Source organism: Rana temporaria, chromosome 4 (genome assembly GCF_905171775.1).
Source record: "Rana temporaria chromosome 4, aRanTem1.1, whole genome shotgun sequence".
Taxonomy (NCBI): domain Eukaryota; kingdom Metazoa; phylum Chordata; class Amphibia; order Anura; family Ranidae; genus Rana; species Rana temporaria.
This window is the reverse complement of record NC_053492.1, coordinates 106747915-106820003: the sequence shown is the minus strand read 5'-3', so window position 1 is coordinate 106820003 and position 72089 is coordinate 106747915.

The following is a 72089-nucleotide window of genomic DNA, read 5'->3' as shown; positions in this document are numbered from 1 at the left end:
AAAGATATGTTAAGGATTTCCGATTTGGTGTAGTTTACCTTGAAATTGCTAACTGCTCCGAATTTCTGAAACTCCTGAAGCACTGAGGGTAAGGATGTATGTGGGTGCGTCACGAACAAGAGCAGATCATCCGCGAAAAGGGCGAGTTTAGTATGGGTGGGCCCGATTGTAATGCCCTGGACCGAGGGATTATTACGTAGAGCAATGGCTAGATGTTCCATTGTAAGAACGTAGAGGAGAGGGGACAGTGGGCATCCTTGTCTAGTCCCGTTAGATATAGAGAAGGTCGGAGAGAGCGAGCCATTCAACCTAACCCTAGCAGATGGGGAAGAGTAAAGGGACATTATCCTCGCTATCATATTAGGTCCCAATCCTATTTGTTGTAGGGATAGTCGAAGGAACTGCCAGTCTACTCGGTCGAATGCCTTTTCAGCATCGACCGTCAATAGGCATAATGGAACATCGTGAGACCGAGCATAGTCGGTTAAAAGAAGGGTCTTTAGGGTATTGTCCCTAGCTTCACGGCCACTCACAAAGCCAACCTGATCCAGGTGTATTATCCCTGGCAACAGTGGCTGTAGCCTATTAGCCAATATTTTAGCAAAGACTTTCAGGTCGACTCCAATCAAAGAGATCGGCCTGTAATTAGCGCAAAGAGTAGGGTCTTTGCCCGGCTTCGGAATGAGGGAGATGTGGGCCTCAAGTGTTTGCGGAGGAAACACTGAGCCCCCTGTCAGAGAGTTAAAGACCTTAGTAAGAAAGGGCGCGAGGAGGACCGAGAATAGTTTGTAGAACTTGGGAGTGAAGCCATCTGGGCCCGGGCTTTTTCCACTCGGTGTACCTGCTATGGCGTTGGCGACTTCATCCTCAGTGATAGGGGTTTCCAGGTCAGCAATGGTGTCAGCATTTAATGTAGGAAGTGCCGTATCCGAGATGTAGGACAATTGATCAATCTCCCCAGTACAGGGGGAATCTGTCGGTCGGGTCGCAGGAATATTGTACAGGGATTGATAAAAGTCCCTGAATTCCTCAGCCATCTTAGTCGGTGAGGTGATCAACTCTCCTCGCGCCCCCCGAATGTGGGGCACAAAGGCAGAAGACCCCTTTGGATGTAGGCAGCGAGCCAGTGAGCGACCGCATTTATCTTGGAACTTGTACTGATGGAAAGCGAGCTTATCCGCATACGTGCGCGCAGAGGTCTCATAGAGTTCTCTGAGTTGTGATCGCGCCCTAGATACATCCGATAGCGTCGACACCGTCGGGGATCGTTTGTGTTCAATTTCTAGGTCTCTAAGTGTTTGGACTGCTGCCTCTATGGCAGCCGAGCGTTCCTTTTTCAGACGAGCACCCATTTGGATAAAAGTTCCGCGGAGTACAGCCTTTAGTGCCTCCCATTGGAAGGGCACAGCAGTCGTATCTGAGGCGTGATCAGCGAGAAAGTTAGAGATTGTATCAGAGACCCTCTGTATACACTCCGGGGTCGTAAGTAACGAATAGTGTTGAGCAGAATATGCCATATTCGATTTCGCGATATATCTCGAATATATATTCGAATATTCGAGATATATTCGCTAAATTCGAATATTCGTGATATTTTATCGAAATTAAATGATTGCGATTTTTCGCTATTGCGAATGCGACAATAATTGCGATTTTTTTTTATAATAACTGCGGTAGGAGCGCTCTGATTGGCTCAGAATATTCGTGATATTTTATCGAAATATCGCAACATGCGAATGCGATATTTATTGCGCAATTTCGAGATATGCTGGAGGAGCGCTCTGATTGGCTCAGAATATTCGTGATATTTTATCGAAATATCGCAACATGCGAATGCGATATTTATTGCGCAATTTCGAGATATGCTGGAGGAGCGCTCTGATTGGCTCAGAATATTCGTGATATTTTATCGAAATATCGCAACATGCGAATGCGATATTTATTGCGCAATTTCGAGATATGCTGGAGGAGCGCTCTGATTGGCTCAGAATATTCCTGATATTTTATCGAAATATCGCAACATGCGAATGCGATATTTATTGCGCAATTTCGAGATATGCTGGAGGAGCGCTCTGATTGGCTCACTCTGAAATCGAATATTCGAGATATTTTAACGCAATTTCACAAAATGCGAATGCGAAATTGATTGCAGATATTTCGAAAACTGCTGTAGCAGCACTCTGAAATCGAATATTTATGATATTTTACCCAAAAAACATATTGCGATTGCGATTTTTCGATCGCGCATGCGCAATTGCGCGAACAGCACGCGACCATTTCCTGGAGCCTTGCCAGTTTCCAACTTATGACCGCAGCGCAATCACACAGCAACATGGTTGGAAGCAATTTCACTAAGTCTGAGGAAAAGATGCTGATTTGTGTAAGTATTTTGACCACTGTTATTTCATCATCTTCAACTGCATTTTAGTCTAGTTTAAAAGTTAGTATATATGATCAGATATTAGTATTTCACAAAAAATGTGTCTCCTGCTTTTACAAAACTACAAGTCCCAGCATGCCTGGACAGCTGCAGACACCCTGGTTGGCAAATGTGTATTTAGGCACTTTTCCTTGTTATTTAGCATAATGAATTTAACATTTTTTTGGACATAGGACGTATGCGAACGTCCTGACTTCAGTGTCCTCAAGGCCCAAGGACGTTCGAATACATATTGCCCTTTAGATGTTGCAGAACTACAACTTCCAGCATGCCTGGGAATGCTGGCACTTCTAGTATTGTAAGTTCTGCAGGCCCCCATTTTTCAGGCCTTTATGCACGGGTCTCTAAACTGTGGCACCCTAGATGCAGCAAAAGTAAAATTCTTAGCATGCACTGACAGACCGTGGCTGATGGGAGTAGTAGTTTTGCAACAGCTGGAGGTGGACTGGTCTTGAAACCCAGAGTTAGGTAACAAACCCGTAGTGTTTTGCAACCATTCTGCCTCCAGCTGTTTTTTTCCTGTTGAAAAGCCTGTGGCGTGCAAAACACAACCCAAAAACTCCACCCGGTGGAACGAAAAATTTGCACACACCTAAAGAGTGACATCACAAAAAACTGCGACGGTTGCATACGTCAGTGGTCCTCCGAAAAGGTCCCGTCTCTGACCCCCCGGGGCGTTAGGCTCCTGACAGGGAAAAGAGTTACTGTGGTCCATACAGCCGAAGCCATATGGACCCATCTCGGTCCAAGCAGCGCAATCAACACGCGAACAACACGCGACCATTTCCTGGACCCTTGCCAGTTTCCAACTTTATGATCGCAACGCAATCGCAGAGCAAGATGGTTGGAAGTAATTTCACTGTATCTGAGGAAAATTTGCTGATTTGTGTAAGTATTTCGACCACTGTTATTTCATTATCTTCAACTGCATTTTAGTCTAGTTTAAAAGTTAGTATATATGATCAGATATTAGTATTTCACAAAAAATGTGTCTCCTGCTTTTACAAAACTACAAGTCCCAGCATGCCTGGACAGCTGCAGACACCCTGGTTGGCAAATGTGTATTTAGGCACTTTTCCTTGTTATTTAGCATAATGAATTTAACATTTTTTTGGACATAGGACGTATGCGAACGTCCTGACTTCAGTGTCCTCAAGGCCCAAGGACGTTCGAATACATATTGCCCTTTAGATGTTGCAGAACTACAACTTCCAGCATGCCTGGGAATGCTGGCACTTCTAGTATTGTAAGTTCTGCAGGCCCCCGTTTTTCAGGCCTTTATGCACGGGTCTCTAAACTGTGGCACCCTAGATGCAGCAAAAGTAAAATTCTTAACATGCACTGACAGACCGTGGCTGATGGGAGTAGTAGTTTTGCAACAGCTGGAGGTGGACTGGTCTTGAAACCCAGAGTTAGGTAACAAACCCGTAGTGTTTTGCAACCATTCTGCCTCCAGCTGGTTTTTTTCTGTTGAAAAGCCTGTAGCGTGCAAAACACAACCCAAAAACTCCACCCGGATGCAGTGAAAAATGTGCACACACCTAAAGAGTGACATCACAAAAAACTGCGACGGGTACATACGTCAGTGGTCCTCCGAAAAGGTCCCATCTCTGACCCCCCGGGGCGTTAGGCTCCTGACAGGGAAAAGAGTTAGCAACGCATATCTCCCCTATACGTGTATCCTGTGTTGTTAATAATATATTCATAATTATGCAAATGATAATGGCTGCTATATTTATGCAAAAAAGGTGGCGACCGAAATGGCAGGATATAAAATCTGTCATGTTACCCCTGTCATTGATTAATAAGGCGAGAATGCTTCCAATTGTTGAATAGCATACATTTACGTCATATATCCATAAGGCTGTCAACAGAAGTATTACAATATACTTTGTTCTACATCTTGCAGAAGTTCCTGGAAACAGGATACGATAAGCTGCGGAGGCAGCCAGAGAAAAGGGCTGTGGTCAGCGCCCTAATCGCTGACTTTGGCGGCCAACACGACCACAAGGCGATTGTGAAGAAGTGGTCTGACCTGAAGAGGCGCCAAATGGATCAGGTCAGACGTCTTCGGGCTAAATATCATCCAGGTAAGTTATTGTTGACAGTTATGTTTTTTTTTTCAAAAGTGTATTTTGTGCGTGAACTCGAAAGAGAGAGGAGCCGGCCTGCAGGAGTTGGGAGGCCTCCCCCAGAGGCAATCTGCCACCTTTCTCCATGCCCCGGTTGGCAATGGCGGGTGTGAGGGGGTCCTCCCAACCCAACCTCGCATAGCACACCCACCAGGGGCGGGGCTGAGACCACCAAACTCAATTCACAGGTAGCCGAGAGCGGGATCCGAACCCCTAGCTGCAGAGGTGAATCACTTGTCAGTGCAGTGGCAATCGCGTGGAGCCACCGCAGCTCCTTTGGTGACAGTTATGTAAGGTCATATGTAATTCATGTAAGGTCAGATGTTGTTAACCAAGATGCCATGTTGTGCTAACATATATCACCACCAGCCAAGGTATTCATAGTACTGTTGAAAAAAGACATGGGACAGCAGACAGGAACACAGAAGTTATGTGGGAACATACTTTTCCCATTGCTTTGCATGGGACTTTAAAGAAAAACCCCGACCATGGCAAATGGGGGTGGGTAAGGTTTAAACCACCTATCCTATGTTTGTGGCTGACATATAAGTAACCTGTGTGCCAAGTTTCATATAAATATCTTTAGCCGTTTGTACGTGATGCTGGAACATACATACATACAGTACATACATACATACATTTATGCACACACACGTTGAGTTTTATATATATAGATTACCACTAAATTCCTGTGTTAGGAGTGGGGTTGTTATAGTAATCCCGTGTGCTCCATCAGGCCCTTTTTTTAACATGAGATCGTCTGAACAAAACAAAGGAGACAAAAACAGCTAATTTTAACATGGTGGCATCCCAGCTCACGCTCAGTCCCCTGTAGTGCCCACAAGACCCTTTAATATAACATTGTCCCATTGGTTAACTGTCTATATAAATCAATTTGTATTCATATACAATACAGCAGAGTACACAGAATTTGCATACGTCATTAGAAAACATTTTTATAATATATGAACATTGTGTTATTATAGGAGCTCCAATGCCAGTTGTGCGCGCCAAGCGCAGAAGGCGCCAGGCCGATGAGGAGGAGGAGGAGGATGCGGCAGAGGAGGATGCGGCAGAGGAGGAGATGGATGAGGAGGAGCAGCCAGGGCCCTCCCACTCCCCAACCCCAGCTCCTGTTGAGGAGCAAGCTGAGGAGCTTCCCCCCCCCACCACCCCAACTTCTCAAGCAGAAGAGCAGGAGGAAGAGAGCGGTCCTGTGAGCCTCGTTCAGGAAGGTAAATATGTGCACAATGATTAATAACATTTCAACAATAAAATGTAGATATAAAAATGGACAACATATAAAGCGCACCTGTCAGATTGTAGAACCATAATATGGTATTGATGCTAGAAGTATACAGGTAGTGCATAATTATTAGGCAAGTTGTATTTTTGAGGATTCATTTTATTATTGAACAACAACCATGTTCTCAATGAACCCCAAAAACTCATTAATATCAAAGCTGAATTTTTTTGGAAGTAGTTTTTAGTTTGTTTTTAGTGTTAGTTATTTTCGGGGGATATCTGTGTGTGCAGGTGACTACTATTACTGTGCAGAATTATTAGGCAACTTAACCAAAAAATAAATAGATACCCATTTCAATGATTTATTTTTAACAGTGAAACCAATATAACATCTCAACATTCACAAATACACATTTCTGACATTTAAAAACAAAACAAAAACAAATCAGTGACCAATATAGCCACCTTTCTTTGCAAGGACACTCAAAAGCCTGACATCTATGGATTCTGTCAGTGTTTTGATCTGTTCACCATCAACATTGCGTGCAGCAGCAACCACAGCCTCCCAGACACTGTTCAGAGAGGTGTACTGTTTTCCCTCCTTGTAAATCCCACATTTGATGATGGACCACAGGTTCTCAATGGGGTTCAGATCAGGTGAACAAGGAGGCCATGTCATTACTTTTTTTTATTTAATACCCTTTCTTGCCAGCCACGCTGTGGAGTACTTTGACACGTGTGATGGAGCATTGTCCTGCATGAAAATCATGTTTTTCTTGAAGGATGGTGACTTTTTCCTGTACCACTGCTTGAAGAAGGTCTCTTCCATAATCTGGCAGTAGGACTGGGAGTTGAGCTTGACTCCATCCTCAATCCGAAAAGGCCCCACAAGCTCATCTTTGATGATACCAGCCCAAACCAGTACTCCACCACCACCTTGCTGGCGTCTGAGTCGGACTGGAGCTCCCTGCCCTTTACCAATCCAGCCACGGGCTCTTCCATCTGGCCCATCAAGACTCACTCTCATTTCAGCAGTCCATAAAACCTTAGAAAAATCTTTCTTGAGATATTTATTGGCACAGTCTTGACGTTGCAGCTTGTGTGTCTTGTTCAGTGGTCGTCGTCTTTCAGCCTTTCTTACCTTGGCCATGTCTCTGGGTATTGCACACCTTGTGCTTTTGGGCACCCCAGTGATGTTGCAGCTCTGAAATATGGCCAATCTGGTGGCAAGTGGCATCTTGGCAGCTGCACGCTTAACTTTTCTCAGTTCATGGGCAGTTATTTTGCACCTTTGTTTTTCCACACGCTTCTTTTGTTTGATGATCACGCTTCAGAAGCTTTGCAATTTTAAGAGTGCTGCATCCCTCTGCTAGATATCTCTCTATTTTGGACTTTTCAGAGTCTGTCAAATCCTTCTTTTGGCCCATTTTGCCAAAGAAAAGGAAATTGACTAATAATTATGCACACCTGATATAGAGTGTTGATGTCATTAGACCACACACCTTCTCATTACAGAGATGTACATTACCTAATATGCCTAATCTGTAGTAGGCTTTCGAGCCTATACAGCTTGGAGTAAGACAACATGCATAAAGAGGATGATGTGGTCCAAATACTCATTTGCCTAATAATTCTGCACTCCCGGGATGTGTTAGACACATAACAAGTGTATACACATGATAATGATTGATTAATAAGCAAAAAAAAAATTTTATTTATTTGGTAACGTTATTTGAAATCCAAATGTTTTTTTATTATATCCTAAAAGCATCAAGAGATCTGAGAAGGCAGAACAGACTCATCGAAAAGACCCACCAGAGGATCCTGCAAAACCAGCGGAAGATGAGCTACCTCACCCAACAAAATGCTCTGCTAGAGCAGCAGCTATCGGGTCATATTGCGGAACTGCACCGCATTCAGAAACGCATTGATAGTTATATTTGAATTTATTTTTGTATTAAAAAATCTTATTTTTTGGAAATGTTTCATTTCTTTTTGAGATAGAGTTGTAGGTTTTTCAACACATCTAACTTCACATCAAACAAATCAACATCAACACATTTAACTTCATAATAAGCAAAAACATTTTATACTATTATTTTATTTAACAGTAACCTAGGACAAACTAAAGCACACGACACAGACACGACGAACACAAAATAAACTGTTGAAAAATGAACATAACAAAAGCAACAATATATATATATATACAAAGAGAGAGAGAGGGAGAGCAAGAAAGAGAGAGAATGCAGATGAGCTCTTGCAGACAGCCCAATGGTTGCAGTATAAATGCCGCAAAACAGGGTTTAACATAAGGTTCATTGTTATAGTTACACTTGCTGTTTAGATCCGGTCTGGTAGCTTGTAGCGGAGGCTGTTGGTGGATCCGCTGTGCCAGAGAGGTCATGAAGCTTTACTCAGCATGGAGGCAGCAGCAGGAGTATTAAAATATAATATAACTAGACAATGCATTTCCTGAGGAAAATGCGAGTGGGAATGCTGAATAGCTTAATTGGTGAGCCCCTTGCCAAAGACATTCACCATAACCACTACACTATCTTTAGGACACACAGCTTCTTTCTCTATCTGCAAAGTATAGAGTATGCTGACTTCCTGGTCGCCCCTCCCCCCTCAATAGGTTTCCCCTCCCCCCAGGTCAGTGAGGAGGAATATTGCACTGAGGTCAGGAAAGTTATTTATGGAAAGAAATAACATTACAAACGCTTTTAATTCACAGATCTAATACATGATTTAAGCCTCCAAACAAAGCTTAATAAATCCTCAAACGTACATGCAATTGATACAACGACTACACCGTTTGAAATACACGGCCCTTGTAAACGCATCGATATGAAATTTATGTTGATAAACTTAAAAATGTGGCCATGTCTGCGATTTAGAAAAGAGCGTCTTTGTGAGTTCTGCAGCAACATTTTTTAGATAATTTCACATGAGAGTCTATGAGACATAATTTCTGGCTGTTGCTCCAATAACTAAAACTAAAATACGTATCGCAGAATTGATCACATTGCCATAAACCAGACAAGCATAGCTACGTTTTGATATAAAAATTGTGTATGAAAAGTAGATCTTGTGGGCGTGAGACCAATTTGTTTCCCCTTTTTGTAAAGATATTTTTAATTACAAAGATCTCCAATGTTAAGGTCACATGACAGACTCTAAATCCCCTCCATAGGATTACATTATAACCTATTGCATTTTTGTGAAAAATTCGCAAAACGTAAATTGCGTTTTCACCAAAAAATTGTAAACGATAACGATCTGAAAAGTCATAGCCGGATAGCTAAATATTTTGTGACCGCTTTAAAGTTTTTTCACTGTCTGTAAGTGAAAGTATGAAGTAGCTGAAACTTTTGGCAGGGCATGTGAATTCAAAGGGGAAAAGGATGTTCTCATTGACTTCAATGTTAAAAAAAGGGTCTAAAAGCTTAAAATTTATAAAAGTGTAAAAAGTAGAAAAAAACTTGAAGAAGTCCCATCATTAGCTGAACGAGACGAACATTTTTACAGTTGAATGGTCTCAATGGCTGAAAGTATGCCGAAGTTACGCAGAACCAAAAAACGTAAGGAATAATAAGATTACTAAATTTACGTATATCAATACTGGAAATGTTTATTAAAGCATTCACACTAATTAAGATTAATACATTTACGGGTATCCATACTGGGAATGCTTATTAAAGCATTCCCACTAAGTATCACACAGGCATGATTTACAAGCAGTAGTGGTAATAGTAATAGATAGCATAAAAACACTTGGGGAATACTTTACAGCATCAGTAGTGGTCATAGTAGTCAATAGTGTACCAAAAAATTGGGACACAGGTGTCTTGACTGAGCTGTAATAGTAGTAGTAGACATTGACAATACAGTGTCAAATCACTCGGGCAAGAGGTGCCATGATGAACAGCAGTCTTAATAAGAGTATATAGGGTGTGAAATAACTGCTGACATAGGTGTCTTGACTGGGCAGCAGAAGCAGCAGTAGTAGTATTAACAGTAGTAGTTGATACAGAGTCATATCACATGGGCAGGAGGTGCCATGATGAACAGCAGTAGGAATAGGAGTATATAGAGTGTCAAATAACTGCTGACATAGGTGTATTGACTGGGCGGCAGCAGCAGCAGCAGAAGCAGCAGTAGTAGTATTAACAGTAGTAGTTGACACAGAGTCATATCACTTGGGCAGGAGGTGCCATGATGAACAGCAGTATTAATAAGAGTATATAGGGTGTGAAATAACTGCTGACATAGGTGTCTTGACTGGGCAGCAGAAGCAGCAGTAGTAGTATTAACAGTAGTAGTTGATACAGAGTCATATCACATGGGCAGGAGGTGCCATGATGAACAGCAGTAGGAATAGGAGTATATAGAGTGTCAAATAACTGCTGACATAGGTGTATTGACTGGGCGGCAGCAGCAGCAGAAGCAGCAGTAGTAGTATTAACAGTAGTAGTTGACACAGAGTCATATCACTTGGGCAGGAGGTGCCATGATGAACAGCAGTATTAATAAGAGTATATAGGGTGTGAAATAACTGCTGACATAGGTGTCTTGACTGGGCAGAAGAAGCAGCAGTAGTAGTATTAACAGTAGTAGTTGACACAGAGTCATATCACTTGGGCAGGAGGTGCCATGATGAACAGCAGTATTAATAAGAGTATATAGGGTGTGAAATAACTGCTGACATAGGTGTCTTGACTGGGCAGCAGAAGCAGCAGTAGTAGTATTAACAGTAGTAGTTGATACAGAGTCATATCACATGGGCAGGAGGTGCCATGATGAACAGCAGTAGGAATAGGAGTATATAGAGTGTCAAATAACTGCTGACATAGGTGTATTGACTGGGCGGCAGCAGCAGCAGAAGCAGCAGTAGTAGTATTAACAGTAGTAGTTGACACAGAGTCATATCACTTGGGCAGGAGGTGCCATGATGAACAGCAGTATTAATAAGAGTATATAGGGTGTGAAATAACTGCTGACATAGGTGTCTTGACTGGGCAGAAGAAGCAGCAGTAGTAGTATTAACAGTAGTAGTTGACACAGAGTCATATCACTTGGGCAGGAGGTGCCATGATGAACAGCAGTATTAATAAGAGTATATAGGGTGTGAAATAACTGCTGACATAGGTGTCTTGACTGGGCAGCAGAAGCAGCAGTAGTAGTATTAACAGTAGTAGTTGATACAGAGTCATATCACATGGGCAGGAGGTGCCATGATGAACAGCAGTAGGAATAGGAGTATATAGAGTGTCAAATAACTGCTGACATAGGTGTATTGACTGGGCGGCAGCAGCAGCAGAAGCAGCAGTAGTAGTATTAACAGTAGTAGTTGACACAGAGTCATATCACTTGGGCAGGAGGTGCCATGATGAACAGCAGTAGGAATAGGAGTATATAGAGTGTCAAATAACTGCTGACATAGGTGTATTGACTGGGCGGCAGCAGCAGCAGTAGTAGTATTAACAGTAGTAGTTGACACAGAGTCATATCACTTGGGCAGGAGGTGCCATGATGAACAGCAGTATTAATAAGAGTATATAGGGTGTGAAATAACTGCTGACATAGGTGTCTTGACTGGGCAGCAGAAGCAGCAGTAGTAGTATTAACAGTAGTAGTTGACACAGAGTCATATCACTTGGGCAGGAGGTGCCATGATGAACAGCAGTATTAATAAGAGTATATAGGGTGTGAAATAACTGCTGACATAGGTGTCTTGACTGGGCAGCAGAAGCAGCAGTAGTAGTATTAACAGTAGTAGTTGATACAGAGTCATATCACATGGGCAGGAGGTGCCATGATGAACAGCAGTAGGAATAGGAGTATATAGAGTGCCAAATAACTGCTGACATAGGTGTATTGACTGGGCGGCAGCAGCAGCAGCAGAAGCAGCAGTAGTAGTATTAACAGTAGTAGTTGACACAGAGTCATATCACTTGGGCAGGAGGTGCCATGATGAACAGCAGTATTAATAAGAGTATATAGGGTGTGAAATAACTGCTGACATAGGTGTCTTGACTGATCCAGAGGAGTCATGGGAGAAAATCATGTGGTCAGATGAGACCATAATATAACTTTTTGATCATAATTTCACTAACCGTGTTCGGAGGAAGAATAATGATGAGTACCATGCCAAGAACGCCATCCCTAATGTGAAGCATGGGGGTGGTAGCATCATGCTTTGGTGGTGTTTTTCTGCACATGGGACAGGGTGACTGCACTGTATTAAGGAGAGGATGACCGTGGCCATGTATTGCGAGATTTTGGGCAACAACCTCCTTCCCTGAGTTAGAGCTTTGAAGATGGGTCGAGGCTGGGTCTTCCAACATGACAATGACCCAAAGCACACAGCCAGGATAACCAAGGATTGGCTCTGTAAGGAGCATATCAAGGTTCTGGCGTGGCCTAGCCAGTCTCCAGACCTAAACCCAATAGAGAATCTTTGGAGGGAGCTCAAACTCCGTGTTTCTCAGCGAGAGCCCAGAAACATGACTGATGTAGAGAAGATCTGTGTGGAGGAGTGGGCCAAAATCCCTCCTCCAGTGTGTGCAAAGCTGGTGTAAAACTACAAGAAAGGTTTGACCGCTGTAATTGCAAAGAAAGCCTACTGTACCAAATATTAACATTGATTTTCTCTGATGTTAAAATAGTTATATTCAGCACTGTAAATACATCAGGTCCGGGGCTTCATCAGGGAATGCATGACAAGGGACCCTTCAGCGCCCTGAACCGACGACGGGTGCCAGAAAGTCACCGCCGATCCAGGACTCATTCATCTTTATGAATGTGAGTCTGTCCACGGAGTCTGTGGACAGACGGGTCCTCTTGTCCGTGACCACCCCACCTGCCGCGCTGAATGTCCGCTCAGATAGTACGCTGGAGGGGGGGCAAGACAATAACTCCAGCGCATACTGAGCGAGCTCGCGGCAGGTGTCCAATCTGGCAACCCAGTACTCCATGGGGTCGTCGGTGCTCATACTGTCAGAAGCACCGACGGACGCCATGTAGTCTGCCACCATGTTGGCCAGCCGCTGGTGGTGACTGCTGCTGCTGCTGGTGCTGGTACTGGGTCGCTCGGTTTGGAAGAACATCCTCATCTCTTCCATTAGGTCCCCTGCTCGGCTGCTGCTGGGTGCAGCCACCTGCTGGGTGAGATGAGGGGGGACAACTGGAGGCCGGGGAGTTGCCTGCTCCAACCGTCTGACAATGCCTGCCTGCAGTTCCTCCATCCGGTGCTGCCTCCGGCTGGCTGGGATGAACTGCTCCAGTTTCCCCTTGCACCTGGGATCCAAAAGGGTGGCCATCCAGAAATCATCCCTCGCCTTGATGGTCTTAACCCGGGGGTCCCTCCTGAGGCATCTCAGCATGTGGGCAGCCATGGGGAAGAGCACAGCCCGCTGTGACTCCTCAATGCTGGCCAGGTGAATGAGGTGCGACTCTTCATCCCTGAGGCGCTGCTGGTCAAACTCAGAGATGCCCAACCCCCGGACTATCGGTGCCCCCAACACCGGCTCTCCCTCCTGACCAGGCCCTGACTCCGGGACGACACCAGCAACCACCTCCTCCTCATCATCATCCTCCTCCTCCTCCTCCTCGTCCTGGCCCTGGTCTCGGTGGAGCATTGCTGACTCCTCCTGCTCCACCAAGGCACTCTCCCCAGCTTCGAGCAGGCGATCTAGTGTCCTCTCCAGCATGAACACTATTGGCAGCACGCTATTGAGGCCGATGTGCTCACTGCTGACCATCTTGGTCGCCTGCTCGAAGGAGGACAACACTTGGCAGACCTGGTTTATCTGCCCCCACTCCGCACAGGCGATGAAAGGGAGTTGTGGTGAAGCCCTCTCAGTGCCTAGTTCCATCAGGTACTCCCTCACCGCCCTTTGCTGCTCCCACAACCTCTTCAGCATGTGGAGGGTGGAGTTCCACCGCGTCACACTGTCCACAATCAGCCTGTGAAGGGGCAGATTGTACTTCCGCTGCAACTTGGACAGGGACGCGGTAGCGGTTGGGGAGCGCCTGAAGTGGCTGGCAATCCTACGCGCCTTTGCCACAATGTCACTCAACCCTGGATAAGTGCGCAGGAACTTCTGCACCACCAGGTTGAGGACATGTGCCAGACAGGGCACGTGGGTCAGACTGCCAGCACTAAGGGCGGCGAGTAGGTTGCTGCCGTTATCGCAGACAACCATACCTGCCTGGAGCCTTCGGGGTGTCAGCCACTTCTGGACCTGAGCCTGAAGTGCTTTCAGCACTTCTTCTCCAGTGTGTCTCCGGTCCCCTAAACTAACAAGCTGGAGCACGGCCTGACAGCGCACGTGCCCCACACTTGAGTAGCTACGGGGGCGCTTGCTGGGAGGCTCAGCAGCTGCGGAGACAGTGGCTTGAGGGAGACCAGCAGTTCTCCCCTGGACACCCCGGGGCGGCACCACAAGATCGGTTGCCGCCGATCCCTCACCGACGCCTCGGAGGGAAACCCAATGGGCCGTGAAGCTGATGTAGCGCCCCTGCCCATGCCTGCTGGTCCAGCCATCCATTGTCAGATGAACCCTGTCGCTGACAGCGTGATCCAGCGACAGGGTTACATTCTCCACAATGTGCTGGTGTAGGGCAGGGACACCAGTCCTGGCAAAGAAATGGCGGCTGGGGACACGCCATTGGGGTTGGGCCTGCTCCAACATCTGCCTGAAGGGGTTGCTGTCAACTATGTTGAAGGGCAGCAGATGTTGGGCAATAACCCTTGCCAGGAGCCCATTGAGGGAACGCACACGTCGGTCTCCAGGGGGGAAGGGAGTGGTGCGGTCAAAGGCGTCTGAAATCGACGCCTGGCGCCGGACGGCAGTGCGGGACACAGACGTGGAGGGTGCTGTGGAAGTAGAGGTCTGGCTGCCGGTACCAGTACCTCTACTAGAGGGAGCGGGGGGGCATGACCTGCTGGAAAGAGATGAAGATGTGGCAGGGGCTGCTGTACCCTGCTCACTTGTGGTGGTGGCGCTGCTACCACCACCACGCTTCATCTCGTCAAACACCGCCCAGTGGTTTATCCTCAGGTGCTGGTTCAGGGCTGTGGTACCCACCCGAGCCAAACACTTCCCTCTCTTCACCCTCACTTTACAAATCCGGCAGATGGCCACGGTAGGGTTGTCTGCCACCAGGGTAAAGTAATTCCAGACAGGTGACTTCAGCACCGCCCTCCTGTCAGATGGGGTGACGCTTACTTGCACCTGCTGGGACTCGGTGCGCACAGGTGGAGCTGCCTGCTGCTGCTGCTGCTGCTGCTGCTGCTCCTCCTCCTGACACCTCCTGCTGCCATCACCAGTGGAGACCCTGACGATGGTCTCCCTGGTGGTGACCTGGCGCACCGTTTCACCAGGGTGCCTACCTTCCCCGTCGTCACTGACGTAGTGAGCCGACGCGTCAGATGGCAACCATGATGGGTCACCCTCTTCGCCCCCAGAGATGTCAGACCAAGGGCTGAAATGTGTTGGTCTGAGGGAACCAACTGACATGGAGCCTCTAGCCTGGCTCCGCTGTCCCCTCACCCACGCCTGGGTCTGACTAGGTGCTGCTGTTTCCTGCACCAAAACAGCAGCACCAGTTTGAAGGGATGTCTCTGGGATACTGCCAGCAGGTATCCCATCCTCCTCATCCATCCCTTCAAAAAGGTCCTGACCATCAGGACAGAGCTGAAGGTCTGCCTGATGCATGGCCTCCCCCAAGATATCCCTCTCACTGTCGCTGTCGAACAGTAAGATGCTGGACTCTTGGGGGCTGGGGGGGGTACTACAGGCACCGGTGTAATGGTGGTACTACTGTGAGTCGGGACCGACGACTCAGTGGCACTGCTGTGCCCCATGTAGTCCACCACTACTTCAGCCCAGCCTGAGATGGCAATATCGGGCGGCTGCCCGATGGGAAGAACTCCCGGATCAGGCGTACTCCCCTTGCACCCGATCCTCTAACACTAGTAGGGGCACGAGAGGTACCCCGTGCTGGCAGCGATCCAGCACTGGGAGTAACTCCCCTACCCCTGCTGCCACGGCCACGGATGCCGCTCATTATTGCTGATATGTGTGTGGGGGGGGTAAACTTTATTGGGGGGGGAAATGTGAACAAAATGTGTTTTTGTGTTTTTTTTACAAGACAGGCACGCAGACAAAGACGTACACAGACAGCTACTAAACTATAAGAAAAGTAGTACACCAAAGACAAGGACTACAAAATTAAAGAAAAAAAAAAAGCACTAAACAAACACTAACTTTTTTTTTTTTTTTTTTTAAACACAAAACACAGACACTAAACACACACTAAGCTAAGCTAGATGAAATAAATGTACACTAACAGTGTGTACACTTACTACACAAAATTTAACTAAACTGAACACAAAACTTAGCTTTTAGAAAAGCTCTTTAGGAAAAACTAAACAAAATGTGCACTGTAAAGGCCTAGCAAATATCACTGAACAGCGAACCTGCAAGATCTAACAGTAACACAAGATGAACAAAACTTAGCTTTTAGAAAAGCTCTTTTAGAAAGCTCAGCAAAATGTGCACTGAAATCTCTAGCAAATATCACTGAACAGCGAAGATGCAGGATCAAACAGTAACACAAATGAACAAAACAGCACAAAACGTAGCTTTGAAAAAAGCTCTTGGGTCTATTGCTTTGAAAAAAGCAGTTGATATACTGGAAAAGATCCACTGGAATCACTAAATAGCAATGCTGGTGATGATATAAATCAATCAGGAACAAAGACACAGGAACACAGAAACAGCCTCCACACTCTCTAGCCAGCTTCTGAATCTGCAATGAAATGGTGCTGGGAGTGAGCTTATATAATGTCCATGCAGGCAGGTTCCTATTGGTTGCTAACCTCTGACGAGTGTGGAAGGAGAACTCTGATTGGCTCTGATGCAAAAGGGCGGAGCAAATAATCGCGCAATATTCCTATTGCCGAATATTCGCATTGCGAATATTCGGCAATATAAAATGATCGCTTCAGCTACTCGGCCCAAGGTCTCTAAACATACCAGCAATGCTTTTAGACGTCTATGGAGATCACTAGGATGTGATCTGTTTTAAAAATGAAACTGTAAAAATCGCTCTGATGCGGAAGATCGGGGCGAGGAAAATAATCGCGCGATATTGCGTTTGCCGAATAATCGCATTGCGATTTTTCGGGAAAATTCAATGAACGCTTCAGCTACTCGGCCCAGGGTCTCTAATGATACCAGCAATGCTTTTAGACGTCGATGGAGATATCTAGGATGTGATCTGTTTTAAAAAAAAAATTGTAAAAAATCGAATATTCGGAATTGCGAATATTCACCGCGAAATTCGAAATATAGCGCGATTTCTCGAATATGCTATATTCGAGTCGAATATTCGCAATGCGAATATTCGTGAGCAACACTAGTAACGAATCATTCAAGCGCCACGTCCACTCCCTAACCGGAGTGGAGGGGATAGAGAACGTCATGTGAATAGGGGAATGGTCAGACCAGACCATCGGGTCTATGCTACATTCAGGAGACCAATCTAGACAACTGTGGTCACTCATCAGAAAGTCTATGCGACTATATGTGTGATGTACAGGAGAGAAGTGGGTATAATCACGGGATGTAGGGTGTAGCACTCTCCAAACGTCGACAAGACGCATATCGAAAAATGCCCGCTTCAGTGCCCTCAGCTTCGGGTAAGAGACACTTGATCGTGAGGTAGAGGAATCTAAAAGTGGCTCTAGAGGGGTGTTAAAATCACCTCCCAATATGAGCTTACCCTCTAGGAATCCCGACAGACTCTTCAAGTAGCTCAATGCGGACGATACTTGATTGACATTGGGAAGATAGATGTTAGCTACCGTAAATTTAGTACCCCACAGCAGGAATTTCACGAAAACGTACCTTCCATGAGGGTCAGAAAGTTGGTCAAGCACCTCTATGGGGAGCGTCTTATGAAAGGCAACAGACACTCCCCTAGCCTTCTGAGTTGGGTTAGTGCTGTGGAACCACCTATTGAAATATCTGTTTGAGCAGGAAGGGGTGGAGGCGGAGTGAAAATGCGTCTCCTGGAGGAAAAGCACATCGACCTGGCGTTTGTGCATTTGATAAAGGATTTGGCCTCTTTTAGAGGCAACATTGAGGCCGTTAACGTTGTAGGAGCAGAATTGCAGCTTGGGGTGAGATACCATTGTGTGGGCCATGATGAAGTGACAAGGAGGGAGGGAGGGGAGGGGGAAGATAAGGGAAGGTTGGAGCGGAGGAATAGGGAACGGGAGAGAAAGAAGGGAAAAGGAATACAGCAAGGAAGGAAGGGACGAAGAGAGGAAAGATGAGGGAGAGAGTGATCAAAGAGAGCACCTTGGAATAGTGGCTCAAAGAAAAAGGGAAGACTACTAGTGCCCGAGAGAGCGGGACACCTCGTGAAAAATCACGTGTTAGGCACGGACTGTGCCAATCCTATTTAGGGAGAGAGAACTGGGTTAGAACAGCCGAGTTGTGATCCCGGCAACTTAGCAGGCATACAGAACATATATGTAACACACCCAATAACCATGACAATTAATGCACAACTTCCAGTTATGAAAAAACAAATTATATAGCTAATATCATTGGTATTTTCGGGCATCTTAAACAATAAAGAAGTAAGTGTAAAACAGCAACAAGGTAGAAACTAGGTGAGGACAAAATAGAGGCACAAATGGTCCCGAGAGGCCCCTCGGGGACCAACAGACCAACCGCAGCATCCACGGCAGCACAGCCCCCGATCACTGTCTCGTCTTAGCCCAGACAGCGATGCGAACGCACGTTAGCCGCGCCCGGCATGGGTCATGAGCCCCAAGGCACCGGAGCACATAAGACCGGTACCAGGGGGACCCCCGGGAGCCCCAGGGCAATCCAGCGGACTGCGGCCAGGAACCCCCGAGCCAACCCGCAGGCCCATAGCCCCGGGAGGGTATAATGAAATCAGGGGAGCGGTCTCGTCATAGACGAAAAGGCAATATTGGCATTACTATCTGTCCCACCGGGGCCCCAGCCAGCACAATTGCACTAGTCGGGGGCCGCGGGAGGATCTTCAGGACAAGCAACATAGTCAAATCATTAATAGCATTCAAAGTGGGCTATGATCAGTAGATCGCGGGAGGGGACCACGGTTAAAAAAGGGGGGGGGAGAAAAAATAAAAATAAAATAAAGTTTGGTAAAACAGAGCAATAGAAACATATTCAAGGCAAACCTGATCGAAGTCCTGGATAGGAGCTGTACCCTCCTAGTGGATATAAAAAAGTCAGAGGGAGAAAAAAAAAAAAAAAAGGGGGGGGGAGGAAAAAACAGTGCAGGTTTCGACTGAAAGAGCTCGAATCAGTCCTCAGGTGACGTGGCTCGCCGCTCTCTAGTGCTGGAAGGCGTCGATCTAGGCTGTGGGTACCGTCGACGCTGAAGAGGAGGGCCCGGTAGCCGCTGGCGGTCATCTGGAGGGTCCAACCAGTTCGGGATGGTGACAGGGTCCTGGTCCAGGAAATGGAAGAAGGCTGGAAGTTGGTCCGGGTCTGACAGGACAAATTTGTGGTTATCATCTCGGGTCACTTTAATGCTGAAGGGGTGGCCCCAGGTGTATGAAGCACCAACTTGGCGAATCACTTCTAGCAGCGGGCGGACCACTCGTCGCATGTATAGCGTGTTACGGGAGAGATCTGGGTATAGGTGGATGGAGGATCCGTGAAAGTCCAATGAGCCTAAGCGCCAGGCCTTGCGTAAGATCTCTTCTTTCAGGGTATAGTAGTGCACCCGGCAGAGGACGTCCCGAGGACGGTCCCTGCGATCGCCCCCCATGCCCCCCACCCTATGCACTCTGTCCAATTCGATAGGGGATGTAACCTCCCTGCCCAGGACCTGATTGAGGATAGCAATGACAGTGGGTTTGAGATCAGTGCCCGAGGTAGCCTCCGGGACACCCTGCAACCGGATGTTGTTCCTGCGGCTCCGGTTTTCTCCGTCTTCAATTCGGAGCTGGTGCTGTCGTAAACGGGAAAGGTGGGCTGTAGAAGCATGTTCAAGCGCCGTAATACGGGCCGAGTGATCTTCCTGGGTGGTGGCAATTGCAGAAACTGTGACCTCCGATGCAGAGACCCGTTGTTTAAGGGCAGTCATTTCAACGTGTAGAGAAGCCTCCAGTTTAGAGGCCCAGGCGTCAAAATCGGACCGGAAGGCAGAGAGCAGGGCAGTGGTTGTGGAGCCCGGGGCGCCCCCCGAGGCCGGGAAAGGCATCTCCTCCAGGGCAGGGCCTATGTTGGTGGAAGGGGGCAGTGCGGGTCCTGATAGTGGATCCGAAGGGTTCATCAGAGGAGACGGGTGTGGGCCCGAGCCGTCCCCGCTGGCTGATGAAATCGCTGCGGGTGGGAGAGGTGACTTATTTTTGCCTGGAGTTCGGCTTGCCGAAAGTTTGTCTTTCCCCGTACGGGGGTCCTGTGATGTTGTGCGTAGCATGTACCGTTGGATAGTGCCTTGGTGCAGTTCAGTATGGTCGTTAGATGCAGAGCTGGAAGCCGCCATCAGAGGATCAGGTGCGAGTTGATAGGAACACAGCCTGCGGTTGTCGGGAGAGCACAGAGCTCAGCGGTGCATGTCGTCAGCCGGCCATCCTCAGCCGCACACCCCCATAGGTGAAATGGTGACGCAGTTGCACTGCTCAGACACTTTACGGATAGATGACTGCCCTTGTATACAGCTTAGGCAGTGACGTGGCAGACCGGGGAGGACCTGCGGCCGAAGGTGTGCGTCGAGGCCAGGGGCGAGTGTCAGCCAAGTCCGGGAGTAGTAAGATGGCCGCCGTGCCTTGCGTTGGAACTGTGGCCACAGCCCTTCCGTCAGGTGGTCTAGGGGGCAGAGGGTGTCACTATGCTGCGGCCTGGCTGAGTATCCAGGAGGGCCCCAGAGCGTGTGGAGGACAGGAAGGGAAGATGGCCGCCCCCCCCCACAGGTATGGGAGTAGCAAGATGGCCGCTAATAGAGTTTTGGATAGGGAGACCCTCTGGGCTGGCATCCAGGTCTCCCCACTAGCGGGTGGGATAATGTCTGTAGGTTGTAGGGCCTGAGTCTGGGAAGGAGGGGGGATCAAGGCCGCTGGAAGGGCAATAGGTGACCAAAGATGGCCGCCGGTTACCTCTGCAAAGTGAAGCGTCCTGGGTGTCCTGGCAGTGGGACCTCCTTGGTGATCCCCCGGTCTGGGGAGGCAGCGGTGGTTAAGGACAGAGCGGGGCGCCGTTCCTCCCGCAATCGCGGCACTCCAACGTGGTGGTTCCGGAGGCCTCACAGGCCCCAAGATGGTGGCGGAACCTCCGGAGGGGCCCAAATCCCTGGGTGGTCGGCCGATCCGGAGCCTCGATTCCCGGAGAGCAGTGGAGATCGGGACGGGGAGGGGTGGATGCCCGTTCCGCGGCCGCCCCACTCGAGCCCGGTGCGCTCCGAGGCCTTGCAGGCCGCACAGGCCTCAAGATGGCGGCGGACCCCGGGAATGGAGTCCCGGCCTGTATCGGTGTGCTGCTCGTCTAAATGCCCAATACAGCAATCGGGCAGAGCAGGGTAAGTCCAGGAGTTGGGATGAAGTGTCCTTTGGGCCAGATGTGTGAAATTGACCCAGGATGGCAGCCGATTATGTCAGGCTTGGCAGAGCTCCTCTGAAGCACGTCTAACCCGGTTAACATCCGGACACGCCCCCTATTTTTTTTTTTTTTTTTAGTCTGTGTCGCTGACAGATAGTTACGTAAGGTTGGTGTGAAATGTCCGTTGCATGCCTTGCAAATGCAACTTGGCTAAGAAAGTAAACTTTTCCAGACTAAAACCCATCCAGCCAGACATCTTGATGTTTGCATAACTTTTTCCAAGAGCCGGTCCACTACTTGCATCCGGTCTATGGGCCTTTAGAAATAAACTTTATATTAATTCCATAATGTTTTGTGTTTTATCATTTCGAGCAGTTAAATAAAGTGTCCCAACAGGTTGCCTACCTCCATCACAGTAACAGGTTAATACTTTCTAAACATCCAGGCCATAATACCAGTTTATTTCAATGCAAAGCTTTTGGTCTTAGTGTTGCGCAGTTTTTAAAAGTGTGAACTTTTTGATGCTTAATATGAAATCGAAAAGAATCTAATTACCTCCGCTGTGTCCTCATTTTAACAAGAAATGGAATTGTTACTGTGCTCTCATTCTTTGCTTTTCATCCCTGGATTTCAAAGCACTATAGAAAGGATTCCGGCATCATTCCATTTATTACAGCACACATTTAATTCCTCTAAGTGCGATTTTCTTAAGAGTGATAAAAGGTGGTAATTTGTCTGAAAATTGAACTTGTAAGCCTGTTGTGCCATGCTGAAGCTAAGACATGAATTTCACCCCGCAAGTTCTCTTATTTATCCTGAAATGGCCAGATACATTCCAACAATACTTGTATCATGGGCACTTCGGGTTCTCCCTATGAACAATTACTCAATTGCTACATTTTGCTCCAGCTATTACACCTGCCTTGACAATATTGGCATTATAGATAACTATACTTTTTTTTCACCACACCCCCAACCCCACGATCATACACATACCTGTCCTTGGGGAAGACAGCCCCTTCACAGGAATGAATGGGATTTTATCTGTGCAATGGAAGAAGTAAGGAACTGTCTTCTAGTCCATTACTACAGCCGTCCTGCTCCATTATTTTGTGAAGCTCCACAGGTCTGTAATAAGAAATGCATTCCCAAATACTTGTCTTTTTAACCCTGAAAATTGGCCTTAGTCCCATTCTTCACTTCATCCTGCCTGGTCTGTTACAGTCAGTGCAGAGTAATATCACCAGACTACTGTCCTGTAATGCAAAGGGAGTGAAAACCCACAATACAGAATGGGGGTTTCAATGCAGATGCAATGATATTAGCAGTGGAATTGGAGTATATCTGTGTGAGCAAAAGTGCAACATGTTATTAATGTTATTAGGCAATAGACAATAACATTCTGCTGGCCAGGCAGTCTTAGATTGTCCATAAAAATCAGGGTGTTACTTCCTTACTGGCAGAGGAGATTCTGCAGCATTTTCACTGATTTGTGGTACTGTGGGCACTGGCAGGTGGCACTGGCAGGCAGTATTTTTTTTTTTTCAAAAAATGTTTATTGAAATTTTTTCAAAAAGAAATACAGAAGAAAAGAAAAGATCAGGCATGACAAATACAAAAGTACTCAATAGATCAATAATCAGAACAGAGTGCGGCATATCAGGCTTTGGATCATAAGGAGAGAAATAGTGACAAACAATACTGTAACGGTGAGAACTGGTAGGATCCTAAGATACTTATGTAGGACTTAACTAATGTATACATAGGACTGTGCATGCCAAAGGAGTACAGAAACATGTCATAAAGACGCCGGTATATATGAACAAGGCACAAAAAATAGGGCTACAAATGGGGGTGGGGGGAGCACCTAAAGTTAGCAGGCCGGTTCAAAAAGGGGGGGGCGACAACCGGGGAAGCAGTGGAGCATGTATCATGAGCGGTGAAAAGAGGTTCCTGGGGGGTCATCCTTTCCCAAGACTGAGGGTGGAGGGGATTTGGAGTATGAAAAGGAGTATTGGCCAAATTAAGCTAAGTCTTCCTAGGACAAGTTTACCACCATGAAGGGTTGCCAGATGGAGAGAAAACGAGCTCTTGCAGTGTCCCGGTGGAAGTCCTTGGTGGCTCGTTCCTTATAGAGGATGAGAAGGATGTCCCGTTTGATCTGGGCAATGGAGGGTGGGTGAGATGAGGTCCAATTCTTCAAAATGGCCCTTCGAGCGACCAGAAGGCACAGTAGGGGCCAGTCTTTGTAGGTATGTGAGATGGTCATAGAGACTGAGGAGGATGGGCTGTCCTGTCGTGACCGCTGGAGCAGCAGGGGATCCCAATAGCCAAACATGAGGAGAAACGGGTCCTTAGGGAGTTTCAGCAGGGTGATTTCGAAGACGTAGGCCAGCACCTGGTCCCAGAAAGTAGAGATATAGGAGCATGCCCATAAGCGATGTGTGAGAGATGGTTTAGGGTGATGGCACAGGGGGCATTCAGCGATACTCGGGTCCTGAGCAGAGTAAAGGAAGGGAATGTGTGCCCGGTGAAGTATCTTTAATTGGGTTTCTTTCCAGATTTCATTGGGTGTAAGTTGTTGGACTTTGTTGAAGCCTTGCAGCAGTTTGTGTATCAGGTCGTCGTCCGGGAAGTCTCTTCCCCAATTAGCGACAGATGAGGATGACAGGGAAGGGGAGGTCTTGAGAAGTAGGGGCTTGTAAATGTCCGAGATCTTGTAGGAGCCCTCCGAGAGTAACTGATCAGTGAAGGTGGGGGAGAAGCATTTGCAGGGCTCATTGCAGGTAGCCCGAAGATAATGTATACATTGCCAAAAGTAAAAGACATGAGATTGGGGCAGGGCAAAATTTTTGGCTACAGCGGCGAACGTTAGAGGGCGGCCATTGGAAGTATCACAAAGTGAGGCAAAATGTGTGAGCCCCTTTTCCTGACAGATTTTGAAGGGTCTATGGTCCAGACCGGGGGAGAAGCTGGGATTGCCTTGGATCGGTAGGTGTCTTGACATAAAAGGGGAGAGCCCAAGGTTTTTCCTGCTTTCCCTCCAGGCTATAACAGTGTCTCTGAGTAATAAGTTATGTTGGAGTATGGGGGTGATCGATTTCCACTTACAGTGGAGGAGAGCCACCAGGGAGAAAGGGTGTGCCATAGCAGATTCAAGGGAGTAGTTCGAGTATCTTGATGCATGCATTATCCAGTCTAAACTAATTCTCAACAAACATGCAATATTGTACATCCTAACATTTGGGAGACTAACACCACCCTCGTGTCTGGGAAGAAAGAGTTTTTTCAGGGCTATGCAGGGTCTCTTACCTTGCCATATAAATTTGGAGATAGCCGATTCAATGAGTTTAACATCCTTATGGCGAAGGAGCAGAGGGATATTCTGCATTGGGTACAATAATCTGACGAAACTAACCATTTTCACCAGGTGACATCTTCTCAGGAGCGAGAGGGGCAGATCCAACCAGTTCACCAATTCCTGAGATATTCTTGACAGCAAAGGGGGGTAGTTCAGGTGGTACAGGGAGGAGGGCAGTTTACCGATTTTAATGCTGAGGTACGTGATATGGGATTTAGCAACAGAGAAGATGGATCGCTGTGTCCAAGGGGGAGCAGGCAGAGTACCCAGGGGAAGGATTTCACTTTTGCCATAATTGATCCGAAGATACTTTTAACAGTGAGCATATCAGAGGATGGATTTGCTGAGAAAATAAGGACGTTGTCCGCAAAGAGAGAGGAGTGCAGTTCGTGGGCACCAATTTGTATACCGTGAAGGGGGGCTACTTGGATAAGGTGTCTGGAAAGGGGTTCTAATGCTATATTGAAAAGGAGCGGGGAGAGAGGGCAGCCCTGACGAGTTCCCTTGTGGAGGCGGAATTCTTCCGAAAGGAGGCCTGCAGCTACCAATTTTGCCGAGGGGGAGGTGTACATTGTGTCAATGAGATGGCAGAAGGGGCCAGAGAAGCCCATTTTTGCCATGGCTAGAGAGAGCCATTCGAAGCTGACATTGTTCAAGGCTTTCTCTGTGTCTAGGGTGATGATGGCAAAGTCGCCTTCAGGGTGTAGTTTTGCGTGTTCTAGAGCCAGCATTACTTTACGAATGTTCAGGGTGGCGGTCCTACCTTTCACAAAGCCAGATTGCGCTGGGTGAATTAAAGAGGGGATAATGTCAGAAAGTCTATTGGCAACGATTTTGGATAGAATTTTGACGTCCAGATTTAGTAAGGAAATCGGTCTATATGAACCAGGCTCCAGGGGGTCTTTACACTTCTTGGATAGCAATTTGATGATGGCTTGGTTACCCAAAGGGAGGTAGGGGCCGCCGGACCACACGCCACTGTATACTTTGTGTAGGGTGGGTTCTACTAAATTCGCCCGTGAATCCATCGGGTCCCGGGGCCTTAGAGGGGGTAAGTTTGCGAATGGTGTCCGAGATCTCGGTGAGAGATATGGGGGCATTGAGAGCGTCTAACTGGGAGGGAGAGAGTTTGGGGATTGCTAAGTCTTCTAGAAAGGTGACCGCCGTTCGTTTGTCAATGGGGTCTGGAGCGTATAGGGCCGAGTAGTAACGAAGCATCGCCTTGTTTATCATCGGTGGCGTAGTTTTAATGGTACCGCTGGGATCTCTCAGGGACGTAATATGGGTGGGTTTAAAAGAGCCTTTGCAGAGTCTAGCGAGTAATTTGCCTGATGTGTTACCAAATTTGTGAAGGGTGGCATCTAAGTTTGCTTTTTTAACTGATTCTAGGGTGTCTGCCCATGTATCAAAAAATCTCTTGGCTGCATGCCATTCGTCCCTGTTGCTAGGGGAGTCAGATGAATAAAGAGCCCTTTGCGCCTGGTGTAGTCGGGAACTAGACAGTTTGTATTTGGACAGAGTGTTCCTTTTAAAGGAGGAAGCATAGGATATGATCTGTCCCCTGAGGAATGCCTTGCCGGCATCCCAGAAGAGATTTGGGTTATCTGCGTGAGGGGCATTCGCCAAGGAATATTCCGACCATGCTTTCTCCATGAATTTTTAAAGGCAGGATGGTTGTGGCGGTAAGAAGGAAAACGCCATATCTAGGGGTGGGGGGGAAGGTCAAGATTGTCGAGTTGGACTGAGACTGGGGCATGGTCGGAGACTGCAATGTCGAGGATATCAGTGGCTGAAACCATAGGGATTAAATCATCCGATCCAAAAATATAGTCTATTCTCGTGAAGATGGCATGAGGGTTGGAGTAAAAGGTGAATTCCCTATCAGCGGGGTGTGTCAAGCGCCAGAGATCACGAAGGTGGATGGAGTCCATAGTGGATGCGAAAAGTGAGGGGAGGCAGGGGTCAGGGCCTGGTCTTGGACGTTTTGGGGAGGACCTGTCATCAATCTGGTGTAGTGTGTCATTGAAATCATCGCCGATTAAGTGGGGAAGGTGGGTGTTTTGCAGCAGCCACGCGGAGAGTTCGCCATAGAAGGATTTACTGGGACTGTTAGGGGCATACACATTCAAGATAACCAGTTCTTTGGATCCTATTTGAACATGCGCTGATAAAAGCCTACCCTGTGTATCAGTATTAGTCGCTAGGACTGAACATGGGAGGTTTTTGTGGATCAGCAGGAGAACACCTGCCTTTCGGCCTACGGCTTCTGAGCCCAGAACTGTGCCCACCCAAAGTTTTTGCATGCAAGGGAAATCAGATGCGGACAGATGGGTCTCCTGCAATAGTGCAATGTCATTTTTAAGTCTCTTCAAATGTCTAAGGACCTTCATTCTCTTGTTAGGGGATCTGAGCCCCTTCACATTCCAGGAGATTATTTTCATGTTAGGGGGCCTGTGAAGGGGATTTGAGAAGTAGTTGTAGAGTAGACACCGCGGGGTGTGGAAGTACGGGGAGTCGCCGGAGTAAGGTGCGGGAGGCCGTGGTTGTCACGGAGGAGTGGTAGTGTATAGAGTAGGGGCACGTGGGTGCAAAAGGGAAGGGAGGGACGAGGGGGTGGGGGGGCAGGGGGAGAACCTGAAACAAAAGCAACACAAACAATCAATACCAAATGTAGGAACTTCACTTTTTTCCACATGGAGTCACTGTACGATCCAGCTCCCCTGTCACGACCCTGGCATCATGGGACCCGAGAACCCGGAGTAGGGTGCAGGGTGACAAGCGGCAGGTTGACAATTCATGGAGCAGGGGGGAATCAACAAGGTTGCATACAGTGGGCCCAGAAGGCGCAATACAATGAAACAAGTGGCAATCAGTCTAGTAACGAAAGTCCGAAGGGAACATAGGAAAGAGAGCAAGAGCAAAATTAAATCCTGCATTGTGAGCTAAATATAGACACATGGAGCGAATGAGCAATAGCATCAGGTGCAAGCATGCAGAGGAATATGCAAATATATTAGTACATAAGTTTACCTGGGCCCGTTGACATGGAAATCACGGGCATCGTTCTGAAGAGGTCCGGGGGGAGAAGGAGTGGCAACGTGTCAGGCCCTGAAAAGTCCGAACGAGGCGTCGTCGGGGACCCAGGGAAGGATCTAAGTAGGAGAAAAAAAAACAATTGCTGGAAACTCATTTCGTGGAGAACCGGGCGGAATCTGGAATCGAGGCCCTGAAGCGTTTGGGAGAGTCTTTCCGAGGGCTCCTTTGGTCCAGAGGGCGGTTGAGCGGGGGGGCTTTAGAAGGTGACTGGGACTGCGGATTTGCCTGCCGTAAACGCAGAAAAGCTTCTGCTTCGGATGGATCCTGGAAAGACAGTTGTTCGCCATTCGGAGCTTTGAGAATAGCCGGGAAGGCCAGAGTAAATTTAATTTGTTGTTTGAAAAGTTCCGTGCAGACCTGTTGGAATGCTTTTCTTTTCTTCGATACCTCAATCGAATAATCAGCAAAGATCAGGACTTTAATGCCATCAATTTGTAGTTGACGGGATTGCCGGAATGATTGCAGTATGAGGGACTTGTCCGCATAGTTGAGGTATTTGGCGATAATTGGCCATGGTGACTTACGATCTGAGTTTAAAGCCCCCATGCGGTGGGCCCGTTCTACCGAGCAGGGGCCTGGAAGGCCCAGTGCTTCCGGGATGCGCTGTGCACAGAAATCAGAGAGTGCAGATGCCTGAAGCGACTCCGGTACCCCCACAAAAACGCAGGTTACTCCTCCTGGATCTATTCTCCAAATCATCTAATTTCTGCAGAATAAATTGGTTAGTTTTGTCCTGGGCATGTTCCGTGCCCTGGGCCTGATAGAGCTCCTCTTTTGCGTTAGAGAGGTGGTGCTCGAGTTCATTAAGCCGAGTGCCATGTTCCCCTAGCTGGGCCTTTATTTGCGCCATCCCTGCGTTCACAGCCTACTCCACTGATGCTGCTATCATGGGGGATAATAGAGCAGCTACAGCCTGGGCTATCCGTTCTGTAGTACTGTCCCCTGGTTTCTGGGGTGGTGGTGTGTGTGGAGGAGGTGGTGTCACCGCTTACCTCCATCTCCGCCGGCTGGGCTGTAGTCTGAGAATCGAAGCCGGGGCCTCGATTTGCGGACGCGCCGGCGGCGGCTGAGCCGTCTGGGACGAGTTGGTGCGAGCCCCTGATTTTTCCAGGAAGCCGTCCATGGAGAGGATGGATGTGCCCAGAGGTGGAGGGGGACGTGTGGGGCTTCTCAGGCATTTTTTTTAGGCGGATTTCGGTCGTACTGCGGGAGCCGAGGGAGAGAGCAGCTACTCCATGCGGCGCCGGAACCGGAAGTGGCAGGCAGTATTGGTTTTCACAGATGAGGTGGATGTGCCTTATCCTCCTTGGGACCGATGTCCCTTGCACAGCTGTTAGCGTGAGGAGAAAAAAAAAGATTACCGAGCTTCTGTTTACATCACGTGATCAGCTGTCATTGGCTGACAGCGGATCACTTACTCTGATCTGTGATTACCTGAGTCTCAGTGGTCCCAGCGTGGGCTATAGCCGATTGACGGCTATAGCGTGGACCTACTTTGCCGGAAGGCTGTCAATAGAGTGTGTCCTGTAAATTGCTCCCAGCATTGTTTCTGGTTCTTTCTGCTGGAGGCTGCCATTTTACTGAAACCCAGGGCCCCTGAACAGCTGTGAATATTTAGGCTGTCAGCAGATTGGCCTCTACAAATTCAGGACAGTGCCTATAAATATAAAGCAACTGAGCAGGGTGAGACAGTGTATTACTGGATTGTAAACCGTATAGGCACTTACTTTTAATGTTTTACATAGCTATACCTTCAAAAGTGTCCTTTAAAAGTGGCCAGCCTGAATTTATCTAGCAGAACTTAATTTTCTGACTAAAGTTCTGCTTTAATGCAAGCACAGCTCCCAAGTTTTCCACATCTACACCATCTTTTGTAATCAAATCCTTCTGTCCCTCTTTCCTTTGCATTTGTCCCTATTTTAGGTCCGATGCATACACCGTTATAAAGAACTGTATTATTTAAACTACCAAAAACATTTTACTAAACTAAACCTTTCATCCAGCCTATAAATTACTGCATTTCTGATTTTGAAAAAACTAGTAGAAATAAACTTTCTCAATCTACATTAACTATTTTTAATCCTGATGCTGTTAGCACTAGTAAATAAACAGGAAGGTATATTATAACTTCTTGTTTTAGATTTTTTTTTTTTTTTTACACTTCTTCAGTTGCTTCCTGGTTTCTGGCCTAGGCCAAAATTATGTCATACATCCCAGCAGTGGCGGCTGGCGCGCCACATTTTTGGGGGGGCACAAATAAACTGAAAAATAAAGAAAAAAATAACATAAATTGCAGCCACTGTGCCATCAATTGCAGCCACTGTGCTCATCAAAGTCTGCCACTGTGCCCATCAATTGCAGCCACTGTGCCCATCAAACCCAGACACTGTGCCCAACAAATGCTGCCACTGTGCCCATCATAAGGCTGCCACTGTGCCCATCAAATGAAACACGTAAAGCTGCTCCAGGTTAGTAAGTCTCTGTTTAATCCCCACACACTATTCAGAATGCTGCCACTGTGCCCTTCGAATGCTGCCACTCTGCCCATCAAATGCTGCCTCTGTGCCATCGAATGCTGCCATTTTGCCCATCAAATTCTGCCACTGTGCCATCAAATACCGCCACTGTGACCCCCCCGCCTGCTCGCCGTCTGCCCAACACTTACCCTGTCTCTGGTGCTTCAAAAACACCCCCCCGCCGCTGTAATTCAGGCGCCCGGCACCCGAAAAGGTGTGGGCGCCTGAACAGAATTCTGCTCTCTGCTGACATCACCAATGTCAGTCCAGGCATTGTGTCATCACGAGCACGGAGTCTGGATCCGCCAGGTGCCTGGACTGACACCTGACTCAGCCTCTCAGCAAGCCGCTGAGAGCCTGAGACAGACGTTCCGCCCCCTCGACAGCCCATCGCTCCAATGAGCGAGGAGGAGCAGGAGCTGTGACTGACAGTCTACATCACTCTGCTCATGGAGCTCTGAAACCAAGCAATCAGAGGTGTTTAATCACTTGGTTCTCAGTGTAGATGCCTCAGGGGACAGATGCAGCATCAAACCCATGCTGCATCCATCTATGTACGTATGAATGTGCAAAAAAAATATTCCTTTACTTCTCTTTTAAATAGCATTTTCAGTTTGTGATCCTCAGATACAGTTGAGTTGCACTAAAGTAACGGTGTAAAGAAAGTTTTCTGGGCTTACCCAATCATTTGTGCATTATAATGCTCTGTGGTCTGTGTAACTTGAGGTGTGGTGGGGTGAGTCACACACGTACATTCTCTGTGCTAAAATGTGTCCCTCTTTCTAATCTCATCAAATTGGAAAGAATGTGCACAGTTGGTGTTTGAGTGGCCAATTGCCAATTGTCTTACATAGCTCCTGTCACTTGTAATACCCTTATAATTAGCAATTACCAGTACTATTTCCTATGTGATTACATTAGCAAATTATATCATACCCATATAACAAAAAGTATTTGAAGGATCTCTGGTACTTGAAAGCTTTTCCATTCCAAGAGCGATTGGAACCATTTTTTTTATTGTTTCTGTTATGAGATGAATAACTGCAGGCATCAAAAAGATTAACCGTTGATAAATTAGTCAACGCATATCGGTGTTATTACACCTTACTCACGTCAGTCTGTCTATTTGTGATATCATTGAAACTCTCATTGATTTATGGCATGCTAATCCATCCAGCCTCGTTCTTCTGGACTGCAGAACGGAGAGGCTCAACGGTGAATGCATATCAATTATCGCCCTTTTCTTGTACAGTTCCTGCAGCGATTTCTTTGCACATATAATCCTCTGTTTATTGTGTAGTATTGAACCAACAACAACATGTCTTATATTAAATTATGGCTTCATGAAAACTAGTTGTTTGATGGTCATTGAATATAAAACTAGAGATATTTTCAAATGATGAACAAATGTTATCTTACATTGAAAGGACAATTTTAGGTAATTTCAGTTTTTTGGTGCTTTTTTACATACCATATTTATTGGCATATAACACGCACCTTCATTTTAAGAGGGAAGTTTCAGGAAAAAAATTAAATTTTAAATAAAGAGCTTTGAAGCAAAATAAGGGTCAGTGCCCATCAATGCAAAATAATCAATGCCCATCTGCAGCTTCAAAATTGCCCATCAATGCAGATTAATGCCCATCTGCAGTCTCCCCATTGCCATGAATGCAGCCTGACCGATGCCTATCTCGGGGAGGGGACAGGATGAGCGCCGTCAGATTACATACAGTGAGAATCTCCTGTTTACTCGGCGGCCTCTTTAATACAAAGTCCTGCCTCCTAGACCAGCTTCTATGATAGACAGAACATAGGTCCAATGTCGGCCCAGGAGGCCGCTGAGTAAACAGGAGATTCTCGCTGTATGTAATCTGACGACGCTCGTCATGCCCCCTCCCCGTTCTCTCCCCTAGGCAGCCCAAATTGCAGTATCGGCATATAACACACACACACACTATTTGCAACCGATTTGCTGGGTGAAAAAGTGAGTGCTATACGCCAATAAATACAGTATATGATACTACTACCATTCAACTGTATTGCTGTAATAAAAAAAGTCTCCTAAGCATATGATATCACTTTAAAATGTGCTCCCTAAGGGATTCTCATGTCGGAAAAATATGGAAATATTGTGTATTACAAGACATTTTCGTCACCACATCTTCTATTAGATCAGGCTTTTTTGGTGTTTTCTCAAAGCTCACCAAAGATGTGGCATGCAGGACTTTTGGTGCGCTTTCAGAAAATGCACCAAAAATGCATGATCTGGGTGCGTGAAACCTAGGGTTGCCACCTTTTCTTCAAGTCAAACCCGAACACTTTAGGGGCACACAGCAATTTTTTTTATAGTATAAATAAGAAGGCCAGTATGAAGGCCTGAGGTTAATGGGAGGAGCCCGGAGGGTATTTAAGCAGCCCACTCACACATTCTCTTTGTCGGTTCAGTGTGCGGTACTACACGTCACTGAGCCGACTCTTCCCAGCTCACCTCATGTCTGTGAGTCTGCACATTCAATCGCATTCGACATCACAAGCACATTGCGACTTCTCCGTTCATGGTCTTCGTCGGCAGTTCCCGCTTACTGTCGCAGGTATTATTCAAACCTTTTTGTATCATGCGCAATCTTGCAATTCGTTATGCTTCCTATCCTGCATCCCTTTTGTAAAAAACCTGCCTCTGAGTTATTGTTGCCCTTTGGTCCAACATCATTCAGCACAGGCTTGGTACATTTGTAACTTCCTCCTGCCAAACATACCATTCATTTGAAAATCCAAGCCTCCAAGCCATTGTCGTCGTTGTCTGATATCACTCGCCACAGGCTTCACTGGTTATAAAATTCACTGTCCGTGGGGTTGCTGTCTCATCCATTTGGAGATTAGCATGTATTGTTTGTATGGGTTATTTGGCAGATTGAGGTGGTAATTGGACTCACCTGGTGCCTTGTCTACACTTGATTAGCCTGGGGGGATGCATGGTTGGTAGGTGTTCGGTTTCACAGCAAGGGGTAGCACACACTCTACAACCAATTCATATCAGATTTGTTCGATACTCCTTACTGTCGATTCGTATCGGATTAATTACAACAGTTTTGTATCAGTCATTTCTCTTTATAACTGATTTCTATCAGATACTGTACATTGCATACTTTCTACCGTTGTCATTCATTGTTTCCCCCATGTCGTGTGTTTTAGTTCCCGCAGCAGAACTTACCAATTGTTTGTACACGGTTCTTCTCTTTCATTTATTTACCAAAGTTATTGCCTGTGCGTCATGCATGGCGCCACACCACACTCGTCGAATGTGTTGCACACCCACTCCAGTCCAAAGCAAACCCAGTCACACGTTCACTGTCCCAGGTAGGATTTGTTAGCTTGTTTGTCATGTCAAATTCGTGGCCACTCGTGGTGTCACCCATACCATATGTTCAGTTCCCGCAGTGGAGCTTACAAATTATTCGTACGCACTTTGCGTTCTATTTTCTACACCAAACCTTGTTGTTTTGCCCCATGCACGGCATCACGCTACACCTTCTCCATATGTTTCACTCCAGCCACAGTCCGCCGCAAACTTACTCGCATGGCCCACTGTCGCAAGTAAGATTTCTTATTACATTCTTTATGTCCTATCAATTTACTACTATTTGTTGTCTCCCATATCGTTCGTTAGTGGCCCCTACGGAACCTACGAATCAAACGGACATTGTCCTTCTACCTTATACTGCTCGCTCAAACAAACCAGGTGTTTCTATCCTTTCTCAGTAACCCAATTCTTATTGATTGAGACCTTGTAACCATGCAAATCATATCAGCAGCCTGACACCCTTGTTAAGACCCTTGCAGCACATGACCCTTACAAAACGCAAAAATAAAAAAAAATGTATATAAAAAACGCAAAAAAAAAAACGCAAAAAGAAAAAAAATATATATATATAAAAACGCAAAAAAAAAAAAAAAACGTTGCCACCACGCAATCTCGGCCCAGCAACCTGACACCTGTTGAGACTGTTGCAACCATGCCAAATCGTCTCAGTAGCCCGACACCCTTGCAAACGCAATACCGTCTCAACAGCCCCACACTCATCGAGACCCTTGCAGCCACGCAAAATCATCTCAGCAGCCTGACACCCTTGTTAAGACCCTTGCAACACATGACCCTTACAAAACGCAAATATATATATATATATATATATATATATATATATATATATAAAACGCAAAAAAAAAACTTTGCCGCCACGCAATCTCGGCCCAGCAACCTGACACCTGTTGAGACCATTGCAACCACGCAAAATCGTCTCAGAAGCCTGGCACCCTTGTTGAGACCCTTGCAAACGCAATACCATCTCAGCAGAACCACACTCAGCAAAACCCTTGCAACCACGCAAAATCGTCTCAGCAGCCTGACACTCGTCAAAGACCTTTGTGACCACGCAGTCTTGCCCCAGCAACCTGGCATTCATTGAGACCCTTGCAGCCAGACAAATCACCTTAGGCCTCATGTACACTGCTGTTGGTAAATGGACGTTTAGGAACATTTGGGTGTTTTTCAGCCACCACTGATCTCTCCTCTATGTTATCTTATCAGTACATCTACACAGGATCATGTATAGTCGTTTCTAGGCAGTTGAGTTAGAAACCTTCCCAAAAAAAAAAGGGTTCAGACGGATGTTCAGAGGCAAATCGAAACGCCAATGCCTGTAACAGCTTGTAAACACTGCCAGACGCGGTAAATGTTTACCAGCGTTTCATTCAGTCGTTTTCATAAAAATAAAATAAAAAATAAAGGAATATTGTCTCAGCAACTTGACACTCATTTGAGACCCTTGCAAAATGTTATATCATCTCAGCTACCTCACACTCGTCTAGACCTTTGCAACCACACAATCTCGTCTCAGCAACCTGACACCCGTTCAGACCTTTGTAGCCATAAAAAGTCGTCTTAGCAACCTGACACTCATTTGAGACCATTGCAAACGCAATATCGTCTCAGCAACCTGACACCCATTCAGACCCTTGCAGCCATACGTCGTCTCAGCGGCCTGACACTCATTTGAGACCATTTCAAAACACAACATCATCTTAGCAACCCCTCACTTGTTGAGACCGGTGCAACCACACAACGCCATCTCAACACAACCTCATAATCATCGAGATCTTTGCAACCAGGCAATATCGTCTCAGCAAACCAGACTGAGACCCTTGCAACCACGCAATACTGGCTCAGCAAACCAGACTGAGACCCTTGCAACCATGCAATGCCGTCTCAAAACAAACCTTCATACTCATCAAGGCCCCTGCAACCACACAATATCGTCCCAGCGACCTGACACTCACTGACACCCTTGCAACCACACAATATTATCTGCAGTAGTATTAAACACCTTGCAGCACGCACCACGTGAAAACCCGAATACAAACTAAACTTGCAAACACACCCCAGTGACAAACAATCAGCCACACAAACACACAGTGGCACCCAGTTGGCCATTTATCTTCAGAGGCACTCATCTTTTCTCTGTCTTTTTCCCTGCGGTTAGTTCAGGTTTCCATCCAGCACCAGCAAGTGCACGTTGGTCTGCGAGTGCACGTTGGTCAGCGAGTGCACGTTGGTAAGTGAGTGAACATTGGTCAGCGGGCGCACGTTGGTCTGCAAGCGCACGTTGGTCTGCGAGCGCACGTTGGTCAGCAAATGCATGTATATCATCTTGTTGAGCACCTGTGTATTGTCCTGGTTTTCTCACACCAATGCAAGATCCAGTCCAAGTTCTCAAACTAGACCAAGCCTCAGTAGCAGACTTAGCTATGTGGGACAACTTCCCCACCTGATAGAACAGCATTTCAATCTTCATCTCGGCAGTGTCAGCTGAGACACTGCAGGCTTTTGCGGCCATTTTTCAGCCGCCACTGGTTCTCCAAACCTTGGCCCCCAGAAATTCTCTTAAATTTCTGCTTCACCCAGTTTTCATCACTCCTCGTGCTGTACCCCATCGTGGCAGCTGCCCAGATCTGGGGCCACACTTTAACAGGACAGACAGTGTTCTTCACCACAGACAATCAGGCCACGGCCGACATCATCAATTAAGGTAGATCTAAGTCACTCCCCATCACGTCCTTCCTGTGCAGGCTCGCGCAGCTGTCACTCCATCACAAGCTAATATCTTATGTAGACATTTTCCAGGCAAATGCAAATCGCAGCTGATGCACTTTCCCATTCCAACCTTGGAATGGTTGTTTTTTCCAGCGAGAGCCTGGAGCCGACCCAACAACTATCCCTGTCCCACCCTGGTCATTGCTGACGATGGACTGAAGTCGAATCTTGCCAACGCAACCCAGCTTATTAACCACTCCTTGGCACGCAACACACTGAAGGCCTAACGCACTGCTTGGAACACTAACCGCAAATTTTTGGCCCCTTGCCCCAGAGCAGCAATAGCCAACGTTAGACACATCCTAGCCTTCATATCATATTGCCACACGCAGCTGACCCTTTCTCTCAATACTATCAAGCCATATCTAGATGGCGTCCAGCATTTCCTGTCCCTGCAGGACCCCAGTAAACCGTCAGTAGTCTCGAGCCCATGCAGTCAAGTCCCTCCTACAGGGCATACAGAAGCACCAACCTGTAGTCAGTGTCAAGCGCCTACCTTTCAAGAGTGCCCTCTTTAGGGACATGTCTGAAATCCTTACTCGTTCCCTGTTTAGGGCCTTGCCCAGCCTAGTCACCCAAACAGCCGTCTACCAGGGCTTCTACGGTTCCCTACGACCTAGTGAATCAACAGTCAGCGGCTCTGGCAGTCAGACACTGCTCCGACGCCACCTGACGCACTTTCAAATCACTACACTCTCACAGTCTGCAAACGCAACAAACCAGCCCCGGGGGTTGACATCAACCTGTTTCAGACTAGCAATGCCTGACGCCCAGTGATGGGCTTGACCGACTACTGCTCCATCTACCCAGCCAATCTGATGGTAGCTCATTGCTACCCTTTCTAAACCAGCTCCCTGAGTGGCAGCCAGTGTGTCAAGCATGTCAGAATCCTCCTAAGTAACTTGGGCTTCAAGCCTCAGCTGCCCCCCAACAGGGAGTACCAGCCCACATAATCAAGATACCAGGCTGATGGAAGTCTCCTTGTTTTGCCAAATACATCCCAAATCCTCAGGAAGTAATGGCACAAGCCTTTACCAAGCTGGCTCAATAGATACAAGAATTCAATAAAAACTATTTCCCTTTCTTAGTCTTTTGCCCCCTTTTCTTGGCATACTGACCAGACCACCATGGCACACTTCAGGTCTATTTATGTTGTAAGTCTTGTCGCATGTTTATGTGATCCACATCACTCTCGGTCAGAGGGTAACGACCATAAATAAGAAGGCCAGTATGGTGGCCTGAGTTTATGGGAGGAGCCCGGAGGGTATTTAGGCAGCCCACTCACACATGCTCTTTGTCGGTTCAGTGTGTGGTACTACACGTCACTGAGCCGACTATTCCCAGCTCACCTCATGTCCGTGAGTCTGCGCATTCAATCGCATTCGACACCCTCCCGCCCTTCCCTTTTTCAGGGCACTTCTCAGCATATCCTTCTTCAATTAACTACCTATTACTTACCTTGAGTATGCCCCCTTTTCTTGGCATACTGACCAGACCACCAAGGCACACTTCAGGTCTATTTATGTTGTAAGTCTTGTCGTGTGTTTATGTGATCCACATCACTCTCGGTCAGAGGGTAACGACCATAAACTATACATATATTTTTCTATTAAATAACATTTATAATCATATGAAGTTAATAACAAGAGTTCCCCTTTACATCAGAGTCCACAGAGTTCCCCTTTTACAATATGAACTTGAAGAGGTCCCTTTCACTGTATGGGGGGGACTCTGCAGACTCTGATGTAAGGGAGAACTCTGGGGACTCTAACATAAGGGATGCTCTGGGAACCAGTGGCGGCTGGTGAAGTTATAGGATGGGGGGGCGCAAGACCCCGCCCTCCTTGTGAACCCCTCCCACTTCCCATAAGCCCCACCCCTTATATAATCCACCCACTCCGTCCCCTGTATTCCACCCCAATGTCAGGAGTATACAGCCCTAGCATCTGATTCCCCATCAGGCTCTGCTTAACCAGCTTCAAAAATCCTCACCTGCTATACATATATATCTGTGTGGGAGGAAGCGCAGCTGCCCTGGGGATGGAATGTTAGTATGGACACTTCAGTCTCAGGTGCCTGCACATTAATCCTTCCCCCAATTTCAGGTACCTCTTTCTAACAGGTACATGCATCTGTCACCCACCCTGACATTTGTCATGCAAAGGCTCATCAGCATTCTAAAGAACATTGAAAATACTTTTTATGACTTCACAGGTTTCTTCCGTTTTCCTTGTGTGCAGGAGTTACATTGTTTGAGCATCCAGCTAAATCCTCAACATCTTAAAGTGGAACTGAAGCCTTTTACTGCAGAAGAGGCATGCACTGTATCTTCTGCATTGAAATTCCCCTACATGCTTGCTCACTGTCTTCTCTGGTGCTATAAACTGAGCTGAGTCGGTTTCTGAGTGCCAGGGTGTTAGCCTTCTGTATATGCACATCATCCCCCACCAGCTAATGAAGAGGCCTGAAAACCTGCATTGAGAAGAGAAAGCTGGAGCAGGACCATTGGGCAGGTGAGTATTAGGCCTGGTTCATACTGATGCGCTGTGAATTTGGTCAGTTTTTTGTCTATTCTGAGGTGCGAATTATACTGCGAATATACTGCGATTTTTAACGCAAATTTCAGGAGTTGGAAATAGCTTCGATTGATGTTCTAGCCACTGGAATCATAGTGTAAAAAAGGTGTTAACTTCCTGTGTACTTCCTGTTTTTTCCAGAACAATTTACATTGATGTCTATGGAGACTAAATTCGCAACGCAACGCAGTAAACTCGCACAAGACCCTTTTTTTTATCAGATCACATTTGTAGAGGAATCGCAACGCATGTTTGTGAAGGACCGTCATTGAAAACAATGAATTTATGGATGACATGCAAATTTAGAATGGTTTTGATACATCACATTCGTTATGAACGTGCATTAGTGTGAACCGGGCCTTAAACCTTTTTTTTTTTTTTACTTATGTATTCTTTATTATTTTCTTCAATACAAAAAAAATCTATTTAAAATGCATACATCTTTATACATGAAACACATTGTATACATTTTAAATTGCTCACTATACCCGTATCCCGCCCTCCCCTCCCCCCTTCACCCCCATCATTCTATTTGTACCTTACACACGAATTCCATCACTACTGCAGTGTAAACTTTTTCCTCTTCTCTCTTTCTCTCTTTTTCTCTCTTTTTCCCCTCTCTCCCTCTCCTTCCTGCTTCCAAGTGGGCCTTAAGCCTTTAGTTACACTGTAAGGGTTAATTCACATTATCTGACTTGAGATTCATTGATCTGCACAGATCAACATGGGCTCAACGTTATAGCTAAAACAAAGTAATGTAGTAGAGTATCACACGAAATGGCCTAGTCATGAAGAGGGGTAAATCTTCTGGAGGTCAAGTGGTTATTTGGCCCCAAATCGCACTGCACTGAATCTCATGTGAATTTGGTGTGGTTCCTGTGTGATTCACATGGGATCCATAGTGTGAACCAAAGCTTAGCATATATTTAACCGTGCAGAAAAAAAAAAAAAAAAAAAGAATACAGGATTTTTGCTGTTTCTGCCTTTAGAACACCATGAGGCATATTCAATAATGCAAGGCAGAGTTCAGGGATGTGCAAAGTGCACTGACTAATACGTTTTTTGTTATATTAAAATCAAATTAGTAAAAATGACTTCTGATTGACTGCTTTAGGATGATTTGCTTTGTGAATTGCACTTCAAATAAAACCACAGCTTTATTCACTAAGACAGTGCAAAGAGTGATGCAAATGTCCAAAATGCGTAAACCCAAAGCTCCCCCCAAGATGTAAGCTTCTTGGAGCAGTGGATTTTAATTGACTGAATCCTATTTGGTTCCTGTGATTGTCTATTGCTCTTTTTCTGCATTGAACATGGCTACCTGTTAACTTCAGCGGCACACAACATAATTATCCAGTGGTTGCTTTGCTCTGCTTTGGGTCCCTCTAAATAGAGAATTGTATTTTTTTTTCCCAAAGCTTCTGTAGGTCTTCCCCAATTATTGCCTATCTAATTTCACTTCAGCCAGACTGTGCATTAAGGATAACAGCAGGAGATACTTTTTTAATGATGTGAAAAAGCTTTGAGTAATGAATTGTTTTGTGTATGTTTTTTGTTTGCTCACACACGCGAGTGTGATGTTGAATGAATATTTCATGAATAATAGATTTACTTGTTTACATAGCTAGAGCCTTAATTAGGGAGTATCAGCCACTTATGCTAATTAATGTATTTTTGATTCGGTGCAGTAAAGAGAAGTAATGTTGCAATTTGGGATAAATGGACCCAGTGTTTCATGGATGCAAATTAGAAGAGAAAGGCTTATGGGAAATAAATAATGATGTTTTGTGCAAGGTTGAGCATTGAAAGTCATCTGTGTGAAGGAAGGGCAAATCAAATTACCTACAAATTATAATGCACATGGGTTAGCATTATACTCACACATGCATGCATACTTATTTTACAGGAATGACATGAATATGTTATTAATGTCACAGAACATTAGACTATTTCCATGTATCCACTGAGTAATATGTATATATTCATTCACATAAAAGTTAAAATGTTAGAACCACCTGTAAAGCTCCCCCTAATCCCACATGCGATTGTACATATATATGGCGATTGTACATATAATAGTATACAATACATAGCAGCAGTTGTTGGATGTGTGCGTTGTAGCAGCCCATTGTTGGGTGAACTGGGCAGCCTTGCCTAACACAGTCTCAATGCATAGACAAGGCAATTTCCTTTATGGGTTCAGATATGTTGTGCCCTGAAAAAAAACATACGAGCGCAGTATGTTGTACCACAGTTACAGTGGGGTTGACACTTTTTCTTCAATTTTTTTAGCATACACTATAGGATTGTAACGGACCTTGGACATCTTTGGCGCTCCAAAGAGAATAGTAATGCTGGGCGCATAGTGCCCTGTCACCCTCCCGTGAAGCCCTAATCTGAGACATATTCCTGTCTGAGTATTGTGTCTGGGTTTCAGGCGGACTGAAACCCGGACACATGATATAAAACCCAGACTGTCCAGGTGAATCCAAGACAGGTGGCAACCCTAACCACAGTACAACAAATTACAACCTGCTGCTGTGAATACAGATGAATGAAAGGTCACTTTGTAACAATTCATTCGTTAAATAAAAGAACATATGGCACATCGGCACGGCTCCCTTCACAGCGCATACCAGTGGCCACTAGTGTGAATGAGTGTAAAGGATGTATAAAAATAGACACCCCTTAAAAATAATTTAGTTTAAATTTATATAGCTTATATGACATGTGCTGCAGCAGACTAGAACCAAAATCCTGCTCTGAAAAGGGGACACATTTCTTAGAACATTGCGTGTGCAGCAGGTGGAATGGAAAATACAGGAAAATGTTTATGGCAAAGCCCACCAGGAAGTCTGCACGGCGCTGCACTAATCACAGGGAGGGAGACATTGTCCCAATGCTTGGCTGCAGAAATCGGGAAATGTCTCCCTGCCTGTGGTTAGCGCAGCTCCGTGCAGACTTCCTGGTGGGCTCTGCACGTAGAGTGTGCGAACACGCCGGAGCTCATCCCTACCCCAGATTAATGTATGACCCATGTGTCTTGCAGGTAAGAAATATCAAATCCAGGGCCATTACTAGCACTAATATTATGTTCCTGTGACAAGTAAATGCTGCCACAGTGTAATATAATAACAAACTGTATGATTTGTATTGTACATTTCCAGATATATATTCCTAGTGTGCAGGACATGTGGTTTTTGCAATCCATTACTAACATTGTTTTTCAGAAGCATTAGAGACTATATGTGCACAGTTTTTTGTATGTTTGCTGTATTTTATGATTGTTTTGTTCAGTTGCGCCCTGTTTCCCCAAAGTAATGTATGTCTCATGTGTCTTGCAGCTATCATCTATTAAACACCCCAATTTCACCCACTTCCTATCGCACTGTGGAATTTATTCATTCATCATATGTGCAACATGAGCCCTTAAAGTGGTTGTAAACCCTTGGAAAAAATTACCTACCTCACATTGAAGCCCCCGCAGCAGTCCTCATACCCCCCTCCAGCTGGCGTCATCTCTCCCGGGGGTTACTTCCGGGTGTCGCGCTCCGGTGCTGCGATTGGCCGGAGCTACGATGATGTCATTCCCACATGGTAACGGCACACGGACTGAAGCAACGGCACACACGTGCCATTGCTTCAGTTTGCTTTAGTGCGCATGTGCCGATTACGTAGATACATGCAGAGGATAGGGTATATCTACTAAAATGTGCAGGTTTAGGAGATAGCCGGGGTAGCTACAGGTAAGCCTTATTTTAGGTTTACCTGTAGCATAACGTGGTTGTAAAGGGTTTACAACCACTTTAAGCAGCAGTCAGAGCTTATCTGTTGAGTGTATTCTCTTCATAACGGGTCAAAAAAAGTGTAGCGCTAATCAAAATATATAAATTAATAAATATGTGAAAAATAAATAAATAAGTAAAAACTTGATAAATAAAGTGCTCAAATATTGATAGTGAACAATTTAAATAGAAATTTAGAAAGTCTATATGCAGGAAATTCAAAACTTCACTTCATCACTTCTTCACTGTGAAAGTGAAGAAGTGATGAAGTGAAGGGAACCACCCCTCAGGTAAAAGGCTTACCAGAATGTATGTACCCTAGAGAACCTAAACATAGGGACACCTTTTAGCACACAGTGGGGTTTATTTACTAAACCTGGAGCGTGTAAAATCAGGCCCACGAGTCAGCTTACTTCATTGAACATGCTGAGGTTAGAAGCTGATTGGTTTCTAAGCAGAAGTCAGCCTGATTTTGCACTCCCCAGCTTTAGTAATGAAACCCCATTATGTAGACAAAGGACAGGTCCCTGCCACTGCCTTGGTTACATGGATTAAAAAAATCTTATTTGAAGAAAATGATTGGCTAAATCACACAAGTGCGTATTTTACCTCTTTTTTTCTATTGTATTGGCTTTTTAAAATAACAACTGCAGTAATATAAAGCTTTGCTTGATGAGTGGTTTTAAAGTGGTTGTAAACCCTTGAGGTGTTTCACCTTTATGCATTCTATGAATGAAGGTGAAAAACCTCCTATGATGCAGCTGCCCCCCCAGAGCTGCCCTTTTACTTACCTGAACCCGGTCTTTCTAGCAACGGGGACGAGCACACCAGCTTCAGCCGATGTCTCGGGTCCTGATTGGATAGATTGATAGTAGTGCAGCTATTGGCTCCCGCTGCTGTCAATCAAATCCAATGACGCGGGAGCCAGGGGGTGGGCCGAGTCCTGCTGTCTGTGTCAATGGACGCAGCAACAGCTCGTCCTCAATAGTGCCCTGAGGGAGAGCAAGGAAGAGCCAGGAGTGCCGCTGATGGACCCCAGAAGAGGAGGATCGGGGCCACTCTGTGCAAAACTAACTGCACAGAGAAGGTAAGTATGACATGTTTTTTTTTTTTAGTAAAATAGAATCTTGTATAGGAGATGTACACATCAGACCAAAAAGAGGGACTACAGAGGCTGTACAAGGAAGGGATTTGGTATCAAATGAAGGACAGTCCCTCCAGATAAGGCACAGAGATGGGATTCATGCACACACACCAAATGAATGAGCCCCAGCTGACTTGCATCGCACATTTCTATGTGTCTCTCCCCATTCTTTCAATCAATTTTAACACTGCCTGCTGATATTCCCAAACCTGATGACACCCTAAATCTTTGCAATCTGTTCCAGCTCTTAATATATTATCTAACTGAAGCCTTCAAAACACAGCACATTTTCACCAAGCTATCTGCTGTAGTTCTCAGGTCAATAAGAAATTCCCAGATATATATATGAGGAGAAAATAAAGCCATTTGAAGATGAAAATCAATAGCTCATCCAAATGTTTTTTTTTTTCTATTCAGTTAAGAAGCTGATCTTTATTTGTTGGGTAGTAAAACATATATTGTGTTGAACAACTGGCACCTCAGCGGCATGATGGAGTACTTCAGATTATGGTTAACTCAACTACTCCTAGAGACAGCGATATACTGTGTACTGGAACGCACACTTCTACTATCGGAATTCTTCTTTTCATTAAAGTTAATTACAGTGCTAAAGCCAAACCCATTCAATTCAAAGCCTTTTTCTACCCCAGTAGTTTGGCTATGTGTTTTGGTAAATCATTATTATTACTACAGTATATATCATACTATAAAACCTATTACTCCTGTAGAGTGGTAATGAGTTTTACAAAGGGTATTAAAATGCAACTACATTCAATTATGTAGCATTGTTCACACAGTAAACATTTCAGCAACAAACAGCTTCATTACAAGAACAAGTACCGTATGTACAAGAAGTATAAGAATGATAGCTTCCATGTGAAGCTTCTCACAAGCATATTTTGCTTTGTGAAATATTCTGTTTATTTCTGAGGTGTCTTGTGTATACCAGGAGATTTAAGGGTCCATTTCCAGCTACTGGGTACAAGAAAATGTGCAAATTTGTGATAGACTTGCAATTATATGCCCCCTAAAAAGTACCTAAAGCCGGTTTCTGTGGAAGGCTATTCTGCATTTTCACAACTCTTCCAGTAAAGAATCCTTTCCATAGCATAATGCCCCGTACACACCATCACTTTATGTGATGAAAAAAAACGACACTTTCTGTGAAGTAAAAAATGACGTTTTTGAAACTTCAATTTTCAAAGACGAAGTTGCCTACACACCATCGTTTTCTCACAATGATCTTGCAAAGTGAGGTTACGTTCCACCACGTTTTACCATTGAAGCTTGCTTCTGGGCATGCGTGGATGAAAAAACGTCTTAGAAAACGACGTTTTTTGCTACACACGGTCAATTTCTGTGAAGTAAAAAGTGCACTTTTGAAAAACGACACATTAAATTGAAGCATGCTTCAATTTTTTTTGGTCGTTTTTTACAAGACATAAAACGACGTTTTCCCCCACACACAGTCAATTAAAGTGACGTTTTTAAAAACGTCATTTTTTTTCATCACATAAAGTGATGGTGTGTACGCGGCATAAGTGAAAGTAGAGACAAACATGCGGCTGTACACCAATGACAACATTCATGGCACGTTTGTATTGAGTTAGCACAAAACACACTGAGAAACCCCACCTAAGGGCCCATTTACATTGAGCTATGCACAATTATGTAAACATAAAGCCTTGTTGTGCATTAGGGCATGCTGTCTTATTTTTTATCATTTTAAGCTCAATCCAATGAGATTTGACGTTTACAGTCACATTGCTCAAAATAAAAGTCCATATCATTTGCGGTAAAGCTATGTGAATTGAGGCATTTGGACATCTCTAACTGGATTTTATCATAAACATACAGGTATAGGTTCTGGTCCCCCTAGCCTGCTCACCAAGATTTTAGAAAAAATGGATGGAGTACAGCGCTCAGGATGTTTGCACAAAGCAATCAGCAAAGGGTTAAAAAATAAATAAAAATAATAATAGTAAAAGTAATGATAAGTGTGACACTTGAAAAAGGAGCGCGCTGGTCTTCTCCATGCGCTGGCTCTGAAACGCGTTGTGGTCCCCTTCAGCCTCCGTCCGTTCTGACGTCACGCAACAGCTGATGAACTCACTGCCTAGCAGCGGCACAACAACGAGGATTTAGCCGTCTCTCTTCCCGGCTCCCTCCGGCTGTCTAGCTCTCACGCTTTGCGGACTGTCTACTACACATGCATACCAGCTCCCACGACTGCACCATACTACTATGATGTAAGTGCTGGATATATTTCTATGTTTTATAATTAAACCAGTATACTCAGAGGCGCTTCTCTCTTTTGTTTTTCACCAAGATTTTAGATGCTCCCTCTAAAAAAGGACCAATTTACACCAAATACTTGTGTTTTAAACTAAAATGTTAAAGATTAGGCTTCATTGCTGACCAGGTGGAGAGTGTGCCATGAACATTACCCATTTCTTTGTAGATTTGTGCCTCTTTCCTTTTACTAATTATAAATTGATCCAAGTATCTGCCCTCTTTGCTTTGTTGAATTTGGGGCAGACTCACACTGGGGGTCTTCAGCTGTCTTAAGCGATGTTGAGTTTCTGGTGTGTGGCTGTACCTTTAAGGAGAATAGGACTATCTCCAAGAAATGGAAAAGGGGGAAAAACTGTGCTAAACCAAAAAAAACAAGAAAGCAGCCAGCACTCAAACAAACAAAGTAAATGGAAATACGGGTAATTAATGCAGCGCTAAACGTGTCAAAACACAATACTTATAGTGACATAGGTCCATTATAATAAATACAAAAAATGTGACTTAATAAATAATGAAAAAAGTCCATGTGCAAAGATCAGACACCACAAACAATGTGATGCTGGAAGGAAGTGTACACAATTCACTATGGCCCGGATTCACGTAGAATCGCGTATCTTTGTGCGGGCATAACGTATCCTATTTACGTTACGCCCCCGCAACTTTTACAGGCAAGTGCCGTATTCTCAAACGAAAGTTGCGGCGGCGTAGCATAAATAGACCGGCGTAAGCCGGCCTAATTCAAATGTGGTAGATGTGGGCGTGTGTTATGTAAATTTTATGTGACCCCACATAAAGGACGCTTTTTACGAATGGCGCATGCGCCGTCCGTGAAAGTATCCCAGTGTGCATGCTCCAAATTAACCCGCAAGAAGCCAATGCTTTCGACGTGAACGTAAATGACGCCTAGCCCTATTCACGAATGACTTACGCAAACAACGTAAAATTTTCAAAATTGGATGCTGAAACGACGTCCATACTTAACATTGGTACGCCTCATATAGCAGGGGTAACTTAACGCGGGGAAAAGCCTAATGTAAACGGCGTATCTGTACTGCGTCGGCCGGGAGTAAGTTCGTGAATTGGCGTATCTAGCTGATTTACATATTTCTAGGCGTAAATCAGCGTACACGCCCCTAGCAGCCAGCGTAGATATACAGTTAAGATACGACGGCGTGAGAGACTTACGCCGGTCGGATCTAATACAAATCTATGCGTAACTGATTCTAAGAATCAGGCGCATAGATATGACGGCTCGGACTTACTATACTGTAAGTGAAATAGTCTGTGTACAGAAATGTGTATATCTTTCCAATCGCTGACGTAGACTGATGAATATCTAGTTGCAGTGGCGGCCTGTCCATAGAGGTCGCCCGGGCGCAGCCCCCCCCCCCCCCTCCCCCAGTCAAGATTTTTTTTTTTTTTTAAACATGTCCCTTTAAGGAAAAAAAATCCAAAAAGGGTCCTTAGGTGCACTGTGTCCGAGCGCCGGGCGCCGGGCACAGTCCTGTGTGGGTAGCGCCACGTCTGTGCAATCACGGGATTGCAGACGAGGCGCTACATTGGCAGCAAAAAATTTTCTTGTTGGCGCTCTCCATCGCGCCACTTGCTTCCGGCACGATGGATTGTGTTGTTATGGCTCGGGTGCACACTTTCTGTGTGCACCCGCACGTCTCTGTGCTAGTCCCGATGTCACAGGAAGAACAGGAAGTGACGTCGGGACTCTCAAGCTCAGTGCGCCGAGTAAGCTGAGCTATGCTGCCTGCCATGCCTGCAATAACAGGTCGGAACCCCCTCCCTGCTCAATCAAAGTTTGTCAAATATGTAAAACGGACCCCATCCCCCACCCGGCTTGTAAAAAAAAACATTGGGCAAATTTTTTTTATTTTTTATTTAATCGGTGGAAATAGCAGCGGTAACGGCAATACCCCCCCCCCCCCTCCCCCGCTTATTCATTTTTTTTAAATAGTGGCCAGAACGGACCCCATTCAATCCATAGGAACATAGGAAATATCACTTAGCTGTGCATTCGACTCTAGATCTCCACCATGGCGCCATTGAATCTAAATATTCAATGCGCAATCATAATATTCGATGCGCGATGACATCACGGCGCTCGCGCGTCGAATACACAGTCCGGAGCAAGCCAATCACCCTCCAGTGCGAGCTGGCAATGTGATCACTGCAGGCTCATTGCAATCAAAATATTCGACGCGCAGCGACGTAACGGCGCTCGCACATCAAATGCACAGTCTGGAGCTCTAGCCTATCACCATCCAGTGTAAACTACCATGTGACCATCTTAAGTCCAGGATGCGGGCCAATCACTCGGGTACGGAAGGTCACATGACCACCGCCTCGAGTCACGCGGTCTAGTGTGGGCCAATCTAAATCTGACACAAGATAAACATAAAGTCACATGGTAAAGGACATGTGAGTCCAATAGATCCACCCCTCCTAAGGCCATACGCAGACAGAGAGGCCACAGCCACCATGTCCATGAAGGGCAAAAAGTATAGCAACTAGTAAACAGAGGGACAAAGGAAAACACCAAATACAGGTGGCTAAAATAATTAGTGCAGGAAGCTGAAATAATTAATAATAAAATCCGCAAAGTGTCTGTATGTGACGTGCACCGCCCCTCCCAGAAGGGCAGGTGCACGTACTAAGACACAGTGCTGGCAATATCCAAAGACTAAATAAATTGTAATATACAAAATATCCACACACTAGTGAATCCTTGCATGAAAAATGTCCACAGGAATATGGAAATACAGACAACCTCACGCTGAGGATATTAATGAACTGTGCATATACCTCCCAATATACCCCGTAATTGGGCAAATAGAAGAACATGACTCAGCCTAGGTTCACACTGCTGCGAATTAAAAATCGCGGTAAAATGTGCGATTTTACCGCGATTTCGCAGCCGCGATTTTGCCGCGATTTGCCGCGATTTTGCTGCGATTTCGGCCGCAATTTAATGTAAATCGCGGCCCGAAATCGCAAAAAGTAGTACAGGAACTACTTTTTTAAATCGCAGATGCGGCGTCGCACTGATTAGGACAGTGCCATTGACGAAAATTGCCGCCGATTTGAGATGTGATTTGACATGTGAAATCGCATCTCAAATCGTTCCAAATCGTACCCAGTGTGAACCAGGGCTTAATCTTACAAATGTTCAAATGACCACTCAAAAAGACACGTACGATTTGACATGTCTCAATGGCATGGTTACAGACTGGAACACGAGCCCAGGGTACTCACGCCCGGTTAATGAAGCAAAGCAAAGTAACACCTGAGCTTGTGTATCCAATACGCCTCCAACCTGGAGACACCTCGCAAACAAGAGTCTCCCCTCCAATGGGGAACAAACCTGTCAATAACTTGGAATTGTGTACACCTAGGGTCTTTGGCATGGTGTTCCAAGTAATGACGGGATACCGTGTGTTTGGGACAACCCTTGCAGATTTTAGCCACATGTTCATTCACTCTGATAGCAAAATCTCCAAGATATACCTGCTCTCAATTTATTAATTGCTCTATGTATATTAGGAAGTCAGCTGCATTTAATATTAAGCTTTGTAAGCTAGAGACATCACTACAGTGAAGTCATGCTATCTAAGCTGGCCTGTCTGTTCTTATAGGCAGTTCCCTTTAAAGTTCATCTTCTCCAAGGCAGATGAAGCACATCACAGAGCAGCTTTATGCATTGCAATTCATGTTGAAATACTCAGCTCATTATCTTTTGCCCAATGAAATTTCTTGTCTGGTCAGATAAAAACAGTACCGTTTCGTTGGCTGACAGGAGAATAATGAAGCTAGTCATTCAGAGACTCCTTAGCCCCATTCCAGTTATATCTCTGAGTTATTATTCACATTTCCCGAATCTGCTGCATCTCTTAAGTACGGAGAGCGAATTGCCCGTTGGATAAATACCGGAGGGATTTGTGTTCTCTGTACCAAATGATCTCAATGTTTCTCTGAAAATCTGACTAATCTGATTACATGGCAGCCAGTTTATAAAACGTATCTTGGCACAGTTCAGTTTTTCTTCTCTAATCTGAACATTGCCACAATGTCCAGCAAAGCATTTCCATAAAAACACAGCGTGGAACATTTATTGCTTGGAAGAAATTCTGCATTTATTTTAAAGGAAACCTGTCTTCTTTCTTGCAGTAATATACTGTATATACTCGAGTATAAGCCAAGTTTTTCAGCACATTTTTTTGTACTGAAAATGCCCCCATTGGCTTATACTTGAGTATTCTGCTGTGTCATGCTGCAGTCGGCGGCCGTCCATTGTAACAAAGCCATTCCTCCTCCTCGTCCGTGATAGACTGAAAACTGATACAATGCTGGGATCAGTGTTCAGTGTTCTGTCTATCACAGACGAGGAGGAGGCGGGGCTTTGTTTGAATAGATGGCCACCGACTGCAGCATGACACAGGGATACTCGATCACGGACAAGGAGGAGACAAGGCTTTGTTACAATGGACGGCCGCTGACTGCAGCATGACACAGTGGGAGATCAAAGGTAAATGAGTGAGGGCACAATGAGGCTGCAGATGGACACAGTGAGGTTGCAGATAAACACAGTGAGGCTGCAGATGGACACAGTTAGGCTGAAGATGGGCACAGTGAAGCTGCAAATGGGCACAGTGAAGCTGAATATGGGCACAGTGAAGCTGAATATGGGCACAGTGAAGCTGAAAATGGGCACAGTGAAGCCGCAGATGGACACAGTGAGGCAGAGTGAGGCTGCAGATGTGCACAGTGAGGCTACAAATGAGCACAGTGAAGCTGCAAATGGGCACAGTGAGGCTGCAAATGGGCACAGTAAATCCGCAAATGGGCACAGTGAGGCTACAAATGGGCATTGTTGACCCTCTTTTCCAGTTGCAGTAGATTCTGCATTTCCCACTCTAGGCTTATACTCGAGTCAATAAGTTTTCCCAGATGTAGGTGGTAAAATTAGGTGCCTCGGCTTATATTCGAGTATATACCGTAATCATCTCTCTGCAAATTAGCATTGAGTGCAGCTGAAGTGATCAGTTTATTGTAGATAATTTTATCAGTTTATAAAAAAATAAGGGATAAATTGTCTCTTTGCCAATTCATGCAGCTTTTAGTAAGTACACCTCTCAGGATTTGGGAGAGCATGTCAACAGTGCTTGGGCTTGAACAGCTAATCACCAGGCTTAAACATCATTGCCTGTCAAGGAGAACGAAGAAGATGAAGAAGAATTCCAGGTCTGAATATTTTATACTTGGTTACATTTGACCAACTTGCAACTATGTTTATACCATACCTGGCCAAAGCCCCTGGAAGCTGGTAATTGATGAAGTACACACCACTACTCCAGCCTTTTCCATTGGCTTCTGGGACCAGCACCAAGCGCCTGCTCTGCTGCATTCTAAGCACTGGAGAGAATAGGGCACTCAGCACAGTGTTCTCTGATTAGACTTATTGAAGAGATGAGGCCTACCTCCTGTGTTCACAATGCAGCAGGGCAGCCACTTGGTGCGGGACCTGGAAGTAAGCTGAGATAACTGGAGTAGCAGTGTCTACTTCAGTGATTTCTAGCATCCAGGGATATCAAACAGGCATATTATAATATGTTAGAAGGCTTGCCACAGGAGGAGTCTGTGGCTATATAGTCCTCCTCCCCTGTCGGGTCCAGCGTTGGCTCGGTTTCCTGGTTACAAGCATAATTTCCAGTGCGACTAGCCGGCGTCACTTCTGGCTTTTGTACACAGGGGAAATCCACGGTCGGTCATGGGACACCGCTTCTTCCGCATGCTTTGCGGGGTACAGGTATCGATGGGTGCAGCAGAGAGGGGGACCACCCGCATCTGGCAGGCAGGCCGGGGTCACCTTTCATTATTTTCTTTGCATTGCCGTTAACAGCCAGGGGGGCAGCCGGGTTTACAAGGGTGGTTGTGGGGAAGGGGGGATAGTCTCTGCGGGGCTGTCAGTCCACATGTCTGATTTAGGACATCTGCGGTCGCAGACTGGGATAATTGGGGGGTGTTGCTGCTTCAGGTGCCAGTACAAGCAAAAGGTGCATATACACAGTGCTTTTAACAAGTGAAGTACTGATTGCGCAGGGTCACTTCACTGGTTATTCAATAGAAACAGGAATTGGAGCTATAAACTAATTACCTGATCCAGGGATATCTGGTTCATATTCCTTGCACTGTCCGTTAAGCTGTGGTTTTCAATCAACGGGCCTCTAGCTTAATCTACCATGGTAGGCTGCTTAGATGTTATCATTTAGCGATTGTTAAGTGTATTCGATTTTCTTAAGGTTAGCATACCCTAATACTTTTGTTGTGTAGCGGGGTCATCCTGTCAGAGCTCATGACAGGTCATCCCCGCTGGACTTACGTTCAAATTGTAAATATGTTAGACCCTATTATGAAGCTATGCATTGCGGGGTTGTGAGTAGCAGGAGATATGGACTCCATTGACCCTGAGGAGAAAACAGACTACGCCCCTTGCAGTGTCCCGTACCCTTGGAGCATGTGACAACTCCAATCAGCCAGTCAGAATGAACATGGGAAGTTATTTAAAGAAAGGGAGGGGCCAATTTCGCTCTCTCGGGATCTGCACTTTCTCCTCTGCGGAGCTGATGAGATTCACTGTTGTGCTGTTAGGCCAGAAGCCTGGGCCTAACCACCGAGAGACCAACCATCCAGATGGAAGCAAGACCTCAACGTACCAGCCTGTGTTCCCAGAGATCGGAGAGGCAGCCCAGCTGACAGCCGAAACAGTGGAGCACCCTCGTCCGGGATTCTGTGTGCTGTGGAACAGTGTTTTACCAACTCATCCCATGCTCAACTTCTGACTCTCTGGTTATCATAGACACCCAGTTTAATTTCACAGGCCACGGATACATGTTCAGCTCATAGCCGGAGTTTAGAGGCCTAGTTAACTGTTACAGTATTTCACCAAAGTGACTGACGCTGACGAGCGATCAATTCACCAGCGTTCTGCTACACTACACATTCTGTTGTGTGTTTTTCTTCCTTAACTATTACCCATGGATTACAATCTTTTACTTGCACCACCCGGCCGCAACGCAAATATTGACTAATCCACAGAACCTCCCGCTAGGGGCGCTCGCAAGCATAGGCTGACTTTTCTTTTTTTCTAGTTTAAACGGATGGTACCATTCCTAGGTTCAGAACATCACATTGATTCACATTAATTGCTGATTCTTGCAAGGGCCCTTGCGAATCAGATTGAGCTATTACTTATCGATTGCATTGTATTTGAATCTTATGTCTGTCGTTTCTAAGTTCCTATATAGTAAACTTACCCCTTATATTCAATCATATTCATTGTGTGGAGTATATTTCTTGCTTGGAGGGACCGTTCCATTATAGCAGGTAATTATTTGTCATAACGTCTCTGCATGCTGTGTGCCTGCCATTGTGAATCCAGCCCAGCAGGGGTCACAATATCACACTACCAGGCTTCTGATGTGTCAAGGGCGGGTTCAAATTAACTAAACAGGGGTGAACTGAGTCAGAGAGAGTAGATCCCAAACTAATCAGCGGCTCCTTCGGGGGTGAGCGCTACAGTTGTAATCCTCATATTGCTTGCTTCAAGCTTATTTTAATTTCCCTTTAATTGCTGTGGGTTCATCACCTGCAATGTTTCCTGCTAGCTACCATGCTGGGGTAACATACCCGGGATACCAATCCACCGAACCTTGCCCTCATCTCTCATAACTCCCAACTGCCTGCCATCGGGTCTAACCTCTACTCCCCTTGCCCCCAAAAACAAAGGAATGTCCCAGAATCCAGATTAAACATCGGGGGAGATCTGTAACGACATAAAGATAACAATTCCCCAAATTTCCCGGCAACAAAGAACATAAAGAAAGACAAACAGACACCAGAAAAACACCCTTTGGAATGCTAGCCTGAAGCAACTGGATCTCTCCTGGACTCCCATCTGCCAATTCGTTTAATGACTCCTTCAGGAAAGCCCCACCATGACCCCTCCGTGGCCGCCCCTATGCGGAACGAATAGGAGCAATAGTCACCAGGAAACAACTCTGCTCCCATAAGGAAATTGAATTGGAATTTTGACTAATCAACTGTGGGTGTGGCCTGGCAGTGGAGGAAGATAGCTGCTATTTAGCTGAGCTCTGCAGCACTGATTTTCCCTGAAGCGACACACGGCAACTTATATTAGATATTGAGGGCACAAAAAGATACTGGAATACCTGGAGTAATAGCATATGACAATGGGGAAAAGGTAAGACCGTGGAGGACCCAGGAAATTGGTGTCATTTAAGATTCTAATCACTATAGTGATCCTGTGAGGAAAAATGGCACAGCTTTACCTCAGAACTCTGGTGCTGGACGGCAGCCAGCACGCCTCAGTGACAGAGACAGTGAGCTTGGTAACACTGAAAACAGCAGCTATGTCACTGACCATGATTTGGGGGAGGAAATTATTGCACCTCAGAGACAAAGAAGGATTTCCCCCTCAGGTGAACATGCCACTAGTTCACTGCCTGATTATAACCAGCCACCTGTTAATAATCCCTGTGCTGATAAACTGTTTGCCTTCCCCACATCTGGACAGACTATACTTGATACAGATATCAAAGAAATGTTTCTGTCCCTGAGAGGAGCGATTCAACAAGATGTGCAGTCATATATGCACAAAACTAATGTGGCAATAGAGGAGTAAGAATTAATGACATGGAAAATTAAATGGAGGATGTCGCTGACGCGCATAATGAATTGGTAGACTCCCATTTTGAGCTAATAGAATTGAGGCAACTTAAGCTGAAAGTGTCAGTTATCGAGGACAGATCCAGGCGCAATAATATCAAATTCAGAGAGATCCTAGAAACTGTCAAAAATACTGAATTGCAGGGATTTTTGAAAAAAATGATGTCTGACCTACTTCCCAAAATCCTGCATCAGGAGCTGACAATTGACAGGGCTCATCGATTTCCAATCTTTGCATATACAAGAAAAACTCCCGAGAGATGTTATTGTGAGAATTTATTTCTATCATAATAAAGATCTCCTGATGCAAAGCGCACAACAACATACCTGATCCATATGCAGGCATTTGTTTCTACTAAGATCTTTCACAAGCAACTTTATTGGCACGGAAAAACCTGAATTCCATAAATAAGATACTCTGTAATTAGGTATAGATGGGGTTCCCCCACTAAATTGATCGTTGATCGTAATGATGTTTCCTACAATATCCATACACTGGATGACGGCCTGAAGTTGTTGGGGAAATGGAGGTTGCTCCCTATGGAAGAAGATAACTCACAGAGCGAATAATCTGCAATATAAATCGTGCAAGAAGAGCAACTTGGTCATGCCTAAGCTCACTGGATTACTACGGTTCACTGCTTATATTGCTAAACCCCCAAACCTATCTGTTTTCAGGGAAACTTTTACCCCGGAAGGAAATGCTAAATTTCCCCCTATCTATAAGTGCACATTGGTGCACCCTACAGTTGCATGGCGACTCAAAACTTTTCTTCAACATTCTGAATTTTTATGACTGTTTCTATTTTTGTCTCCTTATATTTTTCCAACAGGATTTCAAAGTTACTCATACATTCTATGAGAATCTATCTTTTTTCCTTCAAGGTTGGTCTTTCCACTCAGGAATATGATCATTATATATCTTGGCTTATCCACAATAGGATGTCGCTGCTACTTATCATCAACACCTTAACCACTTAAGGACCCGCTCATGTACATATACGTCGGTACTTTAACCACTTAAGACCCAGGCCTTTATGCAGGTAAAGGACCTGGCCAGTTTTTGCGATTCGGCACTGCGTTGCTTTAACTGACAATTGCGCGGTCGTGCGATGTGGCTCCCAAACTAAATTGGCGTCCTTTTTTCCCCACAAATAGAGCTTTCATTTGGTGGTATTTGATCACCTCTTAGGTTTTTATTTTTTGCGCTATAAACAAAAATAGAGCGACAATTTTGAAAAAAATTCAATATTTTTGACTTTTTGTTATAATAAATATCCCCCAAAAAGATATAAAAAAATTTTTTTTTCCTCAGTTAAGGCCGATACGTATTCTTCTACCTATTTTTGGTAAAAAAAAATCGCAATAAGCGTTAATCGATTGGTTTACGCCTAATTTAGAGCGTTTACAAAATAGGAGATTTATTTCATTTTTATAAAAAAAAAATTTTTTACTACTAATGGCGGCGATCAGCAATTTTTTTTATATGACTGCGACATTATGGCGGACACATCGGACAATTTTGACACATTTTTGGGACCATTGTCATTTTCACAGCAAAAAATGCTATAAAAATGCATTGTTTACTGTGAAAATGACAGTGCAGTTTAGGAGTTAACCACTAGGGGGCGCTGCAGGGGTTATGTGTGACCTCATATGTTTTTCTAACTGTAGGGGGGCGGGGTAGGACATGTGATGTCATTGATTGTGTTTCTCTATATCAGGGAACACACGATCAATGAAGCTGCCACTGTGAAGAACGGGGAAGCAGCCGCTCTCCCACTCCCTACGCCGCTTACCGAAACCGTCGGCAGCGGCGGAGGTGATCGGGTCCTGTCCCCTGCTCGGCTGGGATATGAGTGAGGGCAAGATGGCCCCCTCCCGTCCCCATAGCATAGCAGGGCGGAAGCAATGTCAAAATGTCACTTCCGCCCATGCTTCTTAAAGCAATATTTTCTTGTTGTCATTTTTTTTTTTGCATTTTAGTCTAAATATGGGATCTGAGGTCTTTTTGACCCCAGATCTCATATTTAAGAGGACCTGTCATGCTTTTTTCTATTACAAGGGATGTTTACATTCCTTGTAATAGGAATAAAAGTGACCCATTTTTTTTTTGGTGTAAAAATTTATAAAATAAATAAAAATAAATAAGAAAACAAAAACAAAAAAAATGTTAAAGCGCCCCGTCCCGACGAGCTTGCGTGCAGAAGCGAACGCATACGTGAGTAGCGCCCGCACATGAAAACGGTGTTCAAACCACACAAGTGAGGTATCACCGAGATTGTTAGAGCGAGAGCAATAATTCTAGCCCTAGACCTCCTCTTTAACTCAAAAGATGCAACCTATAGAATTTTTTAAATGTCGCCTATGGAGATTTTTAAGGTTAAAAGTTTGACACCATTCCACGAGCGGGCGCAATTTTGAAGCGTGACGTGTTGGGTATCATTTTACTTGGCGTAACATTATCCTTCACAATATAAAAAAAATTGGGCTAACTTTACTGTTGTCTTATTTTTTATATCAAAAAAGTGCGCTTGTAAGACCGCTGCGCAAATACGGTGTGACAAAAAGTATTGCAATGACCGCCATTTTATTCTCTAGGGTGTTAGAAATATATATATATATAATGTTTGGGGGTTTTAAGTAATTTTATAGCAAAAAAAACAATTTTAATCTTGTAAACACCAAATCTGAAAAACAGCCAAGGTCCTTAAGTGGTTAAAAAATGTTGCAACTTAAAAAAAATTCTCTGAACACCAACGAGCTTGACAGTCCCCATAAAAGAAAAGCTCTCTGGACTAATGCTATCAAACTTCAGAGTGACATCATATGTGTACAAGTGTCGCATTTTGCAAAGGATAAAGCACTTACATTTTTGCATCGTCTTTTCCCACATATCTTCTCCTCTAACAACCTCAAAAAGAAGAAAGGTGTTATAATGGCAATCAAAGGGACAGTCTCATTCCACCTTTTGGACTCAGCAATAGACGACCATGGTCGGTATATAATTCTAGTTGCTAATATAGACAATGTTACTTACACAATAGCCAACATGTACCCTCCTAACAAGCATCAACAAAAAAATCATCCGTAAGCTGTTGAGAAAGGTACAGAAAATACAGAAAAGGCATATTATCATCTGCAGAGACTTTACTGGCCGGATGGATCCTAATGTAGATACTACTAAAAGAGGCCGCACAAATAGATTGCGTCTTGGTAATATTTTCGCTGGGGAAGATTTATACTATCCATGGAGGTGTTTGCACACTACTGAAAAATACTACACGTTTTTCTCTAATGTACATAAAACATATTCCAGAATTAATTTCTTCATTGCAGACAAAATGCTCTTACAAAAAATTTCTATTACAACAGGCCAACAAGGCCTAACTTCAACCCTTTGGAAGAATAATACATTTCTATTCTCTCAAGAGAGATACGTGTCTGCAATGAAGAACAAATTGACAGAATTCTTTGATTTTAATGATAATGGCTCTACATCCACTACACATCTGTGGTGTTCTCACAAAGCCTTTTTTAAGGGTGTCCTTATCCAGATGGCATCTAGGGATAAAAGAGAGGGACTACAATTCATCAATACCCTTTTAAAAGATATATCTAGCCTTGAAAAAGAACATAAACAATCTCCAGATAATTCTAACCTATTACAAAAACTCAACAACAAAAGGAATGAGCTTAGGTCAACTTTATTAAGTAACCATGACAAATTCCTCAAACGACTAAAATTGAATTATTACTCCCAAAGTAATAGGGCAGGCAAATTGATGGCCTCTGTACTACGTCACCGCCAAAGAACACAAACAATTGATAGATTAATTCATCACAAATCTGGAAAAGCATTAATAAACCCACAAGAAATAGCAGCAGCTTTCTCAGATTATTATGGAGATTTATACAAATGAAAAAATGACAAGGATACTATCCAACCAACATTACAAAACATTACAGTATTCTTAGACAAGGTAAACTTACCCAAAATTGACTCCAATACACTTGTCGCACTAAATCAACCCATATCGTTAATGGAAACCCTGAAAGTTATAAAAGACGTTCCGCTGCATAAAACGCCAGGTAATGACGGTCTATCCACTTAATATTACAAAACATTCATTAATATATTAACTCCGCACTTAACAAACCTGTTTAATTACATAGCTACAACCTAATGCTGCCCGAAAGAACTATTAGAAGCGGTAATAATTACTCTCCTGAAATCTGACAAAGACTTGACATCTCCTTTAAACTATCGACCAATCTCATTGCTCAATTTGGACATTAAAATGTATGCCAAAATATTAGCCACGAGAAGGATGATCAATTTGATTAACTACGTTGAGAACACACAAGCGCCTTCTCTGCTCCCAGGTCTGGACGCAGAGAAGGCATTCGATAGAGTGCATTGGAACTACTGTATATCTCCAGGACTCTTGAGAAGTTTGGATTTTCAGAATTTATCCATGAAGAAATTATGCTACTTTATACACAACCATCAGCAAAAGTTTCCACTTCAGGAGTGTTGTCTAAGACTTTTAACCTCACGAACAGCACCAGACAGGGTTGCCCTCTCTCACCCATTATATTTTCTTTGGTAATTGAACACTTAGCGCAAACCATTAGGTCCAATGAAAATATTTTAGGAATAAAGATAGGTGATAGAATACATAAAATTGGGCTATTTGCCAATGACATCATTCTATCTTTAACTAATCCCAACAAATCCCTGCACATGCTACAATCAGTACGTAACTGCTTTAGTAAAATATCTTATTACAAAATTAACAATAGGAAAAGTTTTGCCCTACCTATGAATATATCTAACAATACCTTTTACCATCCTGAAAGAAAAATATAATTATAATTGGGATGCATCTTTGTTCACCTATCTAGGTATCAACCTTACATTTCCTATGGACCAAATCCTCAAAAGAGATACGACGGAGTAATTGCTGTTACTCCGTCGTATCCCTGGTCCTAACTATGGAACTGATCCAGAGAATCAGTTTCCCATAGTTAGGACGAAGATCCGACATGTGTAATTGAATTACACTGTCGGATCTTAGGATGCAGTACCGCATCCGCCGCTGGGGGCATTTTGCATCGAAATGCCGCCTCGGGTATGCAAATTAGGACTTACGGAGATCCACGAAGCTTTTCAGCTTCGTTTTTTCTCCGTAAGTTATATTTTGCAAACGCAAAATTAGGGCTGTTTTACAAGGTTTAAACTGTTTATACCTTGTAAAAACAGACCTTTCTTGCTCGCGACGCGATTTTTTTTAAATTTCAATTTTTTTTTTTGGCGCCGTATCTTTTTTTTTACCCGACGCAACTTTATTGTCCCGTCGCAATCCACAAAGCCCGACGTAACGTAATTTTGCGCTATGCACGTCGAGAAAATGACGTCACGAGCATGCGCATGGTAATCGCCCCCTGGAGAAGAGGAACGCCGCAGCTAATTTTCCTAAGTCTAAGTTATTAGACTAGGGGCCAGATTCACAAAAGAGATACGACGTCGTATCTCCTGATACGCCGTCGTATCTCTGAGATACGATTGTCGTATCTATGCGCCTGATTCATAGAATCAGGTTACGCATAGATAGCCCTAAGATCCGACAGGTGTAAGTGACTTACACCATCGGATCTTAGGCTGCAATTCTAGGCCGGCCGCTAGGTGGCGATTCCATTGCGGTCGGCGTAGAATATGCAAATGACTAGTTACGCCGATTCACGAACGTCCGCTTTGCCCGTCGCTCTAAATTTACGTTGTTTCCGTAGAGATACGTCACGTAAAACTAAGCATGCCCTCTAGGTGGTCTAACCAATGTTAAGTATGGCCGTCGTTCCCGCGGCAAATTTTTAAATTTCACGTTGTTTTTTTCGTAAGTCGTCCGTGAATGGCGCTGGACGCAACCAATGACGTCCTTGCGACGTCATTTAGCGCAATGCATGTTGGGAAATTTTAGGGACGGAGCATGCGCAGTACCTTCGGCGCAGGAACGTGCCTAATTTAAATGGTCCCCGCCCCATTTGAATTAGGCGGGGTTGCGCCGGGCGGATTTAAGTTACACCGCCACAAGTTTGCAGGCAAGTGCTTTGTGAATCAAGCACTTACGCTGAAAACTTGCGGCGGTGTAACGTAAATAGGATACGTTACGCCGCCGCAGCGTAGCCCATTTCTACGTGAATCTGGCCCTAGATTTCTAAAGATTTGCAAAATATAAAACAAACACACCTATCCTGGATAGGCAAAATTGCAGCATTTAAAATGCAAACCCTACCCAAGATACTCTACCTATTTAGATCCATACATATTCCAATACCTTCAAGCTTTTTCAAGATTCTAGTGCACTACCAGAGATAATTTAATAATAAGAATGTTTTGTATAAAAGTGGGTACTCACAAGATGCAACTGACAAAAGACCATAAACACAGTGCATGGACATGCACAGAACACGGTGGTACAGCTAACACGTTTTGGGGGTGCACCCCCTTCCTCGGAGCTAGGCATGTTTGAGCCCTCTGGTCATACAGGGAGTCCTCTACAGAACTTTCTGGGCATGTGGATAAATTGGGTAGGCCCATCCATTACCTGGGTAAGGCTCAAGCGTGCAACAATTTCAATCATTCCGGTTGCAACTACAACCAATGCAGGCTCCTGCATGCCTGCTTCAATTTTTTCAGAGTGCACCCCAAGTCCTCCTGTCTGATCATGCCCTTTAGTTCATCGTGACTAAGCCAAGGCTAGGGGCTTGTTTAGAAAGTCACCCATCTTCGGCCTTCAGACAATTCCTACTGGATGGATTTTCAGTAGGATTTCCCGCAGGCCTAATTATGCTGCCAACTACTGTAATACATGCTTCTATTGTTGATGAATTACTGGAGGCAGAAGTGTCCAAAGGATTTGTGATTGGTCCGTTTATTTCACCACTATTCGGTATTTGGAGGGTCAGCCCATTGGGGTGGTTTGTGGCAAGTATAAAGTATTAAATATTGATTGATTTATGATTTATCTGCACCTCATTCATCTCCCTAGTCTAAGGGCCAGATTCTCCAAAAAGCGCCTATCTATAGGCGGGCGAAGCGTATCTCAGGTACACTACGCCGCCGTAACTTAGTGAGGCAGGTCCCGTATTCTCAAAGAACTTGCGGCCAAAGTTACGGCGGCGTAGTGTAACTGTGCCGGCGTAAGCCCGCGTAATTCAAAGTAGGCTAGTGTGGGAGTGTTTTATGTTAATGTATCGTGACCCGACGTGATTAACATTTATAACGAACGGCGCATGCGCGCGCATGCTCAGTATCACGTCAAATTTTCAAATTAAATTACGCCCGCTCAATGCCTAGTCGACGTGAACGTAACTTCCGTCCAGCCCCATTCACGGACGACTTACGCAAATGACGTAAAATACAACGCTGTTCGTACGTTTCCGACGTCCATACCTAACATGACTTACCCCTGCTTTATGAGGGGTAACTTTACGCTGGCGTATGTCTTACGTAAATGACGTATCATGATGCGCTGGGCGCACGTACGTTCGTGAATCGGCGTATCTAGCTAATTTACATATTCGATTCGGAAATCTACAGAAGTGCCACCTAGCGGCCAGCGTAAATATGCAACTAAGATACAATGGCGTAAGAGACTTATGCCGCTCGTATCTTAGCCGAATTTATGCGTAACTGATTCTAAGAATCAGCCGTATAGATACGACGGCTCTCATTCGGACTTACGACAGCGTACATGGCGCTACGCCGTCGTAAGTCCTTTGAGAATCTGGGCCTTAATTCCCTGGTCCCCTCAGAGGAGTTTTCATTGAAGTATTCTTCTGTGGATTCAGGTATACAGCATTTTCTACTATTGGGCAGAGGAGTTTTCATTGAAGTATTCTTCTGTGGATTCAGGTATACAGCATTTTCTACTATTGGGCAGGGAAACTTGCCAAACTTGCCAAAAGCGGATATTGCCAATGCATTTAAGCTACTTCCTATTAGACCTGGCCTTTGGCAATGACACGGCATCAAATGGAGAGAACGTAACTATTTTTCCACCAAGTTAACCTTCGGGTCAGAGAGCAGTCCTTGCTTCTTTGACGTCTTTGCCCAAGCACTCCATGGTATCTTGGGTAACTGCAAAGTTTTTCAGGGTAAAGTGCATTATCTAGATAATTTCCTGCTCTTAGAGGACCCTGGTTGTCCACCCAAGGATTTGCAGTCTCTTACAGAGCTTTTCGAGGAGTTAAATGTACCATTGGCTGCTCGCAAGGTGGAAGGTCCAGCCCATATCATCAATTTTTTGGGCATCACGCTCAATTTGAATCTTATGATTGCGAGTTTGCCCAGAGAAAAGTTGGTCAGGACACGTCAGAAGATTCATATCTTTGTCCGGTCCCCAGTCTGTTTCAAGGGAGACTTACAGTTACTCTTGGGCATGCTGTATCATGCCATGAGTATTATTCCACATGGTAGATCTTTTGATTCTAGGTTATTGGCCCTTCTATCCCTGTATCAGGACTCTAACTCGGCCGTTAGCTTCCAAGCTGACATACAAGCCAATCTCATCATGTGGAACCAGTTCCTGTGTGACTGGAACGGCATGCTCATTTCACAACCAATGTGTAAGTCTCCTAGAGTTTTTTTGAGACGCTGCTGCGTCAGTAGGTTTTGCGGCAATTTTTGGTCAAGAATGGCTGGCCAGCCATTGGCCCCCGGAAGTGTTTCACATGCCCAAGTTTTCTCAGACTTGGACATTGTTCGAAATGTACCCAATTTTAGCAGCAGCAGTCACTTGGGGACCAAATTGGTTGGGGAGCTCAGTCATCTTCTTTACTGTTAATTTGGCCACCACCAAAATTATTGATAAAGGCAGATCTGGGTCACTTCTCATGATGTCATTCATGCGCAGGTTGACATGGCTGGATTTGACTTCATCAGTGGGAATTATAATGGTGCAGCCAACACGTTATCCCGACTTAATTTCAATCACTTTTTCTTGCAGCATCCAAAAGCAGAGCTGGTGGACAATCCGGTTCCTCCTTACTTCCTGCTGATCATGGACTAATCAGGTTCTGGACACAGGCGATCGATTTGGCCAACTTTTCATTATCCAGCAATATACTCAAGGCTTATACCAAGGGCTGGAAGACTTTTCACAAGTTCTTGACACAATACCCTTGCAGTTGCCCTGAGGATACAAATTATGTGATGGCTTTTGCGGCATATTGCCACAGCGAGTTGGCGTTATCCGCTAATACCATCACATTGGGCCTGATTTACTAAGCCTTTACTCCATGACTCATGGAGTAAAAGCAGGAGTAGCAGCCGTTTGGCCATTTACTAAAGAAATACGCTGCTAGTGCAGTGTATTTCCCTAGTTACTAATGTGCTCCGTGCGCCCAGGAGAGGGTGCATTGTGCACCAGTACAGACCTGGCGCACGGCACATTAAACTGTAAATTGCGGGGGTTCGGGCGGGAGTTTATTAGGGGGGGAGGTGGGGGGATGCAGGGGAAGTGAAGTGACATGTGTTTTGAAGTGTTTGGCGGGCCGAATTGAAAGGGAAAGTGTTTTTTGAAAACAGATCCCCGTACGCTTGCACAGTGCGCCTGAACCTCGGGAGGTTCATTTGCATACTGGGCATGCGCAGAGAGAAAAGTCAGGGATTCCCGTGCGCCTTGTCAGTACGCCGTGAAAATCTTGGTAAATACCAAGCGGCGTACCCGTGAATGCGCTGCGTGACGCGGCGCACGGGAATCTCCGAGCTGTTTTCAGCCCTGAAGGGGAACTCCGCGCCAAATTTCAAACTTGAAATCGGCGCGGGTCCCCCTCCAGGGCTACATTAGGCTCTTAGGCTTGGTCCGGAACGTGAGGGGTTAAACCCGCGCCGATTCGGCGCGGGGGTCCCCCCCAGATCCAAACCAAGCCCTCATCCCAAGCATGCAGTCTGGCCCGGACAGGAATGGGGGCGGGGACGAGCGAGCGCCCCCCCCCTCCTGAGCCGTACCAGACCGCATGCCCTCAACATGGGGGAGTGTGTGCTGTGGGGGAGGGGGGCACTGCCCCCCCACCCCACAGCACTCTTGCCCCCATGTCGATAGGGACGAGAGCCTCTTCCCGACAACCCTTGCCATTGGTTGTCGGGGTATGCGGGCGGGGCTAATCGGAATCTGCGAGCTCCCTTTAATAAGGGGGCCCCCAGATGCCGGCCCCCCACCCTATGTGAATGAGTATGGGGTACATCGTACCTCTACCCATTCACCTGGGGGAAAATGTAAAGTAAAATAAAACACCACACAATAAAATATTTTATTAATCTGCTCCGGAGCCCCCCCTTTCTTCTTTAGCTCTCTTAGAAGGGGGGGTTTCTTCTCTCCCGATCTTCCGCCGGGACCCTGGGCTTCGGTGATTTCTGCCGGGGGAGGGCGCCATCCCTCGGTCCTCTCCGGAGCCTTCCGCCGGATGCCCCCACCCCATTTAAGCTCTTTTTCATTAGGGAGGGGCATCCGGACTTCGGGGTCTTCTGCCGGGGGATGGCGCCTATCCCCCGGTCTTTCCGGTGCCTTCCGCCAGGGTTCCGGTCTTCCTGGTCTTCTGCCGGGGGTGCGCCAACTCCCCGGTCTTTTCTCTGTCTTCTCTGCTCCCTCTTCTGCCTGGCTCCCCCGCGGAGCCAGGGCTTTCTTCCGTCTTCTTTCTTCTCTCTTCCTTCTTCTGCCTGTCTCCTCCGGGAGCACAGGGCTTGTCTCCGCTGTCTTCTTCCTTCTTTCCTTCTCTTCCATTGGATGTTGACACGACGAGGTTCCGCGCTGACATGCCGTGTCAGCGGCGGGCATGGACTTATATAGGGTAATGCCACCATGTGACCTCAACCCATGTGACATCACATTCCCATCATGCCCAGGGAATGTGATGTCACATGGGTTGAGGTCACATGGTGGCATTACCCTATATAAGTCCATGCCCGCCGCTGACACGGCATGTCAGCGCGGAACCTCGTCGTGTCAACATCCAATGGAAGAGAAGGGAGAGGACACCGCAGACAAGCCCTGTGCTCCCGGAGGAGACAGGCAGAAGAAGGAAGAGAGAAGAAAGAAGACGGAAGAAAGCCCTGGCTCCGCGGGGGAGCCAGGCAGAAGAGGGAGCAGAGAAGACAGAAGAGAAAAGACCGGGGAGTTGGCGCACCCCCGGCAGAAGACCAGGAAGACCGGAACCCTGGCGGAAGGCACCGGAAAGACCGGGGGATAGGCTCCATCCCCCGGCAGAAGACCCCGAAGTCCGGATGCCCCTCCCTAATGAAAAAGAGCTTAAATGGGGTGGGGGCATCCGGCGGAAGGCTCCGGAGAGGACCGAGGGATGGCGCCCTCCCCCGGCAGAAATCACCGAAGCCCAGGGTCCCGGCGGAAGATCGGGAGAGAAGAAACCCCCCCTTCTAAGAGAGCTAAAGAAGAAAGGGGGGGCTTCGGAGCAGATTAATAGAATATTTTATTCTGTGTGGTGTTTTATTTTACTTTACATTTCCCCCATGTGAATGGGTAGAGGTACGATGTACCCCATACTCATTCACATAGGGTGGGGGGCCGGAATCTGGGGACCCCTTTATTAAAGGGGTCTCTCAGATTCTGATAAGCCCTCCGCCCGCATACCCCGACAACCAACGGCCAGGGTTGTCGGGAAGAGGCTCTTGTCCCTATCGACATGGGGACAAGAGTGCTTTGGGGTGGGGGGGCAGTGCCCCCCTCCCCCACAGCACACACTCCCCCATGTTGAGGGCATGTGGTCTGGTATGGCTCAGGAGGGAGGGGGGCGCTCGCTCGTCCCCACCCCCATTCCTGTCTGACCAGACTGCGTGCCTGGGATAAGGGCTTGGTTTGGATCTTGGGGGGGGACCCCACGCTATTTTTTTTGCGCGGGTTTAACCCCTTATGTTCCAGACCAAGCCTAAGAGCCTGGTATGCACCTGGAGGGAACCCACCTTATTTTTTTTTTGGGGGTCTGGAGATTTTTATTTTTAAAACTACGACCATAAAAAAGTTAATATACAAAATAAACTAAATAACACAAAACAAACAACACACATAAACCATCATACCACCCTCCAAGAAAATAACTGCAAAAAAAAAACAACACAACAACATTAGAACGGGTATTTACAACAGGCTCACTGGTACAAGAAAAAGTCTTTACAGTCCATCAGAAAAAGCTTGTCCAGATCATTGCCAACAAAAAAAAAAGAACAAAACCAACTTAAAACGGCTCACTGGTACAGTAGGGAAATATTAAAGTCCATAAAAACCACTACTGTCCAGATCATCACCAACCCACAACACACCCCACCACCAGAACAACAAATACCTACAACCCACGTATGAGCGAGAACATGATAATCAGACATGTCTGTAGCCTTATTTCAAAAATAAACTATAAACAAAATCTAAGGGGGGTGAGAAAGGAAAGTTGCCCCTACCCGTGGAGAGGGGCAGGGTCATGGCCTAAGGGGGCTGGAAGAGGAACCCCCTCCATAAATGGGCACACCTCTCAGGCCCGACCCTGCTCCTTTCCAGATCCCGCACCTTCACCAACTCCCGAAAGATATCGCCCACCACCTCATGCACAGACAGGATTTTGTCCCTAGTGGACACCAAACACCGAGCGTGCCAAGTGTAGTAAAGCACAACTACGCTGACTAAATAAAGTGACGATAACTCAAGACCCCTGCGGACCCCGAAGTCACCATACACCCGCTCAGCATAGGTCAGGGCCGGAAGGCGGGGGTAGCCAATGGCACCCCCTACCCCCGTAAGAACCTCCATGTTGAAGGGACATTGGACCAGAAAATGGTCCATGGTCTCCAATGTCCCTCCACATTCCCGTCGGGGACAGCCCCTGTCCCCTAGGTTCAGATATATGAGATTTGCACGGACGTACAGTCGTCCATGGAACGACCTCCATGCAAGATCCCAAAACTTGTTCGGAATTCTGGAAGAATTCAAGAGGGCTAACCCCTCCGTGAGGACCCTCTCAGGACAGTCCCTTAAAGACAGGGGCTTCAAAATGTCCGAGGCCATGACCCTCAGGTACAGCTCACGCCGACCCAGAGAGCCCACCTCAAGGGCAGTTATCCGCCACTGCCTCAGTACCTTCAATGCCAGGGGGACGTAGGATGGGAGATACCCATGCGATCTCCTCAGATCGCCGGGCCTCCCCCCCTCCTCCCACCTCCTCAGGAACAGCAAGAGCCAGTCCTTGCATGAACATTCCCACCAGGAAGGCGCGTCCACAAAGATGGACTGCAAGTTGTACTTTACAAAAATGATGATGAAGAACACCACCGGGTTGACCATGTCCAACCCTCCTTGCCTTCGCTGGCGGTATGTGACCTCCCTCTTGATCAGGTTCAGTCTGTTTCCCCACAACAGCAGGAAGAACAGACCAGAGACCCGAGCATAGAGAGATGCTGGCAAAAGACACACGTAGCTCACAAAGAGAAACTCAGGCAGTAAGTACGTCTTGACCAAGCATACCCTTTCCCTCAGGGAAAGTTTCCAACCTTTCCAGGCCTTCACCTTCCGAGTGGCACTCACCAGCCTGCGCTCCCAATTTAGCTTGGGATAATCACCCGGGCCGAAATGAATGCCAAGTACTCGAATCTCTGGTACGGGCGTGGGGAACACGTCCGGAAGGGGGAACTGCTCCCCCTCCTTCCCCATCCAGAAAACTTCACTCTTGTCCCAATTGACCAGCGAACCTGACGCCTCAGAGTAGCACCCGATCTGGGATTCCACATAATGGGCCTCCTCACGACCAGACACCACCACCGAGACGTCATCCGCGTAGGCCACGACCCTCACTGCCGAAACCGGACCCCCGACAGGTCTCACCGGAACCCCCACCAGACGCTCGCAGTCTAGCCTCCTTACGAAGGGGTCAACCGCAAAGACGTACAGGAGGGGGCTCAACGGGCAGCCCTGCCGGACACCAGAGTCAACAGAAAAGGCCCCACCCACCCAACCGTTGACAAGAGGGAAGCTCTCAGCTCCCCTATACAATACCTGTAGCCAATCAACAAATTGATCAGGCAGACCGTATCTCCTCAGAAGCAGCCAAAGGTACTCATGGTTCACCCGATCAAACGCCTTAGCCTGATCCAGTGCAAGCAGATACCGCTCGCTGCCATCAGCCCTGCACCTTTCCACAGCCTCCCGGACGTTCAGGACGGCACCAAAAGTGCCCCGGCCAGGAATTGTGCAGTGCTGAGAGGGAGACAGCATCCTGCCCGCCAAAGCAGACAGACGTGTAAACAAGATCTTTGCCAGTATCTTCCTATCTGTGGTAAGAAGGGCGATCGGACGCCAATTCTCCACCACAGACGGGTCTTTCCCCTTTGACAGAAGGATCAGAGCTGACCTTCTCATTGAGGGAGGCAGCAGGCCATAGGCCAAACATTCACGGTACACGTCCCTCAAATGAGGAGCCAAGAGGCTCTTAAAGGTTTTGTAAAACTCTGCCGTGAGCCCATCGGGCCCAGGTGACTTTTTAGATGCTAAAGAGCTGATAGCCTGCTCGACTTCAGCCACCGAGATCCCTTCTGTCAGAGAGTCAGGAAGGTCAGACCTCACTTCCAGTGGGGTCTCATCAAGGAATTCCCTGACTTTCTCCATGTCTAGAGGCCGCTTCTTCAGGAGGTCCGAAAAGTGGTCTCTGACGACACCCAGGATCCCCGATCTGGACCGGACCAGAGATCCCGAGGCATCCTTCAGGCCGTGTACGACCTTCGAACTCGCCGCCTCACCACAGCTCCTGTAGGGATCAGGAGAGATAAACTTCCCATAATCCCTCTCAAAAACCAGGGAGGCGAGACGGTCGTACTGACACTCCTTCATCTGCGCCTTCAGACCGGATATCTGTTCCCGAGAGCCCCCAGAGGACACCAGGCGGTCAAGCTGCCTGCGTAGTCTCTGGTAGGCCTGGTACTTGGAAGCTGCCCTGTACCCAGAGATTTCCCGGAAAAAGTCACCAGACCTCTTTTTAACTACTTCCCACCATTCAAGGCGGGAGCAGTTGCCCTCAAGGAGCGAGGTCTGGTCCAGGAAGAAAACCTCATAGGCTTCCCTAACCTCAGGATCCTCCAGTAGCGACCCATTCAGGCGCCACATACCCCTCCCTTTCTGAGGAGTGTCGGCGACATTCAGGGCCACAGATACCATACAGTGATCGGAGAACTCCACCGACTGCAGCTCTGGAGCCGAGCAAGCAGAGTCCCCCTTTAAAAAAAACCTATCTAATCTACTCTTAGAACTACCTCGGGAAAATGTGAAACCAGTGAGGTTGGGGAGGTGACGAACGTGCACATCCACCAACCCGGCCTCCCTCACTACGCTATTCAAAAAAGTACTATCATATCCCAGAGGGTTGGCGGCACCTGCCCGGTCTTTGGGCCTAGTGATCATATTGAAGTCACCACCAAAGATCACCTGCTGGGATGTAAAAAGATAAGGCTTAACCGCCGTAAGGAGGCTCTTCCTCTCCCTCTTGGTTTGAGGCCCATAAAAATTAATGAGCCGGAGGAATTGCCCCCTCACGACAGCGTCCACCACCAGACATCTACCAATCTCCACTTCAATCACTCGCCGGCAAGCCACCGAACCAGTCTTAAAAAGGACCGCAACACCACTGCAGGGCTCGGCCGCAAGAGACCAGAGGGGGGCCCACATCTCCACTCCCTCTTTGCTAGATGCATCTCTGCCACAGATGCCAGCCAGGTCTCCTGCAAAAACAAAATGTCAGCTTCAACACGGCTGAGAAAATCAAAGGCCATAAAACGAGCTCGTGCAGAACGAATACTTGCGACATTAATGGTCGCAAGCCGTATTGGAGAGGGTACCGCCATCAAAATGATTGAAAGGGTCACGTTCTCCTTCATACTACAAACACCAAAACATATTTACATATTTACACTCCCTCCTCCTCCTCTGAGTCCGAGGAGGAGGAGAGGACACCAAACGGGTTCCCCAGGGACACCCCACTTCGTGCCCCTGGGGGAACCCCACCCTTCACAGGGGACCTCCCGCCCCCAGATTTCACAGCCTTCCCCTTCTTCCTGCGTCTCACCTGCTCCCACTCCTGCCATCTCTCTGAGGTGACTACGCCACCCCCCTCCTCGGACCCGCTGCTCGAGATTTCCCTCTTAGATGAGGCTCGAGCAGCTTCCGTCTCCATGGCCACAAGGCCAGAGGAGACTTTGGGTCCAGAAGGGGGGGGATGGGAGAGGCAGGAGGGGGGCCAGAGACAGGGGGGGGGGCAGAAAGGGGATCGGCAGAAGAAGGGGGAGGGGGGGGACGGGACTTGGGAGGGGGGGGACGAGGGGGGGGGACGGGGATGGGAAGATGAGGGGGGGCTGCATGGGGAGGCAGATAGAACAGGTGGAGGGGGGGGATCGGCCCTGCAACTAAAGGAGGGGAAAGCCGGGGCCCCGGACCCTCAGGCCCGGGACCCCCAGGCCTCCCCGACTCCTCCCCACCGGCTTCGCCTTCCGGAGGATCGGGAGCCTCCTGGCCAACTGAGCCCGTATCTCCCGGGGGGGGAGCCCCTCGCCCACGCCTGCCCCGCCTTCTTTGAGGCTGTGGGCCTGTTGGTCCCTCCGGAGGGGCATTAGGGGCCCCAGGATCCCCACCCCCCCGGCCATCACTCGCCGGGGGGGCTTCGGCCGCTCCCGGCCCGGGAGGTCCCCCCCCTGAGAAAGAACCCCGATATGCTTTGGGGCACCGACTTAATGGGTGCCCCATCTCACCACACAAATTGCAGCATATCTTCCCACATGACTCGGACTGGTGGCCAAACTCGTGGCACCGGCCACATCTGACCACCGTGCAGTCCGAGCTCATGTGGGTCGGGCTGCCGCACTTGAAGCAACGACGGGGCTGTCCCGGGTAGAAGGCCAGGATCCGGTCTCTGCCCAGGAAGGCGCTGCCAGGG